Genomic DNA, 72,089 nt, shown 5'->3' with positions numbered 1-72,089 from the left:
TTGCTGTCATATACAATCCTGATTCAGAGTCCTGCCAATAATCACTTTCCTACTCTTTTGCTTTCTCAAGTATATAAAAGGAAAATGAGAGCTGTCACTGGCCTCACAACTGAATCAGCTACAGAAATGAGGTGATGGCAAGTGTAGTGGATGGAATGGTGGCCTGAAAAAAGATGTGTTCATCTCGTAATCCTCACAATTAGTGAATGTTAACTTAATTGAAAAAAGGCTTTTTGCAAGTGTAAGTAAGTTAAGGCTCTTGAGATGACGTTATCGTAGATTATCTGGGTGGGCTCTAATTCTAATAATGAGTGTCCTTAGACAGAAAAGGAGGAGGCAATGTGACCATGGAGACAGAGGTTGAAGTGATGTGACTACTAGTTAAGAAATGGTTAGAGCTACCAGATGATGAAATAGGCAAGGAAAGGATTCTCTCCAAGATTCCCCAGAGGGAACATGAACCTACTAGATTTCAAATTTCTATCCTCCAGAACTGTCAGAGAATAAATATCTATTGTTTTAAGCCATCTAGTTTACAATCATTTGTTAAGCAGCTTCAGGAAACACAGATTTGGTACTAGAAGTGCGGTGCTACTGTAAATACATACCTAAAAATGCAGAAGTGCCTTTGGAATTGGGTAATGGGTAGAGGCCGGAAGAGTTTTGAGATGAATGATTTTAAAAAACAAAAAACATAAATTTCTTTGAATAGACTATGTAGACTATTGGTAGAAATTTGGATGTTAAAGACTCTGTGAGGGCTAAGAGGGAAATGTTGAACATGTTATCAAAAACTGGAGGGAAGGTGATCCTTGTTATATAATAATAGAAATTATGGCTGAATTGTGTTCTATAGTTGTGTAGAACATAGAACTTTTAAACAATAAACTTGGGTATTTTGCTGAGGAGGTTTCCAAGCAAAGTGTTGAAGGTGTGGCTTGGTTTTTCCTTGCTGCTTATAATAAAATACAAGAGGAAAGAGATCAACTGAGGAAGAAACTTAAAAAAAAATGAACCAGCACCTTGTTATCTAGGAAATTCTCAGCATATCCCAATTGCAAAAAATGCTCAACTTAGGAAATTCATTGTTAGGAAAATGTGCTCTGGACAGAAGTTCAACTATGTGGCTAAGTCCTTTGCTGAGGAGATTGGACATGTGACTCATAGATCTAGTCAACCATCTCAGCAGGAGCCAGTAATAGAGATGAGGTTATGCAGGAAAGATCTGTGGAGAACCATCTTGTTTAATGGTTTGGATTCCTATGACATACTCAGGAGACCCAAAAGGTTTTTGAAATGTTGTATTAGCAGAAACACTGAACTGAAGGGGCTAGAGACAGGACAAAGTGAAAGTGGTCTGTTCGACTTGCAAAATTCAAAGAAACAAGCTGACAGCTACTCAGTGTGTACTGCTCAATACATGTTACCCTTAAAAAAAGCAGAACGACTTCAAGAGTGGAGCCATAGGTCAAGAGGCAGAGACCTGCTGAGGTGCGCAGGTACAGAGGCACAGAGCTGCCACAGGCCTTGAGGGCAGAGCCACTGGCCCAGAGGATAGAGCCTGGAGCCATAGAGGATTATTCCCAGTCCTTGAAACCTAACGGAATTTGCCCTTGTGGATTTTAAAATTGCTTGGGACTGGTGACCCCTTTATTTCTTCCATTTTCTGCTGTTTGAAATGGGAATGTCTATAATTCTTATATTTGACCTGTCCCACAATTGTGTCTTGGAAGCAAGTAATTTGGGTTCTAATTCCACAGGTCCACAAATAGTGAGGAATTTTGCCCTAGGATGATTCATACTCAGAGTCGCACCTATACATAATTTAAATGATTTTAATGATGAGGTGTAGGACTTTTGAGTTGATAAAATTCAATGAGAATTTGAGCTTGAGTTGATGACGGTAATGGGCTGAGGCTTTGGGGGATCTTTGGATGAGGTTAATTTTGTACATGGAAATGAAGTAAATATTTTGAGTGGGGCCAGAGGGTGGAGTGTGGTAAGCTGAATGAGGACCTCCAAAAAGATATGTCTAGTCCTAATCCCAGAACCTATGAATGTTGCCTATTTTGCAGATGCAATTCAATTAAAGATTCTGAGATGAGAATATCATCCTGGATTATACAGGTGGGCCCTAAATATAATGACAAATGTACTTAGAAGACAAAAATTTCAGAATTCTAGCCTCCAGAACTGTGGGAGAATAAATTTATGTTTTCCCCATCCATTGGGTTAATGGTAGGTTGTTATAGCATCCTCAGGAAATTAATACAACAAGGAAGTTCCTTCTGTGGTTGGCAGGAACCTGTTTTCTGAGTTTTATTAAAGTCTCTTAACAGTGTTTATTGGCATAAATAAGATACTCCCATGATCCATACATTATAGACCATTCAGCTGTGTCCATACCCACAGATGGGATTTGGGTGCCTTGATTCTTCAATCTCGCCTATCTTTAAACCTTTTGAAGTGTATCATTGTAGCTTCTCCCATCAAGTGCTGGAGTGAATTTCCAACCCTTGATTCTAGAATCAATCCTTTGGATAATAAAATGGGACAAAAGAGAGAGCACACAAGTTTCAATCTCTTACATGCCTCCACTCTTTCAGAACCTGTCACCAGCCTGTATATAAGCATATACTAGCATACCGGAGAATTAGAAATGCTATCTATGAAGGAGAGCTCAGTTGTCCAAACTAAAACCTTTCTCAGCCAATTTAGAGACAGCAGATATCCAAATATGTGAGCAAGCCTAGCCTACTTAATAACGGACTCACCTAATCCAACCTCTAGGTGACCAAAGCTCATGAGTAGACCCAGCTGACATATAGACTCCTGAGTACTAATGAAGCAACTAACTTTTGGGATGCTTGGTTAGCAGCAGTTGTCAACTAATACAGTATATAAGATGATTTTTCTTAATGGTTATTGAGAAGACTTTAATTTCCTTGTGATCAAATGAAAGTCTGCCAGGAAAACTCTAGGGTCAGGTATGGTTCCCACATTTTCATATAGGAAGGTTATGAGTAAATATCAGCAACCTGGATGGAATAAAGAAGGAAAAGAACTTGCCTTGAAGCTGTGTTTGCATAGCAAGCACACTATTTTTTGCTTTAGTATTCTTATCTAGAGTTGAAATAAAAGATAGTTTTTTACAAGGAATTGACACTTACTGTGAACTTCAGTGAGTTGACCAGAGTAATAAGATGTAGGAGGATGGAGAAAAGGAATCCCAGGCAGAGGCTTCAGCTTGAGCAAAGACCCAGAGGTCTCTGTCAGGGCTCAGTATATTTTTAATAAATAAGCAGGTGTCCACGTACCTCTAAGTGTTTTGCTTCATTACTGCCTTTAGAACAACATCCAAGATGCTTACTATACCAGCTGTTAGCTTCCCCCTCATTTCCTCTCCCTTTTCTTTAACCTACAAAAACACTGCCTGCTGATGAGTTGTAAGTCATTTTAGAGAGGAAATTGGGTGTGCAAATCCTGTGATTAGACAAACATCCCTCATTAAAAGTTGTAATCCACGGGCCCTCCGTGTTGACACCTTAATTCTGAACTCTTAACAGCCTGAGCACACTCAATGGGCCTGAACAGCTCCACCTTCTTCATCTCTTTCCCAGCCCCCTTCCCTCCTCGCTTGAGTCTCCACCAGAAAATGACACAGCCTTCCAGATGGGGCAACACGGCCTTCTCTTACTTGCGGTGATAATAATGTTTTCTCAGTTTTATTACAGTCTCTTGAGAGTGGGACTGATTTGCATATTCCCTAACACTTAATTAACGATGTCACCTTCCCAGTGCCTTGAAAACAGTTTGCATTTTTTCTTCCTCCTCCGGCAGACCTCCAACTGTTACCTCCCACATTTTCTGCTGCAGTCCTTTTTATTACTTTAATGACAAATAATTGGACAGATTCTGAGTAATGAGGGTGAGAGCCAAAGGACTGTTGCAAGGGAGACGGCTGTGTGTTACAAGACACTTTTAGTGGTCTCTAAATCAGACAGACAAGTAGAGTAATGATCATCTTGCCGTAATGAGACACAATTAAGAATCACTGCGGCAAATGACAGAGCAGTTCATTGAACAGTAACCTCTTTCTTCACGTTTTCTCCCCCCCTTTTTTCCAAAGGAGATCGAAGCTTAATTATAGCATCGCCATTTGCAATGCTATCATTAAGCCTGTGTCAGCACTTCCAGTATAAATCACATATTTTCCAGGGTTTATTCTTAAACATAAAAACTGACTCCATTTTGAAATTTAGGAAATCAGATCTTAATCTAAGAGAATCAGAAAATATAGTTTCAATGTTAGAAAAGGTTTTACAGGTGCTTGATTGATATCTAATCTCTGAATGCCAGAGCACATTTAAGGGTGTTTTTCTGCAGAGTTCTGAGGAAAGACCCCTTTGTCCAATGTTTCTCAAACTTTAGTATGCATCAGGACCACAGGCAGAATATGTTATACCAGATTGTCTTGCCCCACTCCAAATTTTTGATTCAATATTTCTAGAAAGTTCTCAGATGCTGCTGCTGCTGCTGTCTAGGTACCACACTTTGACAAGTACTACATCAGTCTTCACCATGAATAAGTATCAAAAACAAAACTCCAAACCACTAAACCACGTATCTCAAAGGTTAGTGACATTGATTTGTATTTAAGAGACCAGATTCAAATCCAAAGTTTCCCCTTCAGAAATCTACCTCATGACCCCTCTCCACTCTAAATGACAGTATTCTTTTCTAGTCAGTTCTTTAAAAATAAAAGAGAAATTAAAAACCAAATATATACTTGATGAACCACTGCAGTTTAAAATGAAATATTCTTTTGAATTTTCTCTGCAAGTTTCTTTTTCAATGAGCTGAATGCTCTTTGGAATATTGTCTTCTTCTCTATACAAGTTGCCACCCTTTCCCAAGTGCCATCTGTCTCTCCTGATATAGTATGTTTGGGATGGTCAACTCGTTCCCAATTTTATAGATATACATATAATAATAGAATATAAACAATTTGCCCATAGTCATGGAGATATTGTGGTAATTGGTAGAAACATGTTTATAGGTGCTCATTTTCCTGATTTATGATCCATAATTTACAATATTTATAAGTGGATGGGTCCAATGTCATTATACTTGATTCCAGTCCTTTTGTGATTTGTTCATAGCAATGCAGTTTGCTATGGAATAAGACCAGTGAAGGAAATTGGAAAATAATTCATCATTTGTGTCCCAAACGCTTTTGTATGATTATATGTAAAGAAGAATGTATGATTATCAGTAAATAATAACAAAGTCATTCCCATCCTCTTATCCTCAAACCACATTGCATTAGCCAGGTACATTATACTATATATTTTATAAATAATATAAAATAAATTTGAGATAGTGGAAAAGTTCACCATAGTGATTCTGTAAACATGTCTGTGGAAGGACACTGTTGAAGGAAAGTGAACTGTTTTATTTTTTACTGAATTTACTAAACCAACCAATTTTTCTAGCCTTGTGAAGATGCAGCCTAAAGACAAGTAGTGAATTGAAGGGTTTGAATAATACAGAAGTTTTCTTGATTAATAGCATTTACGAGATACAGACATCTAAAGTTAACCATCTGAAAAACTCTGGTTGTGTCATATGTAGGAACACAAAAGCCCCTGGCAATTACTTCAGTGATTATACTAGTCAGTATAGGCTGAGTTGTGTTGCAGTAACAAAAATCAACAAAACAAAACAAACTCAAAGTGTCATAGAGCTTTATTTTTTGCTCATGCAAAATCCGTTGTGGATACATGTGACTCTCCAGGGCAATGTTCCTCCATTTAGCAACTCATACATCCAGCTGGCTTGGATATTTTGGTTCCACCAACTCAGCTGAGTCCTCTTCAATCACCTTGGTAAGGGAAGAGAATGCGGGAGGGCTTTGCATTGGCAATTAAAGCTTTTGCCTAATAGGGTCAGACATCACTTCTGCTGGCATACTGTTGGCCTACTAGTCACAAAGCTCTGTCCAAATCCAAAAGGTCAGGGAAAGATAACCTCTCTCAGGAGAAGAGAGGACTTGAAGTTGCTACTGCAGTGATTCAGACGATATTTCCATTCTTTTCAATAGTCTACACAAAATTACCTTTACTACCCGGCTTCCATCTTTGCTTTCTAATTGCATAGTATGAGATTTTTATTTGTTATATCTGGTTAATTGTCACTGATATCATTGACACACAAACTAAGGTCTTAATCATGGTGAACATATGTAATTTACAAAGTACTTATATATATATTATCTCAGTTACTATAACCCTCCAGTGATGTACATAGAGAGGAATCATTGTTATCACTTTCAGGAAGTAGGCTTGGCAAAGCTTAGAAACTTCCTCAAGTTTTCTTAGTCATGTGAGTGCTGAAGACCAAGACCCAGATCTTCTGACTACACTCTTATATTCATTCTATCATACTATTCATTCTATTATGCCATGTTACTGTCTTTGTTGGTGTTTTTTTGTGCTTACTCCTCTCAAATAAGTAAATTAAAATTCCTGTTTTGCCCTTAAATATGGAAGATTCTGTATCTGGTTTCCTTTAGAGTTTCAGACTCAGTTCAGTGTTTATGAGGTTGTTTAGAAATAAGGTTGCTGCAGAAATCATTAGTCCATAATTTTCATAAAAGTCTAAAATGCACTCTGTTTTTATCCCATTTTATTTGATTCTCTCAAGTGATTTTTCAATTTTGGAATATTGGCCATTAAATTAATTTTATTAAATATCTGTAATTACAGGGTCTTGGCTAATGGAGTTGTGATATGTGCCATTTGTACTTATTTACCAGTGTATTGAGATCTGTCAATTTTCATGGTGTCATTTTAGAGCTATTCTTACCCCCAAATTTTAATGCTTTTTACAGAAATGAAACATCTTAGAATTAGGAGCTTGCCTTTTTACTAAGGGAGAAAACAAAGCCCACTGGGAGCCATATTGCAAATTCGCAACTCCAGACCAATCATTCTCCTCATGGCTCTGGTGGTGAACATAGCAACATTCTGAATTGATTTTCCCATATCAAAGTGAACCATGAATGCAATTTTAAGATATATAAATGTTTACCAACAAAATCCAGTATATGAGAAATGTACCTTTCCTTTCCCTTAAGTAATTCAGCCTAAATATCTCTTTTAAGCCCCTGTTCCATTGATGATAGAAACTTAATTTTATTTTAAGGTTCCTACCTGCAATGCATTCTTTTAGTGCCTCCACCACATCCCCTTGGCATTTACCATTCTCATATATGCCAACAGTGTCTTACTGCCAACTTCTGCAGTTCTCCACCTCAGGGCTCTCTGTCTCACCCACATGGAGGAAAAAATGGAAGTACTGAAGAGTAGCCCTCAGCCAATTATGGATGGGAGTTGAAGAATAAATATGCTAGCTTCCCAGCGCCTCAGGAGGAAAACTCTGATGTGTATTACACAGTGTCTCCATAAGTCACTATTAGGATTGATTCAAAGTTACCCACAGCAGTAACCTACCCATTAATGCATATGTACTGGTCCCTTTCTCTATTTCATTTCCCCGCTTCTCTATGAAGGCTTCCTGTAATCACTACCCAAATAAACCTCTTACTTTCAGACCTTTACTTCAGCTTCTCTTTTGGAGGACCTGCGCTAAGGCACTCAGACTCACAATTTCTTCAGCATCACACCTAAATTCCATTGGCTTTCAGAATGTTGAGGTATAATTGGAGGGATAGTTATTAGGTGGGACTGGGTAGAATACATGAGCCTGGGAACCAAAGGGTGGAAATAGAAGCAGTCCTGCTGTTCATTACTACCAGAGACCTTCTGGGGGAACTTGTGCTTCCCATTCCTACATGTTCCCAGATGGGAGCTTCCACTAGAAGACATAGTCACAGTCCCACTCAATTTAAAATTAAGAGTGCTGCCTGATCGCTCTGAGCTCTTTGTGCCAGTACAACAGTAAGCCCAGAAAGGAGTTACCACACTGGCAGGGGTACTTATCTCTGATCATCATAAGTAGTAGGTGCACTGCTACATATGGGGGATAATATGTTTTGCGTTAAGGTAATCCACTAGGGCATCTCTTGGCATTCCTATGCTCAGTTTAACTGTAAGTAGGCAAGGACAACAACCACGGTCTTATCAGGGCCTGAGATCCTTCAGTGGTGAGGATTTGTGTCATCTCATCAATCAAGACATGTAAAGTGGCTTGACTTTAGTGGAAGTTTAAACTTAGTGAGAGAAACCTAGAATTGATGATAAAGGATGGAAATAGTAATATCAATTATGGTCTAGGGTCTAATTGTAATAGCGGGTACTGTAGTTTGATACACAAATTACTCTCTTGTAAATTTCCCTAGGAATTGTGACCACAGAAGCCTGGAGTAGCTGTGTCTGGATGCTGAATAGAGTGAATAGGAATGTGAGAAAAAAAGTGGATTTGGGCAGTCCAAGAGGTGGACTGTGTTCGACATTATTTTGGTGCTCTGTCGAATCGTCTTTAGCAGACCTCTATGAATGTTGGCTGTAAATGCTCACAAGTGATTTCTAGTCTCTATAAATTGCTTTTATTTGATAAGCTCTTAGGTATTATCTTCCATCCTAAGGAGAGGCCATAGTCAATTGCTGAGTAATATGACAGCACACACACACAAAGCCTTGTTTCAAGGGAATATAACTCTGTGGTACAATTTAATCTCCAGAGCTTTCATGGCTATAAGACCACATCCTTATCAGTTCTTACCCCTTCTCTATCCTGCTTCACTCACTCTCTTATGGAACTTTTCCTCAAGAGCATTCAATCAATTCATCATGTATATTCAAATCCCTGTCATAAAGTATGCTTCAAGATAATTTGACCTAAGATACTCAATTACACAAGGTAGGTTATTTCCTGAGATTTACATAATTTTAGAGTAAAGAAGCTTTATCTCATTTTCTCAAAAGACAAGACAAGTCAAAGTTATGATTTACAAGATTTTCTTTCACATAAAAATTTTATAATCAGTCATACTCAAGGTCATTTTTGAGAATTCTTGTTTTCTTGGCTAACTTTGGGTAAAAACTTTACCCAAAATAACTTGCCAGAATAATTTTACATTTGAAAGGTAGGCTTGAACCCATCTTTCTTGGTTGGAGATAAGAACTGAAAATAGTGAACACTATGGATGTACTCTGCAGGTGTTAGGAAATAGAGGAATACAAATTGAAGAACTTATAAATATTTTGCACGAAAAGGTGCTTGTCTTTCTGTATCTATCTATCTATCTATCTGTCTGTCTGTCTGTCTGTCTATCTATCCATCTATTATCTTTGCATGTTTTTATACGCACAAAGGCTATTTTTTGTTAGGTCAATATAACTATCTCTTGCTAGTATGAAAGAAGCATATATGCTGTGAAAAAACAGTGAGTTAGAGAACTTTAAGAAAGTGCCACAATATCATAGTCTATGGGTGGTGGTTAGGGTGATTATGATTGGGTGGGCTACTTCTCAATTCTTATTCAGCCACAATACCTTAGTTTTATTTTGTTGTACTTATTGGGCCAATGCCTCATCTTGACAACTTCTTTAATCCCATTCCTTGCCACTGCTCCTTTGCATGTCATGCTCCACCCAGTTTTGAAAAATTTTCAATATTGTTCTTAGAAAGTGCCGTGCTATTTTCATCTTTGAACTTTACACAGGTCATTTACTCTCTCTGCCTGGTGCCTCCTTCTACCACCCACACTTGTAGATGGCTAACTCTACCCATTCATCAAATAACCCAACCACAAGGAAAACTCTGATTACATGTATGTCCCATTGCAGTTTGCTTACATAGTTCCATGTCTTTTAATTAATCCAAATTGCATTTTAAATTGTCTGTTGGTGTCAAGGAATATATATTCACTTCTGTATCCATACTGCCAAACAAAAAGCCTAACATATAATAAACATTCAAAAATGGTACTTAATATTGTTATTGTTAAAAGTAGAAACAGAGCACACATCTGCATTTTAATTAAGTTCCCACAGTTTCAAAAGCTCAAACATAGAATACTGTTCAATACGAATGTATAATCATACCTATCACATCCAACACCATCCCCCACCCAAAACACACATTGTCAATGTTCATAAATGGTCCACAGTACAATGCAAATCAATGTAAATTTACTGCATGGGGAAATTGAAAATTATCTTGCAAACCATGTAGGATTTCATAGAGTTTATGCAAGTGATTTTGGAGAACTACTAGATTCAATGCAAAGCCATTAAAAAACATGGCTGTCAAAATGAAGAGTGAAGAAGATAAGCATGCAAAGATAGCTCAGTTTGTACCTCAAACAAGAATAATTAGTATAATAAAGGATTAAGAGAAATCCTTGGGAGAAACCTTAGTTATTTTTGCAAAAATTACCCTACTTTATAGTAATATGGTAAAAGTCAGATGTGACATAAGAAATTCTGTATCAATATTTCATATCTTAAAAAATTGCCTCTTAAGAAAAGAAAAATTAATTTTAGGAATTACTATAAAAATGCAATTCTTACCTAAATTTTATTAGTAGTATAAGATAAATACTCTTTTTTTCTATACTTTCAAGTTTTATTTTCACAGTACTGGCTCAATCAAAACATATTTTTCACTTTTCATCGTGAGATTTTGGTTCCCATTTTAAGTGAATTCACTTTAACGGGGTCTTCTTTTTTGGGTCCTGAGTGTCTTCATACATCGAGAACCTCTTATAGGACAAAACTAGAACTAAAATATGGCAATTGTAGATATAAGACCAGGAGACTCTGGACAATGAAAGGGAGCACACTTAATAGTTATATGAGGACAGGGGGTATAACTTAAAACTGTTTTGGGCAAACCAAAACACAGTCACCCTTCTTTTAGGGAGTTATATATGTTATACTACTTATAGAAGAAATATCTTCTGATAGTATGAATAGTCTCCTACAACATTACCTTCCCTGCCATTGGAAGTATTTAGTCAGACTATCTGTCAGCAATGATATTAATGCCATCTGAGAACCCCCTTGCAATGTCCAAGAGCAATGCTCTTTGATATATATTAAAGCCATTCATTATAGGGTCTTGCTTGGCTGTAAAGAGCCTTTCCATCTAAAAAAAGAAAACATTGCATCTTTATTTTCTGCCTGCCCTGAGAACCTACCTGACAGGGTTTTGGGGGGTTTGATAACCTTGTTGCTGGCCCTTTTGAAGTTTCCTCACCTGAGTCCTCATTTTGCCTTTGGCTGAGGTTTGGATTGCCTTAGATGTCCATGCAAGGCACTACCCAGCCTTATGGAATAGACTCACAAAAGTGAGAGTGGTAGGAGGGAACCGTAATGTCAGAGATTGAAGATAAAGTTTTAAGTGTCATGTTATTTATAGATGAGGAAAAGGAAAAGTTTACCAATTGGTTAGTGCAGGGTGATGCTTCTTACTCTCTTTATAAAGTGAAAAACTAGATGAAAACTCAAGTAAATCAATATCTCCTAGAAGAAATTTAACAACATGTTCTACTAGACTTCTGATTCAAAATAACAACCTGAAAACCTGAGTGTATAAACTGAGAGATAATCATTTAATATCTGGATATCTGCAAAAGCTGGAATGAAGTAAGATTTTTTTGTCTTGAATCCCACCAATAAACTAGCTTTCATAACTTCTGCCAATCATATTTTCAGCTTACGTAGGGAAAATCTGATCTGCAGACAAACAAGCAAAACAGAAAAACAGAAGACAAAAACAGGTAGAAATAGTGGACAATTCCAAATATAGAACTTCAAGTAACCCTGTGTTTTCATTATCACATCTCACCTCCCTTCTCCATCTTGCTGTGGCTTACACCTCTCAGGGGTTTGCTGCTGACAGTATCTTCCTTGTAATCAGCAGGTTTCCTTGTATGTACTCTAGGGACAACATCTCTGCTGTTCTATCTCTCTAGAGAAAGTTGTTGATAATATTTAATGTATCAATAGCTTGCTCTCTGCCTATATACTGTAAACTCAAGTAGACTAGTCCCACCTACCTACATGAAACTTCTTTTCAGACTTTCTGATGCCCCATAATTATGTAAATAGAAAGGTCAGAATCACTAGACATATAAGAAATCCCAAAGTAAGGAAGAGGGAAGACAAAAATAAATATTTATGAAAGGGAAAACTTACAAGTAAAAGAAGAGAATTTTTAAAAATGTGATTGAAGACTGACAGTCTAGACAAGATGGCAAGACCTCCTTACCCTCATATGAACACCAACAACAGTACAAAAAAGGAAAACTATAGATCAATATCTCTCCTTAACTTAGATGCAAAAATCCTCAACAAACTATTAGCACATCGAATCAAACAATAAATAAAAAGAATTATACACCATGACTAAGTTGGATATATTCCAGGTATGTAAGGCAGGTTCAACATTCAAAAATTAATAGAATCTACTATATCACCAAAATAAAGAAGAAAAAGCATATGGTCATCTCGATTAAGGAAGAAAAAAAATGACAAAATTTAACACACATTAATGATAAAAAATTTCAGCAATTTAGAAATAGAGAGGAATTATCTCAGCTTAATAAAAAGCATCGGCAAAAAAAATTACAGCTAACATCACGGTGAGAGAATGCTTTCCTTCAAAGACCAAGAATAAGGCAATGATGTCTTTTCTCACCACTCTTATTCAACATCCTACTGGAAGTTTTTGGTACTGAAATGAAGCAAGATAATGAAGTAAAAGGCATACAGATTGGAAAAGAAGGGATTAAATTGTTTCTTTTTGCAGATGACATGATTATCTCTGCATATAAAATTCCAAAGAATCTACAAAAAACACCTAGAACTAATAAATTAATTCAGCAAGGTCACAGTATACAAGATTCACATGCAGAAAAATCAATCCCATTTCTATATTTTATAATAAACGTGAAAACTGAAGTAAAAAGCACATTATCATGACCAATCTCTGTAAAGAAAACAAAATATTTAGGTATACACTTAACAAAACATGTAGGATCTGTATTCTAAAAATTACAAAATACTGATGAAACAAATCAAGGGAGAGCTAAATAAATGGAGATATATGGAGTGTTCATAAATTGGAATATCAACATGCTAAAGATCCAAAATTTCCACAAACTGATCCATCAGATTTGTCGCGTCCCTTGCGATGAGAGTTGTGGGGACCAAGGAGGGTGGCGCAGGGTTAAGAAAAGACAGTAGTCATGAATAGAGTTTAAGTGGGGAGGCCAAGGGACCCCCAGTCTCAAGGACCGGAAGCCCCTAATTGGGCCTCGCATCAGCTTTTATTAGTTCAGTGGGGAAGTAAAGGAGATAAAGCTTGTCAATCTCAAGATCTGTGAATCCTATACACCATAATAGGAAACCAATTCAAGTCAATCACCCTTGCCTGCAGGCAGCTGGACCTTAAGTCTCAACTTCCCCAAGGGACAAAACCTATATGCATATGAATAGATGGAGAGTATCTCATTGAATCACTTCCCTTGCAGGTTTTGGGAAGGAATGCAGCCACACAGGCTGAGGCTTTCCTCAGCCTGAGGAAGGTGGGGGGCTCTGCCCACCTCTGTGAACCCTGTGGGTTCTCCTGTTGGTCCCCATGCGATTGCGCCTGGCATGAGTTGTTCCTTCTGTGAGGAATCTTACTTGTCATTGACTGTCCAGTCATCTTTCTGGGACCAAACAGGGAGGCATAAGGTGCAAACACAAAGGTTTAGCAAAGTCCTTGAAAGGATCTGTCTTACAGACTCTTCTTTCTTTGGAGGCAGGTTCAAGGAAACAAACGGTTAAGCTGCTGCATGGCGACACAGGTTAATACAATTCCTATCAAAATCACAACAAGGGTTTCTGTGTACGTGGACAAGCTTGTTCTAAATTTTATATGGAAAGGCAGATGCCCTAGAATAGATACAACAGTCTGACAAAGAAAGACAAAGTAGGAGGAGTCATTCTATCACATATTAAAGCTTTCTATATAGCTACAGTAATCAAGACAATGTGGTATTGACAGAGGGATAGACACATAGATCAATAGAACAGAAAAGAGCACCCAGAAATAGACTCACACAAATATGCCCAATTGATTTTGGCAAAGGTCCAAAAGCAATTCAGTAAAGAAAGGATAGCCTTTTCAACAAATGGTGCCAGTGCAATTTGACAGCCACAGGCAAAGAAATGAACCTCGTCTGAAACCTTATAAAAAAAAATTAAAACAGACCACAGACTTAAATGCAAAATGTAAATCTATAAAACTTTTAGAAAATAAAAACATAGAAAACAATCTTTAGTTTCTAGGGATAGGCAGAAATTTCTTAGACTTGATACCAAAAGCATGAAAAAAGGGAGAGGTGAGCAAACATTGGTAAATTGAACCTCATCAAAATTTAAAACTTTTGCTTTGTAAAAGCCCATACAAAGAGATTCAAAAGGAAAGTTACAGACTGGGAAAAAATGTTTGCAAACCACATACCCAATAAAGGACTAGTATTTAGAATACATAAAGAACTATCAAACTCAGCAGGAAGGAAAACAAACAATCCAATTAGAAAATGTGCAAATGGTATGTAGAGACATTTCACTGAAGAGGCTATACAGACGACAAATAAGTACCTGAAAAGATATTCATTAACCATCAAGAAAACACAAATTAAGTGTACAATGAGATATTACTACACATCTCTCTGAGGAGCTAACATAAGAAAACGGTGACAACCTGAAATGTTAGTGAAGATATGGAGAAACCAGATCACTCATACATTACTGGTGTGAATGTACAATGGCACAGCCACTTTGAGAAAGAGTTTGGCAGTTTCTTATAAAACTAAACATGTAACTCTTGTATAACCCGTCAGTACCACTCTTGGGTATTTATCCCAAAGAAATGAACACATATGTTCATGCAAAACCAGTATGTGAGTGTTCATAGTATCTTTACTCCATAATAGCCAAAAAATGGAAACAGCCCAGATGTCTTTCAGTGGGGGAAATGGTTAAGTAACTGTGTTTCATACTTGTCATTGGAATAGTACCCCAAAATAAAAAGGAAGAAAAGATCAATACACATAATAACTTGGATGAATTTCCAGGTAATTCATGCTGAGTGAAAAAAAGCAAATTCCAAAAGGTTATATAATACGTGATTTAATTTATATAGCATTATAAAATGACAAATCATAGAAATGGAGAACAGATTAGTGATTATCAAGGAGTGACAGAGGGATTTGGAAGGGAGGTGAGAAGTTAGAAGACCACATAAGGAGTCCTTATGGTGCTAGAACTACTCAGTATCTCAACTGTGGTAGAGGATGAACAAACCTGCACAAGTGATAAAATTGTATAGAACTAGATAGACACACACACACACACACACACACACACACACACACACACACAAGTGAGTCCAAGTAAAACTGGGGAAATCTGAACATCAGTGAATGGCAATATCCTGGTTGTAATATTATGTTCTAGTTTTACAAATGTTTCTTAGGAAAACTGGGTAAAGTATGCTTGGAATTTCTATATATTATTTCTTACAACAGCATATGAATCCCAATTATCTCAATAACATTTCAATTAAAAAAAAACTGCTTGAAAAAAATGTGATTGGGATTCTTAGAGTCAAAATGGTATGTCACTTATAAACAAAAACAGGTTGCTAAGAAATAAACAATCAGAGAAGACACAATACTCTTGGAAACTAAAAACATGATTGCCATAATAATAAATGTAATAGAAAATATGGAAGATTTCAGAACGTAGAGCAAAAAGAAAGAGAAAAAAGCACTAGAGGAATTATATAAGATATGGAGGATCAGTTCAGGAGTTCATACATATTAGGATATCGAGAGAGAGAAAGAGCAGATAGAATGTAGAAAAGGAAAGTGGTAAAAAGGGGCAAAAAAATACTAGAGCTAGGGAGAACAAGCAATCACTGTAATAAAAAAGTCCTGTAACCCAAGACAGGATGAATTAAACAAACAAACACAAACAAACAAACAAACAAAAACAAACCCCAACCCACATTGAGTCACAGTCTACGCAAAACAAAATCATTTCAAACATGCAAGAACTCAGGAAGTTGACTTACTCAGCACATCTGAGAAAATGCTGATTTACTCCAGCATCCAAAAGAGGGAACTTGTTGAAATCAAGAACTCAATAAAATGAAATACTAAAACAATAGCGGACTAGTAGGCTTACAAAGCAGTAAGTCCAAATTAAAATATGGAGTTATTAGGGTCCAAGTAAAATATCTTCAAATAATGGGGACATATATCAAGTAAAGGAGAATGAGAGCCTGCAAAACATTAGGCACATGATGAGGGATATAATTCAACTATATAAAAAAAAGGCAATAAAAAACTGCAACAAAACAAAACTAAACTAAACAAAAACCTCATGGCCCAAACACAAAACAAACCAAGATATGACATGGTTTTGATTTATTGGTAGAAAAAAGGAAAGGAGAAATGTCACCAGTGATTTTGATTTTAACCAAAGTCAGTGACTTTGATACTTAGGAGTATTGTGATTTAAGTGACAGATGGAGCTGTGATGTCATTGAAGCTGTAGACAATGACACATAACTCTAACATGCTTTTTGACTTCATAATAAGCAGTATTTATACTTGTTAGAAAAACAAAACAATAGGCCCAAAATGGAGTTGCTAGGCCCATATCGCTGAACCTAGACTTAACTGAATTATGGTTTTGGCTCTCCCGGAAATGGAATTTTAAACCAGTCAGGCAGGTATTCCCTGATCAGCACTAGTTAATGAATCTGTGTGATAGACCCCTGCCCTCCTGTAAAGGAAAGCAACCTTGTAATCTGCTTTTCTTTCTGGTACAACCAATCTGCTTTTTCTTCCTTGTTCAACTTCCTTGTTCACTCTCCCTTCTGCCTATAAAAGTCTTTCATTTTGTACAGCTTCTCCCAGCACTTTTCTCTCTGTAGAGTGGAGCTGCCTAGTTTGAATTGATTTTTGCACAAATAAACTTTTAAAAATATGCCTGTTCATCTTTTAACACAATCATGCTAAGCTGTTTAGTAGTTGTAAACTTTTATAATCAACCTCTAGTCAAAAGATTGAATGGGAAATGGCGGGGTGGAGTGGTATGTGGGAGAGACAGGGAGGGATAGATGAGTTTAAAATTCTTACTTTACAAATTGGGTATTTAATCTATATTTTCAAAAACGTGTGGAACAAATCAGGGGAGCATATTTCATTGGCAGTTAATAAAGGCAGGTATTAGAAGCACTAAAAATGGTGCTATAATCATTAAAAATTAAAAGAAGGGAAGAAGGTATGGGTGTGGTATGAAAGTATCCTTTTCAATCATAGCAGAAAGTTAAACTGAAAATTATGAAGTTTGTACATCAAGATTTAGCCTTAAAAACAAACTATTTAGATCCATGTCTTACTCTCAAAAGAGCTAAAAACAGAAATAGTTAAACATGATTGATCTTAGAGAGTGGAGTGGGAAGTTGTGAGGTGACAGACTCTCAATGTATCTTATAAGCCAGAGTATTCTATTGGATTTTCTGCTACATGCATACGTTACATTGATCAAGGAGAAAAAAAAATTATACAAGATCCACTAGCTGTAACCTCATGGGAAGCCTTGGCCCAGTATCATTCTGCAGGGGTATGTAAAGTTGTACAAGGGGTGCACACTTAGGAAACATCTGCCACTGTGGTGAAATGTTGAGGGAACAATAAAAGACACAGATGAGAACTGCAACCCAAACACCACATGTAGGAACATCTGTGTTAATTCTGACAAATTCTGCCGGTCACAGTTTGACCTCATCCATCACTAAAAAACATGTAACTCGATCAGGGGGAAAACAGCCTTGCCTTTGAGATATTAATTCCATCTTATCAATATAGGTTCATGCACATATTGAGTGTATGATGAAGATTAGGTGTCACTGGGGTAATTTCAGTGAGATTGTTCTGGCAATCCTAATGCATTCTACATTTATAACGGCTAGTTACTCTATTTGTGTACTGTATCAGCTCTCATGAGAGGCTAGCTTAAATGATGTCTGCTATGACACATCTGCCGGTTGAATTAGATTTCTAGAACCTATTCATTTGTTCTCAGTCATTTTTTAAAATGTGCACCTCTAGTAACATTTGCAGCTTTTACCTCTGCCATAATTCCCTTCAACTCTTTCACTTCCTGTGAGGAGCTGTGAGAGAATGCAGCCCCTCAGATTCTGGCAGCCTCTTTGATAGCCCATTCACTGAATGAGATCCTCAGAGCCTACCTAGGGCACCTGGGAGCTCAGCGTGGTCTGGATTTGTGGCCAGCTGGGCTCCCGGGTTTCAGGCAACCTCCAGAAGTACAGTAGGTGGAGCTCAGGTGCCACATTACACTCTGCCTTTGGAGGGCCTTGCTGCTGATTTTAACCAACCAGCCGTCTCCATTGACCCTTTCCACGCAGAGAGCTCGCCTCTGAGATGAAGCACATGCGGATGTGAATAATTATGAGGAGAGAGCAATTCTTGGGGGAAGGCTTTTGGCCCATCCTGTCAGAAGAAGATCTGCAAAGTCTCCTTTGGAAGCTACTCCTGGGAGGATTTGGGGGTCATTTGCTGGAAACTACACAAGTGCAAATGGGTTTCTGACAACACTGACCATACTTCACTCTCTCTCAGGAACAGAAGTTTAAACTGCATTTTTATTAATCTGCCAAGTTATAGGTCTGTAAGCTTTGTGTCTGTAGGAGAGCTTTTTAATTCTAAGTGCAGGAGCTCTGGAGTCAAATTGCCCAGGCTTAACTTCTGGCTCAACCATTTAGGTACCATTTAACCTATGCAGGTGACTTACTTAACCTCTTTACCATCCATGTTAAATGGGGATAATGACATCAATACCCACCCTAGGGGATTATTGCAAGTACATGAGGCAACATGTGTGCTGGATGCTAGTAAATATTCAATAATTAATAGTGATTTTTTTCCACCCACAAAACTTACCTTAAGCACTCTAGAAGGTGTGGCTAGAATACCTTGAGATGGCAAGTTGCAATGGGAACTTAGAAGTAGGAGAATGGTGAGAAAATATCTTTTAATATAAACACTTGGGATTTCTTTTCTGGACTTTTCTGTGTATTATACTTTCCATCATTAGCCATTGATATTGCCTCAAGGAGAATTAGAGTGGCAGGGATATAAAGAAGAAGCAAAACAGTTAATGTTCCATCCATCTTGGACTGCCAAAGTGAGCTTGTGATGCTAGCCTCAGAAACCTACTTGGATAACCAAACCTTTCATTTGCAAGAACTGATTTTGTGGAGAGAGTCAAAAAGGGCTCTTGAGAATCCACGCAAGGAATCAGGTTTGTGCTGTAACAATAGATCACAAGAGAAGATGGAGGGACTCGGACAACGACCTCCCCAGCAAGACTGGACAAGATTAGGGCGACCACATAACTTAATGTCCAAACGGGTCACTGTGGAGAGTATAAAGGGCATTATTATTCATTGTACTGTGACCAAATGAGTAAGCCAGGATATGACCCAAGCCAATCAGGGCATGTCACTGGGCTGAGAAAGGGAACAGAAGCTGGATGGGGAGGGAACCAAAACCTGGACCCTACATGGAGAAAAGCAGGATCAGCACAAAGAGCCCCATACCGTCTCTTGCCAGCACCAGACAGCTGGGGGGGACTAAGTAGGACCAGCAGCCCATATCATTAGTACAAGAGTAAACCTGACTCCCCTGCCCACATGGCTCTCTGGGGACAGCCTTGCACCTGTATCTACCAGCATGCTGCCTGTACAGCATCCAGCAAAAGTGATGTCCACTTTATCTGTAGACATTACTGAGCCGTATCCAAACTTCTCTGTATAGACATTCTTATTTATTTGTTTAGTCAATGGCCTAGGATGTTAAGAAACCTACAGGAGCAGAGAGAGATGCACGGGGGAGTCCCTAGCATCCCAAGTTGACTGGAATTAGGCAGTGTTGGAACCCATGTCCTGTTACAACAGATTCCAGCTGAATTTCTTCAGCAATGAAAAACAGCAGCTGGGGAAATAATGGTAGGAGGTGTAAAGATTAGGATGGGAGGCTTTGAGATCTACCAGAAAAATCCCAATGCCAGCTTTCCTCAGCTCAAAAGAGTAACACAGCTTGCCTTAAATACAAGTTTATCTTATAGAACTAAAGTAGACAAAAGACAACAGGCACATGAAAATAATCCCAGGTGGACTTTCAGTTTGCATGTAAGGACTTTTTTGAGGTAAAGTTTCCTCTGCAACTTGCTATCTGTCCCTCACAATTTCCCAGAGATGCACATAAAATTTACATATTGGTGGTTTTACTCTGGAGTCAACATTGTAGAAGTCTTATTTGACCAAAAGGGCATTTCTTACTGGCGCTGGACTGCTCGTGTTCTCAGGCACTCACTCTTGGAACTATCATGAACCTTTTGGAAAACATTTCTTAGAGTGAATTAGATATTTATATGTAAAATATCAGCAAACATCCTTTTGGCCAAAACTTTTGGGTATTTTCAAACCAGATTACAGTTAGACAATGTATTTTATTCAGCAGATTTGTTTTAATCTAATTATGTAGGTGAATAAAAATTACTACATGCTGGTGCATCTAATGTAAGTTATCTATTATTCACACCACATTTACTTTTAATATTCATGCAGATTCCCTTTGACATAACCTACTGTGTCACAGTTAATCCAATAAAGATAAAATATAGCTCAGCAAAACACCAGTCGATTCCAGCTTTCTGGTAATTATTAAAGACTATTTCACACTGGTTCCTTCAATCAGTGTATTTCCCCTTGGATAGGATGGCTCTCCTCTTTGAAGCTTTCAATCCTCCCAATGGATTCAGAGGAACACTCAGGCCCCTTTTCAGTCTCTAAGTCTCAGAGGTAGTTCAAAGAGCACAACAAGGCTTCACAGGTTTATCCTCAAAGGCTAACACTGTCTGTTTGATGTATGGTGACTTAAAAAGTCATCTTTGGCAAAGCATGTGTTTGCTACCAGTCTATCGAATCAGTCATTTATCAACTTATCTGTATTCACCCAGTGCACCTGCTAACAGCTCAAAGGAGAACACATACTGTCTCCTGCTGGACTGACTATTGATTTGATTCCCTCCTCTAATTTTGTATTGTTTTGCTGCCCAGTGGATGAAGCAACTCCTTTACTGGATGAAATGAACATGGAACCCGTGAACTGATGGTTTTTGGTTGTTGTGTTCAAGAGCCTGGTGGGGAGCAACACACTCTTTGCAGGTTGAGTACAGCTGAGCTGGCAGAGTGCTTGCTTCCTGTCCCAGCATGCCTTGCTTTTCACTTTTATCTACACTGCAGGCATTTCATTGTATAGACTCTGCTAGGAAATTGCAGGGAGATCCCTAAGAATGCCCAACCTCATCAAACCTGGAAATATCCAACACCTACCAGTGCATGCAAATTGAGCCCTGGATTGCAGATAGGGATATACCAACTTCCTCTCTCACTAACCATCTCACCTTAAACATCTCCATGCTCCAAGGAAAGCTTCTCTTATTCTTTTCAATCCTGAGCACGTGACTCCAGCTGAGGTTTTTTTCCTTCTCATTTCTCTCTCATTACGTGTTTTTAATTAAAATAAAATGAGGTTGCCTCACTGTATCATGAAAATTATTATCATTTATGAATGCCTTCCTCATCAATTTAATCTCTGGTGTGGTCATATAATTTCATTAACATTATAGGTAATGCTTCAAGTATAGAAAACACTATTTTAACGGATTCTTATAGAAAAGGACAAAGACAAGGTCAATACTTTTTCTGTGCAACATTACATATTTTAAGTAGAGCAGTTGTTATTTTGAGATGGCAATAATTCTACTATTACAGAGTAAATTGTAACATGAGGCACATCTAAGAGAGATTATTGTTTGTTCCTGATTTTCTTCCTACTTTATGACAAGTCTCTCTCTCTCTCTCTTTCTCTCTCTTTCTCTTTTTTCTCTCTCTTGCTTGCTCTTTCTCAGCATGCCCTATGGATAGTTAAATTCACCAAGATTCTATCTACAGTATGCTTTTCTTCTTGCTTTGTACATATTCCCTGGATGATCTCATTCAATCATGGCTCTAATTATCATCTAAATGCAGAAAACTCCCCCCAGATCTACTTCCAGCTTTGATTTCTCTGCTGAGTACCAGCCCTTATTTCTCACTGATAAATATTTCCATTTAGACAGACGGCAGTTACCTTAATCTCAACATACTCACTACCCACTATCTTTATATATGACTTCTCCTGAATTTTTTGGCAGTAGCATTGCTAGGCATCATGTTTCTTACCACTAGAGTCAACACTCCAAATATAATTAGTCTCCAAGTAGCACCCATTAAATCTTTCTCATATCTACCACTTTCCCTGCACCACCATTATCACAGGCCCATCTCAGGTCTCTAGCATCTCTAATCCTGACCACTTTAGTAAACTCCAGATTCACCACCCATCTTCTTTATGATTGTTAGTATATTTGTTTAAAACAAGATTTAACCATGAAAGTCATCTATGTGGTTCTCACCTAACATCTTTATTAAAAAACAGTAAAAAACTAATTGCTTGCTTAAACTATCTTACTTCATCCTATTTGCCTTTAGGATAAAGTTCAAAATCACATAGCAATGTATGCATTGCTCTGCATACATACAATCTGACCATAGCCAATTAATTTATATAGGGGATCCTAGATTCTTTACAGCGAGCATTGGTAGTTTCAGTAGTTAGAGGCAGATGGAGACCAACCTTACGACTTCCCTACCAGGGGTAACATGCTAATCAAAATCTCTCTCAGGTCAAATCCATCAAACTCACAATCTTGAAGAACAAAATTCAAAGACTTACACTATTCGATAGCTTATAATGCAGCTATAGTCATTAGTAGTGTAAGGATATAGAATGAGACCACTGGAACAAGAAATCCAAACATAAACTCCATATCCATAGCCACTGATTTATGACAATTTGACACTTCAGAGCAATGGAGAAAGGATAATTGTATCAATAAATAGTGTTGGGTCAATTGGATATTCACATGAAAAAAGAATGATTCTTCATCACTCCCTCATACCATACCTTAAATCAGTTGAGGAAGATTGTACATATAAATGTGAAACATAGAACAATGAAGCTTCTAGAAGAGAGATTCCAAGTGTGAGAAGGATTTAATGTTTATTGTTGGCTCTGAGATGGAGGGATCCATGTGCAAGGACTAATGAGAGAACTCGTGGAGCTAAAGGCAGCTTCCAGTTGACAGCCAGCATGGAAACAGGGACCTCAGTCTTACAAGTGCAAGTCACCAACTTCTACCATCTCCCAGAATGAGCTAGGAAGCAATTGCTTTCCCAGAGCCTCTGGAGAAGACCCCAGGCCAGCCCATACTTTGATTTTAGTTTTGTGTAACTTGGAGCAGAGGAACTAATAGAGCCCACCCATACTTTTCACCTACAGAACTGGGAGATAATAAATTCATATTTTTTTAAGCTGCTGAATTTGTGGTACTTTGCTATAACAGCAATAGAAAATGAATATACTCGTTAAAGAGAAAATGGAGAAATAAACTGTGATTAATCCTTACAATGAAATATGATAGAACTGGGGTCAGTAACCTATGACCCACAGGTCAAATTTGACTTATACTTGCTTTTGTTACTAAAGTTTAATTGAGACAGAGCCAGGTCTATTTGTTTATGTATTGTCAAGGGCTGCTTTGACATTACAGCAGCAGAGTTGGGTAGTTGTGACAGTGTCCTTATGGCAGCCCAAGCTGAAAATAATGCTATCGGGCTCTTTAAAGAAAAAGTTTGCTGACCTCTGGTTTAGAGAAATGAAAAACAACAAACTACGTACAATAATGCAGATGAATAGCATAAACGTCGTGGTACATGAAGCCAGAAACAGAAGAGTACTTACTTAAATTATTTTGTTTATATAAAGTTTAAGACAGAAAAAGCTACTCTCTGCTTCCAGGAGTCAGGATGGTTGCTTTTGAGAAGGACGGAAAGCAGGAGTAGTGATTGAGACTTTGGTGTGAGGAGGCTGCTGGGATGTTGGTACTATTCTGTTTGGCCTGTGGTGCTTACATGGCTTAAACGGCTTTCTGAAAATTCCATGAAGCATGATATTGTCACTTTTTATGTATGCTATTTGCTTGCACAAAAAGAAATTTAAAACAGTATAACTTCATCTATCTATCTATCTATCTGTCTGTCTGTCTGTCTGTCTGTGTATCTATCTATCTATCTATCTATCTATCTATCTGTCTGTCTGTCTGTCTGTCTGTCTGTCTGTCTGTCTGTCTGTCTGTGTATCTATCTATCTATCTATCTATCTATCTATCTATCTATCTATCTATCTATCTATCTATCTACACTTTTTGAGGTCCTTAGTAACACTGAACTAAAACTCACAATATCTTGTATTTATAATGTCCTCTAGAGTCCATACAAGAACTTCTACTTGTCACTAATATCTTGCTACTTGTCTTGGACCAGCAGCATGGACATCACCTGGGAGCTTGTTAGAAATGTAGAATCTCAGCCCCATCCTAAACCTACTGAGTCAGAAACTGTATTTTATAGTAAGTTCCCAGGTAATTCCTGGACCAATTAGAGTTTGAGAGGTACAGCTCCTGTGGATTTGCAATTTCATGGGCCCTTATTTTTCACAAACCATATATTCCTACATAGTCAAAAATGCAGTTCTTGGCAGCCCGTGCTCCCCAAACTTTTCACATGGACCCAGGCCGGACTGCTCTGGAAACAAATGTACTTGCCTCTGCCTCTTTGGTTAAAGCTCCTGGGTTTCTACTGTCTCAGTCAGGCATCAGAAGACACTAGGACCTACATTTTCCTAATTTGCATTTGGATAGGTAAAGGGACCCCAGATTTATCTTTTTAAAATAATAATTAAGGGAGCAAACAGGAGAAGTTTATTGGTAATAAATATACCAGTCTCTTTCTCGGTCACCTCACAATTCAGACTTCAGGGGGAATATAAACATATCTGAAGATTATTTTTATAACCTCAAAGGGTCAGTTTTTCATAATTGAAGAGTCAAATAGAATGACAAAAATTGTCTCTGGGAGAATAAGCTCTACATCATGTAGTAAACAAAACAACCTTTCTTCTCTAGAAAACTGAGGAAAGGTCATATATCACAAACTAGATATGGGAAAAATAATAATGTACTGTTCCATTAGAAGAGTAGAATGGAGAAATAACCCTTGTTGGATAATAGTTCTTATGTAAATGACTCAGAATCTAAAGTTAGGAAAGGTGTACTGGAAATTCCTAGATAATTATCTTATGATTTCAGTGCTCCTGATGTTTCTTTTTCACACATGATACAGCTTTAAAATGGCTATTATGTTGAATATCTTTGCCCTTTGTTGTTCCTCCTAATTCTTGTGTCACTGGAAAAATCAAATCACCAAAAGGTACAAAAATTCAAGAGCACTAGGGGTGAGGGAAGAGAGATATTGAAGGAAAATAACAAACTCTACTCTATAAAATAATGTAACAAATATGTCATGAAACCAATAACTCCATCGTGGAAGAGGATGAGTAAGTAATCAGATGTGGGTCCTTAGTCTGTACGGCAGAATGGCCAAAATCAGTAGCTTTCTGTTAAATTTTAGATTTTCTTATTTTAAGGTATAAACAAACCCCTTAATGTTGCCAAAACTTTAGTAAAGACATTGAATTAGTGAGCGAATGAGTGAGTGTGGGGGGTGGGGGAGAGAGGGAGTGCATGCATGCATATTGTAAAAATAATGAAAAGAGCTAACTTCCATATTAGGGTCAATAAGATGAGAAAAAGGTTTGGGACACATGGTTGGGGTAGACCCATAAGATGAACTATGCTAAGTCCAGGCATAGAGTTCATGTACCTGCCAGAGTCCTAGGGGGCATAAAACTGTAAGGTCATCTGGGAATTTACCACAGTTTCATGGAGGACAACAGACTCACCTGTATTTGGCATCAGTGTTTGAGTCAAACACCTAGAAACTAGGAAACAGAGTGACTCCAGCTGATATGTGTTTTCTCAACTGAAAAGATAAGCACACAAAAATTGCAGATCGAAATAGTATATTGGTCCTATTGCAGGATATGTTGTTATCTTGGAGGGCTGAGTTTTCTTGTGTTTATATGAAAAATGGGCAATTTTGTCTTTTATATTCTCTCACAAATGAAGAATAAGAGAATATCAAATATGCTTAATGTATATATTGGAATGCATTTCATTTGCCAATTATTAAGATCATTATTTTTAATGAGAAAAATATTTAGATATGGTTCATTTATGTTATGTTGCTTTTTATGTACTTTAAATTAGTCGACACAATGCTAGTGTCATATAAACCTGTATGTTGTTTTTATTACCCAACGGGTAGTCAGTTGTTATAAATAGGAATCCACACTTCAGTGGTGGTTATCTAACATTATATAACAAAGGCCACACACTTCAGAGGTAACAATTAAAAGCATGTTTTTTTATCCTTATCTCTTATCCACACTGGTTTGTTAACCAGCATAATGAATATGAGAACTAAATACTTATTGGAGAAACTGGCAACTTCATATCAGCATAATGGATATAAGAAATTGGCTCTCATTGGTGAAATGAAAGCTGTGTCAGATATAGGGACTGGCTAAAATACAGAGGAGCATCTGAAAGGACAGAGTTAGGACTTCTTCAACTAGGCAGAGCAGATTGTGTGAGCTACTTAGTGTCAGCTTGCTGATGGATGTTTGTTTGTGAAGTAACTGGGCCACTTTGATGAGGTATGTTTCTTTAATACTTGTCTGTGTATATGAGTATTTTGTCTGCGACTCGGTCTGAAGGTGAAGGGGAGGATCTGTCTTTCATCTACCTGAAGGATTTCAACAGCTACCATTTTTCAAAAGTAAATAACTGAGAGTTGCCCATGACCAACTTGCTAATCAGTTTTCAATAATTTGTTAAAATGTTATCATATACATTTTCCATTTCTATCAATGTTTTTTCGACAGTCTATTGATATCCATAGGAGGAGGGATGTTTAGACCTTTGTGGGCCATGAGTGACATCCACTTTTAGCAATTCTCTAGGTGACAACAGCTATCATTTCCCAATTTGGTTTTCTGATGCATTTCTGCCTACTTAGGCCTATCCCATTAGTCTCCATCTGCAGGGATATGAAGATTAACCTTGCTCAGTGTTATGTTGAAGATTTGAATTGGAGATCGATTTCCTTTAGGAAAGAGACTATCAATCAATGTCAACCTTTTATTTATTTAACACCCACTCTATGTGCAGTATTGTTCCAAGTCCTTGGAGAATTATCAAAATTGCGTATGTATTGTAGACCATGATCTCCAGAACTTATGATCTACAGGGGCACAGACAATAAAAGGGTATATTTAATTTTATTATCTGAAAGTAACCTTCAGTGACAGTTCTCTATAGACTCACTGCTGAGGGTTCTAATTTGTGGTGGAACCCGTAGCCTTTAAAATTCTCTCTCTCTCTCTCTCTCTCCCTCTCTCTCTCTCTCTCTCTCTCTCTCTCTCTCTCTTTAATCCATTTCTTCCTCCATCTTTCTTTTCTCTCTCCCTCCACTTTTTCCTTCATTTTTCCCTTTTTCATTCTCCTTTTCACTTTTCCTCACTCATTTTCCTATGAATATATTTAATTACAAAAGACTTCAAAATGTTATTTCTAGATCCAGGAAGGGTACCCTTATATAAGGATTCTAATCAGTGTTCAAATGGGTCAAAGAAGTAAAGGACATCATCTCTTTTTTCAATCTTCATTTCATGGTACTTCTGGCTTTCCTGGGTTTCTCTCACTTTGTCTAGTTATACCCCATGTATTGTTCCCTTCTCTCTCTCTCTCCCTCTCTCCCTCCCTCTCTCTTTTCTGGAGGCAGCTGCCCAGCCCAAATCAATAAACAAAATTGACCCTGTGGCCTAATTTGGCCAATGTAATGTTAATGGACATGACTCAAGCAGAGGCTTAAAAGTTGCTAGCATGTTTGTTCTGCTCTCCACTGCCATCGCCATGAAGAGAACATGCCCCACATAGACTAGTACCAGAATACCACACCTGAACCTAACCTGCAAACTAGAGCTAAGTCAAATGGAGTTCTGACAAGATTAACCAAACCCCAGCAAATCTGCTGATGTGTGAGTGTGAAATATGTTTATTTTTATATGCTGCTGGAACTTTTGTGATTGTTTGTCATGTAGTGATAGGGATTGCTATCTCTAAGGATTGGGCTCCCATCCAACCCAAGTGAAATTTACATCCTTAGTGGAACTCCAATCACCTCTTCCTTCATACAAGCTATATATAGATATATATATATATCTATACATGTATATCTGTATATATAAATATATCTATCTATATATATAATCTGTATATGTATGTATACATAATCTGTATATGTGTGTGTATATATATATATATACATATATATATATATATATATATATATATATATATATATATATATATTTAATGCCTATCTAGTTTGCCAAGGCTGTTACAACAAAATACTACTGACTGGGTGGCTTAAACAAGAAAAATGCATTTTCTCAGTTTTGGATGTCAGAAGTCCAAGATCAAGGTGTTGGCATGTCTGGTTTCTTTCAACGCTTTCCTTCTTGGCTTGTACATGTCAAAGGCTTTAAGGGCCTGTCAGCTACGGTGTTTCTCAATACTACAGCCCCAGCCAGGGGTGATACTTATTTGGAGGAATTATAGGGTAGTTGCAGTTTGAAAGTCTCTGCTCCTTTGGTGCTGGCTCATTTGTCATCACTGTAGCTGGTAGGACCTGGAGGGCCTTGAAATAAATTCTAACAGAGGGTCAGAATAAGTGCCCAGATATTTTGCTAGGAACCTCAAGGAAATTTTCTACTAAAAGGAAATCCTGACCTGCTCCCTTCCTGCAGTTAGCCTTGGATGGGCTGGACCAAGCTGCATTTGTGGGCAGTCACCCCAAGTTGTGAAGGCCTAAGGCAACTGGAAGTGACTTAGAGATTATATCACCTTTTTTGCAGCTGTTCAATTTTTCTGTCACACTCTGTAAATATTACCAGTTGTGTTATTTCACAAAAATGTAATTATATTAAACTCATAACAAGTGTTATGGGTTGATTGTGTCTTCTCCAAAAATATATGTTGAAGTCCTAACCCTCATACCTCAGAATACCACCTTATTTGGAAATAAGGTCTTTATAGAAGTAACCAAGTAAAAATGAAGTCATTACTATGGGCCCTACTTCAATATGACAGGTGTCCTTATAAAATAGGGGAAACTTGAACACAGAGACAGACATGCACCGAAGGAAGACCATATGAAGATACACAGGGGGAAAAAATGTGCATATGACTATAGTGATCTATATACAAGTCAAGAAATACCAAGACTGCTGGAAAACACCAGAATCTAGAGGATGCAAGGAAGAAGTCTCCCCCAGAGCCATCAGAGAGAGCATGGCCCTGCAGACCCCTTGCTTTTGGATTTCTAGCCTCTAGGACTGTAAGACTATAGATTTCCATTGTTTTAAGCCACTTCGTTTTTGGTACTTTGTTACAGTAGCCCTAGGAAACGAAAAATAAGTAGGGCAAAAAATGAATTAAGATGACATTCTCCAAAATGAACATAGAGGGGGGGAAAACTGGAATAGGAACTTCTAAAACCAAATAGTTCTTTTGAAAGATTCTTTTTACTGAGAAACATAAGTACACAGATGCTTAAAATGAAAAGCTGAAGAGCTCTTTGCTTAAAGATGTCATATTTTCCAGCATGCAATGAATGGAACTTTACTTAGAGCCGTTTCTGAAAATATGTTTCCCCCTTCAACATCATTAAAACATACATTGTTGCTCTTTATGTTAGTTTTATGATGCATGTCGGAATTCCAAATTAAATATTGTTTAGATGCTTATGCACCAAGAATTGTTGTTTCTCAAGGGGACATTAGAGTAGGTGGAAGAACATCTTTTATACCAAGGCAGTGAATCCTTACTCAATGGCCAAAATGTACTTGACAGTAGGATTTTATTATGATACCAAAATATTTTGATAGACAAAAGACTGTGAATATAGAAAGACCTCTGTGTTCTAGAAATCCTAATAGCAGGCAATTTGCCAAGATGTTAGACAGTACGTTTTAAAACATGCTCATATCTTTTGTTTCATTCTTTGCTTCTGTGCCAGGAGACCTGGCAGTGCTAAATACAAGAGACCTGGAAACCTTTTCATCTTTCCTCTCCCAATAGCCCCAGATGAAAGTACACATGCTAACTTTGCTGAGCTTTTTCATCAGTTCCTGAAGTTTCTACAAAAGCATGTGGCTGACCAGGAAACTGGGTCAGGCAATTGTTCTGCAATAAAGCTGATCTTTTGAAGTGTCTCAGCAGCTGCCTACCTTGAACAGGAATCCTGTGGATCATGTTCTTCACAAATTGAGCCTCAGGCCTCAAATATTATGTCTTCTGCTTTAATAACAATAAAAAATTTGCCCTTTTTTCCCCACCTGCCTTCAGGCTTTCTGATTGATGAACCTGTTCACTTAAGCAGAGTTTTAAAAATTGCTTTAAAAAATACAACCACTTCCTGAAATATATTTGTAAAGGAAACCTGTCTCTTGAAACTCTGAAGCTGGTACGTAAAAAAATACTGCCATGTTGTCAAAGGACACCCAACAATGACTTAGGCAGAATCTCTAAGAGGCAGTTTGATTTTTGATTACAGTTTGAACAGGATTTGATCTTTCAGAGTCTGAGGTATTTTCCAGGCCTTGGGATTTCCACACCTCCTGATCCCCCGCCCAACAGAGGTTTTTTTTTTTTTTTTTTCCCCCTCAATTCCCCAGTCAAGAAAGAAATAAGCTGTGGTTTTATTTTGATAAAAACTGACAACATTAGCATATTCAGAGTGAAATATGTATAACTCATCAGCTCAGATACCCTTTAACTCAGGACATGAATTATGAATCAATGAAAGCTGTCATCAGCTATGTTACCTTGATATTAATAACATGAACAGTCCATGTTAGAAGTATCTGGGGCACATTTGCCTTTAAACCCCTTTTATCTTTCAAGAATGAGATAGAGATAGAGGAGGAAGTGGGGGAAAAGAGTGGGAGAACGGGCTGGAGCGTTCGAGGGATAATACCATTTATGAGGATTTCTTTTAACATCCAATGGAATAGAAATAACTCACTTGTTCGACTCCCCAGCCAACGCAGGTTTCACTCAGATCATTCAAACTGAGCAAAGAGACATCACTAGATTAATCTTTGTTGTTGGCAAGGGCTAGCAGCCTATGTCCTGTTGCCTCTTTTTGTATGTCCTCAGAACAAAAATGGTTTTTACGTTTTTAAATAGTGGAGAAAAAAATCAAAAGAAGAATATTATTTTGTGATATAAAAATTATATAAAGCTCAAATTTCAGTATTCACAAATAAAGTTTTATTAGAACACAGCCATGACTATTCCTTTATGTAATGTCTAGGGATGCTTTCACTCTACAATGGCAGAGTTGAGTAGTTGTGACAGACACTGTATGGCCTATAAAGCCTAAAATATTTACTATTTGACTTTTTGCAGAAAAAAGTTCATTGACTCCCTGTATGTTCAAATACATGCATTTATGTATTTCCACATATATGTGAATACCTAAATGCAATTCTGTTATCTATCTATTCTCTCTCTCTCTCTCTCTCTCTCTCTCTCTCTCTCTCTCTCTCTCTCCCTGTCTAGCTAAAATTTTCTTTGTTTTTCTATACCAAAACAAACCTTTCCTGGCAGCTTTTCTTTCTTGTAATCAAAGTAATATAAGCCCTGAACCATAGAAACTGTATATCTCTTTCCTCTTATTCCATTTTCATAGTTAAAAACAATTCTGGTTAGATGCACAAATAAATGTTTTATTCTACCGTGTGCATACCTTGATAAAATTTAAGGTGCTTGCTATCGCCTCTGGCTGGCAGGGTAGAATATTTGCCCAGAGTCTGGGCCATAAGGGTATCCCTACAATAGCAACTTCATAAGTGATATAAAAACCTTAGCAGTAAATATACTAAAGCCTAACTGCCCATCTGGGGTGGCAGAATTCACTTCCTATCATCTATAGTTAAAAGGGGACTTAAATTCAGGCTTTCAACTGGGGATTGTTTAAGTTGTGTTTTAAATGAATATTCAAAGATCTTAAAGATCATTACTTCTAGTGGGAACATTTTGATCCTAAATTGGAGACCCTTTTATGAATTTTTATAAAGTGACTAACAGGAACCCAGAGGTAGCCAACTCAATTCAATTTGGCAAATGTGTCTCAGATGGTGTGATGTAATGAAGAATGTATCTGAACTTTGTCCCTGGGTCCTCGCACAGAGCTTCAAAAACTCTTGGAATTTTCCTCGTAGGAGTGTCTTTAGTTATTCATAACAAGACCCCCTCTATCATGCCTGAGTTTATGCTAACAAGATGACACGTGGTGGGCCCCTAGATAGTTTCAAGGGAGGGGCTGGCCATGCCAGAAAGACCAAGCATATGGTTAGAGTGTTGGAACTTTCAGTACCCCCCGTCCCTCAACTTCCAGGGGGAGGACTGGAAAAGGAGGACTGGAGAATGAATTCAGATGTGGCGCTCAATTTAATCAGTCATGCCCACCTAGTGAGACCTCAATAAAAACTCTGCGCAGTGAGGCTCAGAGAATTTCCAGGTTGATGAACATATTGAATAATGTGCTGGGAGGGTGGCACAACCTGAGTCCACAGGGATGGAAGCTCTGCACTCCCCAGACCTTGTCCTGTTCATCTCTTCCATTTGGCTGTTCTTAAATTATATGAGGTCTGACAATTAATTTTGCCAATTGTTGCAACGATGTTGGTAACCTTTTTTGATATCAGAGGAATTATTCATTATGAATTCGTATCAACCGGACAAACAGTTAACCAAGTTTACTATTTGGAAGTGCGGAAAGGGCTGCATAAAAAAGTTAAACAACCTGAACTTTTCGCCAAAAATTCATGCTTCTTGTATCACGACAACACACCAGCTCACACAGTACTGTCTGTGAGGGAGTTTTTAGCCAGGAAACAAATAACTGTATTGGAATATCCTCTCTACTCACCTGATCTGGCCCCCAATGACTTCTTTCTTTACCCAAAGACAGAGGAAATATTAAAAGGAAGACATTTTGATGACATTTAGAACATCCAGGGAAATATGATGACAGCTCTGATGGCCATTCCAGAAAAAGAGTTCCAAAATTGCTTTGAAGGATGGACTAGGTGCAGGCATTGGTCGGTGCATAGCTTCTTAAGGGGAGTACTTAGAAGGTGACCGTAGTGATATTCAGCAATTAGGTTTGTAGCACTTTTTCTAGGATGAGTTCGTAAATGTAATTGTCAGACCTCATATCCTTTATAATGAAATGATAAATGTAAGTATAGTGCTTTCACTGAGTTCTGGAAGTCATTCTAGTGAACTGTCAAACCTGAAGGGTATTATGAGAACCCCTGAATTTGTAGTCAGCTGGGCAGAAGTATAGGTTGTTTGTGGACACCAGAGACTTGTGGCTGGCATCTGAAGAGGGGCTGATCAGAATTTAATCTGATCAGAATTTAATCAGATTATAGGATATTCAATTGGTATCACAGAATTGTTGCTGAAACACACATGGTAATTGTGGGCCAGGCCCAATGCTAGGTGCTGAGGATGGAAAGATAAGTAAGGCAGTTCTCATTCTCATAGTGCTCACAACCTGTTGTGAGCATTTTTAGCATTTTCAAAATGTAATCTTAGCATAATAGGGTGAAGCTACTCTCTTAAGGGAGTGAAAGGACTAAAATGTAAGGAGGAAGCAAAAGGCTCTTGGTTTTAATATTTATGGATAAGCACATTGTTACCTATGAAAGCTGGGGCTCTACTCCTATAGCCATCCTGCAGTTTTATTTGTGCTAATTCTCGTATTATTGAGCTTGTGTTCTTGAGATATTCTTCAGGATTGTGTTCTTGGGGTATTCTTCTATGTGGGATTTGTAGTGGGTGTAAGTATATGACACTGTGGAAAAAAAAATAGTTTTCTCAAAGAAATACAGCCCGAAGCCCTCACTGAGCTAAGTTATTCATTGAGGCTCAGGGAGTGTCTGCAAATCATTTATAAAGAGCAGTGTCCTTCCTAATGAGAAGCTAAAGCTTTGGGTTGAAAAGCAAACTGAATGAGTTGGATTATAACCTTAAGTTGAGAGCCAAGATGTATGGCCTGGACTCTAATTCCTGTCTGGATAAAAGCAACATCATTAAATCAGTTTCCAGTATAGGATGGACAGGGTAGGAGAGAGAAGCAAGGGGAGCCAGGAAGGGGGAAGATGTTGGCTAGAGAACACAGAAACACAAAGCTTCAAGGAAAGGCTTCTAAGGGGATTGTCAGTGCTATTCTAGTTCTTTTAAACAGAAAATAATTTACTACTAGGACTTAGGTGCTTGCAAAATTATGATTGGGTTAGAGAAAGTGAACTTCAGACGGGGGCTCTCAGTAAGGACTCTCAACACAAGGTTGAAGAAAGAACACACCCAGGTAGCAGCTGCCTCTGCCACCGTAAGAGAGCCAAGCACTTAGAACCACACTGGCCTCAGTGATAGCTCTAGGACCACAGCACTCTAGCTACAGTCCAGGGCGAAGGAAGGCCAGTCATGCCTGAGAGAGCTTTAGTTTTGTGGGCAAAGTGGACACTGCCCAAGCTCCTTCCTCCTTCTCCACTGTCTCCCCACTTAATTCAGTGCAAGTGATTGAAGGACCCAAGTCACATCTGCAAGCGAGCTCCAAGAACATTTGGGAAATGCAATTCATAGCCTTCTAACTTCTGCAGTATAGATGGAAATTAGAGCAGATATTGGACAAATGAACCATCATATAACTGTACTTGAGAAATGTACTCATATTTACATCCTTTGTGATTTTGGAAAACAATTGTAAGAGTGTGCAGAGAATGAGATTTCAGTTTACATCTGAGGTAGGGTTTACAAGAGTGAGAGGCTTTTTGTTTTGTTTTGTTGGGGGAAGAGGGAGGGCTACATGCTGGTTGATGGCAGCAGAAACACTCTCACATGGAACAGGGAAGAGAAGAAAAGAATTGAGAATCAGGTTTATAATGATTTCTTTCCACCTAGAGGCTTTCATCCTGAAACAGTTCTCTGCTTCCACATCAGATGGATTTATACTGTTTTAATAAAAAGGCCACTTTCTCATACTTACATGTTATGGATGTGACATATGCTTGTTGCCTCAAGTCAAACTTCCAACAGATAAACTCTCCTTTGGAGAATTTTAAAGAATTCTGGATATGTTTAACACAATAATTAAATAATTAGTATATTTAAACATGAGCATCTTGTTCATTCATCTATCATCTTTGTGATCTTTAATTTCCACTCATTTAACATTTACGAAGCACCTACCATGTACTAGGCATATGAAAAAACAGAGACAAAAGATCAGTTTCTGACCTCAAATTGCTCACAGTTTGGGAGATATATGACAATAAATATGTCCAAACAATATAGTGTTACTAATCAGTGATTATTAGTTAACATTTATGGAGAACTTACAATGAATCAATACTGTGCTAAGTTTTTTACTTATACTGTTGTTGGACCTTCACAATAATCTTTGAGTATGGAACTACTACATCCATCTTATAGATGAAGAAACTGAGGCACAGAGAAGTCAATAACTTGTTTTAAGTTCCCTCATTTATTAAATGGACAAACGATAACTCAAACCCTGCTGTATGACTGCAGAACTGAGCTCTTGGCCACATACTGGGCTGTAGACACTGGTGAGCATACCAGCCCATACTTTTTATTCAATCTGAGGAGACAATTCAAAGAATTGATCCACAGTGAGGAGGTACAAATTGACATTTTAGGTTCAGTTGAATGGGATTAGCCACGTACACAAGCAGGGAACCATTTTGAGGGTAAAAGAATGAGTATGGTTGCAGACCCAGAAGGATGAGAGGGTAGGGCATGTTTTAGAACTTGCAAGTTGTTTTACATGGTATAAAGTGTGGGGTTGTGTAAAAGACTGGTGAGAGGAAGGTTTTGTGAGTCTTGGCAAGAAATTTTAACTAAAATCAGAAGGCATGGAAGGATTTTAAACAGATGAGAGATAAGATCCTTTTGAAAGGACTCTCTAATAATATCTTACATGTGCAACACTGATCTTAGAGCAAGAACTCCCCCAAACAAAAGTAAAATCATTACCTGCTACTCCTTGGCAAGGATTTAATACCATATACATTGAATGTTAATACAAAACATCCTGATTTTAAAAACTCATTAAAGAATTCAATCTCCCATTGACTGCTTTCTAGCACTAATCAAATACTGAAATCCAGGGAAATCTGAAAAGGATAATGTAATAAGCATGCCTTTCCAGTCTCCAACCTTTAGTGACCTTTGTCCAGTTAAATTGGGTGGATTGTTATGATTCTTCTCTTATATGTAGAAACTGAAATGTGTTGATGAGATCCGGGATGGGCTACATTTTTCACCCATTCTCCTAACCTGTTGTGTTCAAGTCTGCTTGTAGGCTAGTTCCTCTCCTCTAAGATCTATAGATTGAGACATATCCTCCTGCAGGACATATTGTTTCCAGAGGCTGCTAAGGCAGCCCATTCCAGTTCTCTCTTCCATTTCTGTAGGTGAACCAAATAAAACACAATAGATACAGAATTTAAGAAATTGAGGAGGCAGGCCTATTGAAAGGCAATAATGTTCAGGGATTACACATGCAACTTCTGGACTCAGCAATACATGAATTCAAATATTGGCTTCAGCATTTATCAGTTGTGTGACCATGTGTAAAATACTTAATCTCCCTCTAAACCTCAGTTTCTGTATCTGTATAGGGTGAAAATAATAACTGTTTCACAACATGTTGGAGAGTAAAAGAGGTAATCCACATAAATTTTATCTCAGTCCCTGTGACAATGTAACTACTCAGTAAAAAAAAAAAAAAAAAAAGAAAAAGAAAAAAATTACTTGTAGTTGTAGTAGTGGTGGACAAAAAAGGAACTGGCACAAATTAGCCAAATTTCTGTTCTCTCTCAATCTAACCCAGGAAGGATTTTAAGCAGATGAGATAATCTCAGGATCCTGTCATTCTCTTCCTCAAAACAAATGTGCTTATGACACTAAAAGAATATGCAGCAAAAGGGAAAAGCGACAAGTGAGACTACATCAAACTCAAAAGCTTTTGTACAGCAAAGAAAACCATCAACAAAGTGAAAAGGCAACCTATGGAATGAGAGAAGATATTTGTAAAGTACATGTCTGATAACAGGTTAATATCTAAATTATACAAGGCACTCATATAATTCAATAGCAAAAAATACCAAATCATTTGATTGAAAAAGTCGACAAAAAATCTGAATAAATAAATATTTTTATAAAAAAAGACATACAAATGGCCAACAGGTATGTGAAGGTACTCAATGTCATTAATCATCAGGGAAATGCAAATCAAAACCCCAATGACATACCTCACACCTGTTTGGACATCTGTGATAAAAAAGATGAGATAACAAAAGCTGGTGAGTAAGTGGAGAAAAGGGAAGGAAGCCTTGTACACTGTAGGTGGAAATGTAGGTGGATAACCATAGAGGTTTCTCAAAAAATTAAATAGAACTACCATAAGATCCAGGAATGCTACTTCTAGTAGGTATGTATACAAAGGAAATGAAATCAGTATCTCAAAGAGATAGCTGCACTCCTATGTTCATTACAGCATTATTCACATCAGCCAAAGTGAATGGATAAAGAAAATGTGATATCACTCAGCTTCAAAAAGAAGGAAATACTACCCTTTGCAACAACATGGATGAACCTGGAGTATATTATCCTAAGTGAATAAATCCAGATGGATCAGACAGATAAAAACAAATACTACACTGTATTACTTATATGTGGAATTAAAAATAAAATTAAACTCATGGAAATAAATAGTAGAATGATGGTTTCCAGGGGTGGGAGTGGGTGTGGAAATGGAGAGAGATTATTAAAAGGGCACAAATTTCAGTCACAAGATGAATAAGATCAGAGGATCTAATGTATCACATGGTAATTATAGTTGATAATACTGCATTGGATAATTAAAATTTGCTAAGAGAGTAGATTGTAAGTGGTCTCATTACACCCCCCAAAAGGTAACTATGTGAGGTGATGGCTATATTAATTAATTTGATTGTAATCATTTCACAATGCATATGTATATCAAACCATCACATTGCCCCACATAAATATACACATTTTTTGTCAATTATACTTTATAAACTTGGCAAAAAAATAAAATTAAACAAAATTAAACAACAACAAAAATACTATTATAGTGTTTGCAGAAAACAGAATAAAACAATCAACCAAACAAAAATGCAAGGATATATGGGTTAGTGGGATATCAGCATATCCTCTGAGAGGGACTTGTTCCTGCAGCAGTTCTTTCCATCCCCTAATACAAGGCATGGTCCTTGTTTAATGCTAACGAGTGTCCTTTTTTCCTCTAGCCTTCTGCACTTTCTCCCCACTCCTCCTAATCAAAACACAGTCAGCTCCCCATTGATACACTGGAAATGATGCTTCATTTATATTGCTGTTGGTTTTTTTTTTTTTTACTCTTAAAGCCCTGTAAAAAGTTAGCACCTAATTAATGGACCAGCTCCTTTTACTTGATTAAATCATATTAGTTTAAATATTAAAAGATTAAATAATAAAGTTTAAATAATATTAGAATTAAAAAAAATTCCAAACCAGGTTATGCTGATCTGAACAAAATTACTTTTGCTCTATTAAGTACCATATACAGTAAATAAAAAAAATACTCAATATCTAGACCTAAGCATATTATGAGTGAATTTTACTTGTTTTTTTCAAGGTGAGCTAATTATAAGTAATATTTCTAGAACTCCCTCCTTCCTACCACCACTGTCAGAAATACACAGAGACAGACATCTCCTCTTCTTTCCTTATCTCCAGGATCAGAAACAAAACGTTAGGAAATCTGAACTTACCCATGTAGAACACAGAAGAACAAATGTCGTGGCAGTAAACCCACACACAAAATAGCAGGAAACTGAGGTCAAAAGTAACTGAGTTAAAACGGCAGAAGTCAAGGTAAGATCTTGCCTTCAGCAAGCACATTAAATCATTTTAATAAATAATTTGCTGCTCGGTGCTCTCTGCGTGAAATATTATTCAACAAATAAAAAATAATAATGGTTTCCTAGATAGGTTGGGAATTTCAAAGATAAGTTTTCATTTCTTCAAAAAGTTTATAAACTGATGCTCTGTGCCTTGGCGTCCTATTAAAATCAACCAGTCCTCTGCTTCACTTCCTCTGTATGTCTAGGTGACAGCAAGCTAATCTGATAACATGCTAAGGTGCAAGTGACCTTCTGTGCCGTCTCTCCCTTTATTTGCTGTATAATAGAAACCTGAATAAATTATGATAATGTCTTAATTCCAAGGAATGTCTCTAAAAGGTGTCAGGCTTGTGGGCAGACATTTTGAGCAAATCTTGACTCGACTGCTTATATGCAGGGCACACTTTTAGTTGCAGGTAGGATAACTGGGGCTTGGGAAAATGGTGGGATTGAGCTGTTTTTGATCAAAAGCACAATTTCAGGCACCACACAGATCTATTGATGTTAAGTTCTGGGTATTTTATGAATTCCTGGGAACTGACATGCTGAATTATGCTAACTTAGAAACTGATGGAAGTGACTCTTAAGCAGTAGAGATGAGTCACAAGTCAGAATTATAATGCTGATGGTAAAAATCAGTCAGTAAGTCTCTATTTTATGGGAACTTTATCACTTCAATCAACAATTGTTCTTTTTATTTTCAAAAAACACAAAGACACAATAGTAAGATGCTATGGAAAGGGAGTGGAATGCAGATTGCAAAGTAAGTGGAAAACACTTGAATGTGCAGAAGATGAGTAGGAGAAAATACATCATAGACTTCGTGATGCTAACATGGGTCAGGTTATTACAGTGTGTGATTTCATCAGCATGAAATGAAGCACCCTCTCTAAAACCCAGGGCATGTGCCTTTTGATTGATTGCATTCTGCGATCCTCATTATCTTCATAGCAACATGGTGTGGACTTTGAGACATGTGTATGTGAGGGGAGTGGGGATAAATCATTTCCTAAACGATTAGAAATCAAATATAGAGAAGCAAATATTTAGTGGATGGCCAACTCTGTGAGGGAGCTGTAAGACTGGGAGTTTATGGGGCAATTTTGCATGATGTCACACATTTGAAGGTTTTGGTTTCTTTAAATGGATTCCTTCTCGGACATATCTGAGTGGACTAGGCATTTGGAATTTTAAACAAGCTCCCCCAGTGAAATGGGTGTAGACATTTTTTATCCCCACATTCCGAGAAGCAGACCTAAGATTTGTGATGACTTTCCCGAGGGTCAGCACTGCTTGCTGTCACATTATTAAACAGAGAAATAGTGTAGAAGTGTTTCTAAACTCTCCACACTTTTCTCCTTATGAACAGGCAAAGATAGCTATGTCTTTACCAAGTACCTTCTGTTAGATTGAAATTTGACATAACTCCCCTCTAACTTAAAAATTAAACCAAATTATAATATGACAATTACCTAGAATGTGACTATAATAGAATGGAAGTGAACATAGGTGATGACTTGGGAATAATAAAATTTTAGAGCTTAATTTAGTCACAGCAAGAAAGACGTCAATGTCACTTTTCAATTTGACTCCCACTTTTGGTGTAGCCAATGGTTTCTGTGAGTGCTCACATATATATATATATATTTTTTTTTTTTTACCCATTTTAATGACTTGTATGCTTTTGCTCCTGAAAGGCTCTCTGAGATGCTTGCAACAAAGAAGAAATGGAAGTCCAAGGAATAATTGACTTTTCCTTATAATCCTCTGCATTCTCTTAATCTGTAAGATTCTAGACTTGAATCCCTTGCATTAAAATGTCCTCAGAGGAAGACCATAATTTTGGAAAGCTAGACGTTAGAAAAGCAAAGATTTTGACAGTTTTTTCACTGATTACCTTCAGGGTAAGAATAATGATATGAACTAAGTAAAAAGAAATGTAATTTCATGGAACTCTTAAACTTAGTTTTCTATTCAAAATATTGTTCTTAGTGAGAAATCCTTCTTCCTTGAAGTGATAAGAGTAGTTTAATGAAAGCCGGCTATTAATGAAATAATGGAAGAAAAATGTATTAATAACATTCCTGGCCCAGTGCATTTGCAAAAGTGTCAGTTAGATGGGGGCAAAGGTGATATTGCTGATGGGGTTATTGCCATTCAAAGCCTAGGGAACAGACATCGAAGGTCAACAATTGCATCTGTGCAGAATGAAAATGAGCAAGGCTATGTGGTACCTGAGAACTAAGTTGTGCAACGGGGGAAACAAAAATCAAACTATTCAAATGACATAAATTGGAAAAAAAAAAAAAAGATATAACCGGAGCCTGTCTGTTCTGTCTCCTGCTGCTGTAGGTCCTGTATTTATAGCTCTGGAGGGCAATTCAGAGCTGCTATGATGCAGGGCTTAAAAACTAACTCTCTCCTCTAGGCACACTGGTGAAAGTGGAAGAGAGGGAAAAGTTTTCATGGGTTTCTACCAAACTTTTGTCCTTGGAAATTATTGTCTCACATTGGGACTTTCGTCCAAGGGCAAATGTTCAGATTTCTTTCTCCTGGTCTTCCTTCTATTACCAGGATCTTTATGTTAAAATTCCCTTGTCTTTTCACATTTCTCTTTGAAATTTAACCCAAAGTAACAGAAATTCCTGAAAACTGAAATGCCATAGTAATTATAGGCTACACACAGGTGTACATGGTTTCTAAGGGCATACCCCAGTACTGAGAGGAGATTCATACCCTATCTAAGTGAAGAGGAAAGAGAAGACAACTCTTCTAACGTCTGAAAGTCATAGGAAATGAGCATTGGATTTAATTCAGATGGCTTTAGTGAGTCATACCAACCCAGTCAAATTATACATACAGATTATTTGCCTCAGTATAAGGGAAAATTTTCTAAAAGTGAGAAAATTTTAGAGTTACCATGAGTCTTTTTGGGAGAGAATGATTAACCATGCAGGATGAGTATTTATTGGTATTTTTCAGCAAAAACTTAAGAATTACTGAATGGAAGATTGGGAAAAATGACCATTTCTGGTCTCTTCAACACTGATATTATATGATTACATAATGATATGATTCTAATAGGCAACAAATAGCCTGATGACATGGATATTTCTTTGGATTTATAGATGCTTAAAACTTTTTCTTCTTGTTTTCACTAGTTTTTGAAATAAATGACAAGAATCCCAATCATTATTTTAATTTGAACTATTTTACAGTAGTTTAATTTATACTATGTTACAGTAAAGCATTTCATGGATAATCATTGAGATATTTTCAAAAGTTCTATGACTATTATTATTATTATTATTATTATTATTGGCATTGGGTTATCATGATGTAGGGTCATTAGATGTTCACTTGGAAATGTCATGTTGCTGGCCTGGAACACCAGTACATTTAGGCTGTTCCTACATGAAAATTCATATATTAACTTCTGTATCTTCGTGACATGTTTTTACAGTACTTCTTTAATTCAAAAATAGTTATTATATAATATCCATTGTTATAAGTTTGTTTATAATAATGGGCTTCTTTAGGAAGTGTGAAAAATAAATACAAATTAAATTAAAAACATAACTTATTTCTTCAGTTAAAAATGTAACCTGAATCTTCATTACTCAGTCAACAGATATTAACATACACTGTGTAGAACATGTTGTAGCATATATCATGAAGAATGTAAAGATGTATATGACATTAGTGTGGGGTCAAGAACCTTGTAATTTAATTTGGAAGCTATGATATTCAGTATTATGTAAAGCAAAGGATAAGTGGGAAGTGAATGACTGACTACTGAAGCTGAGTTACTAGCAAATGGATAAGGAGAGATTTTTGTTTATTCATCAAAGAAATACAGCCATGTTAAAAAAGATACAGAAGGACTTACAAAGGAGTAGTCACTTATAGCACCCCAAGATTTACTCCCTTTTGCTTTTGTTCTTTTGATGTTAATAGTGTATCTTAAATACATATACGCACACAGTTGATTTATTAACTTCAGACTTTTTTATTACATCCTGCATATAGATAGTGATCTAGCTCACTTACAATACCACATCTCAGTAGTTGGTTAAAGAACAAGTACAGACCTTTGATAATGAAGCACTTTACTGAAGTAACTGAGATACTCTATTCATTGATTTCCATCATTTCTATCATTCCATATGTATGGGCTTGTGGTCTGTTTCCCAAAATATCCTTTCTAGTAAAGCATTACTGATGAACATGAAATATAACCTCTTCATTCTTGCATTTATTTATTCATTCACTCAATATATCTTCTCTCATTGCCTCCCATATGCCAGGAACTAGGCTAAGTATTGGGAATAAAGACCAGGCCAATGCTTTCCCTCATGGAGCTTATTTTTATTCTGAGCTAACAGTCTTTTTGCTTTTGTCTGTAGTTTAGTCACTAAGACAGATATTGAACAAATAATTATAATTGTGCTACATGTTATGTAGAAGTGTAGGGTAATTTGCAAGTGTAATAACAGGGTACTTTCAAGTTACCCTGAAGGTCACGGTATATACAGATGATTAAACCTTTCTTTCTCACTTTCTCCCAGCATCTTAGTGCTTTCACTTGTTTTAAGAAATGAGAACAATTTCAAACATTATTTTAATGTTAACTTTATACTATACTATATTCAACCTCCCTCAGAACATGGCATTTAAACTGAAATGTGAAAGGTAAAGAGGAGTTGGAAGAGGAGCTATAAGTGTGGAGTAGTAAGAGGATTCCAGACAGAGGAACCATTATGAAGTGAGCGCTAACATGGCTCATCGGATGAAAGGAAGTGACTTGTCATCTCGATGGAACTTTAAAATCAGAAATACATTTATTTCATTACTCAAGTGTTCTTCACAATTCTTCACTTCTTTAGTTCCTTTACAATGTAACTAACAAGTTCAAGAAAACCATTCTATCCTTTCACTCATACAGGCAAAGAGGTGATAAATATTAAATGATACTTATCAGACGTTCCTCTCAGCTCTTACAAATACTATGAGGGACATATCATAGTTCCCCTTTCATGGACAGCCAAAACCCTGCACCCACTTAACAAATAGGTTTTTTATTTTATTGTAGACTAATCCAAACATCTAAGGAAAATCTGACTTAGAGGCCAAAACTGTTCTAAGAATGTATGCTGGAGCAGAAATAATGACATGCCATTTGGAATTCAGTTGAAGGTTTTTCATGTCGTTCATGTCCTTCTGCATGTCATATACAGGATCCAAAAACTGGGAGAATGCTGAGTAGCATGAAACGAACACTTAGAAGACTGTTCTTGACTCTCCCTCCACTCCCCGCCCCCAACCCCAGCATCGTAGAAGCACAGAGTAGAGAGAATTGTTGATTGAGTATGAGTACCAATATAGCATTTTAAAGTGCTATTTTCCCCTTTAAGCATCAGTGAATCTAAGAGCTAAGAAAAGAAGAGGGTATAGTTGTGGAACCTTTCACTTTTTCTCCAAAAACTATGTGGTGCCTTCTTCCTTCTTTCTGATTTCATGTTTAATGTATGGAGAGGTAGAAAGAAGAGAAAAGACTGTCATCGGAGGATAAAAATAAGCTAATTCTATCTGCCTACTTCCATTTGTTACCACCAGAGTGGTGGTAACAAATATCTCACACTGGTGTATCATGTTGAATGTGTGTGTATTTAAGGGGGGAGGTAGGGAGTATATGGGAACTCTTTGTACTTTCTGCTCAATTTCATAGTGAACCTAAAAGCGTTCTAAAAAAAGTCTATTAAAACAATTAAATTATGAACTGACCGGTGGATTTTCTCCTCAAACTCTCATTCTAACTTATATCTCTTCTAAGAAATTTAGTATATATTTTATATAATGAAGTATATAATAGCATTTACATAATATCTTGTGATTTAGAAAATCTATTTCTTCCCTTTTAGTCTTGTCAAGTACTATGCAATAGAACTTTTCAAAGGTTAGAGCCTTGTTTCATATGCCTGTGTTCTTATCTTGTGCTAGTTACACTGCAATTTACCTTCTACTCTACCATTACTAGTGTAGAGTAGATTGTCACCACATTAAGAGAAAAATACCTCATAGGATCCAGCCATGGAATCTCAGAGAGTAGTAGAATTTTTTTCCCCCTCTCCGACACTTGCTATTGCGATTACAGAGGCTTTAATCACACTATAAATCACGCTTTAAAATAGATCACTTAAATTTTTTTTGTTAATAAAATATCTTGGCTCTTAGGAGCCTATGGTATGAGATTCCTGGGTAAAATCCTATTGCTGTAAAATAAAATTGTGTTGCTCTTTCATATGAGGTCATCACCTCTCAGAGTCTGTATAGAGTAGAAGTAGGAATAGATTTTCCATAGCATTCTTTAGAGAAGTAACATTCTTCATTATTGTACTTGGGGAGGTAGGTGAGATTTAAGCAAAGAAAACACTTTGCAAAGTAGTGCATTATTAGTATTACATACTTGCTTCAGGGATTAGCAATATCCCACTACAACTGGATGCCTGGATCAATAACATACACTGTGAAGCCAAGTGCTAAGTAAGGGCTGCTTTCTGGATCCTTCTGTTCTGTTACAGTGATTTCAAATACTAAGGTATCTCCTATCAGGATTCCTCAGACTTGGGCTGAACAGAGCAATAAATATCAGGCCATTCAGTTCACTTCGGTGAGCACCGATCGGAAATACAAGAAGACACTGATTTGTGTGTACTATGAAAGAAAAAGAGTATAACGTGGTCCTTGACCTCAAAGAGCATTGCTTGTTTGAAAGTTGAGTCCTCTGATGAAGACAGGACATTACCAGTGTACTTTTATATTAATAGCATCAAATTCTAGGCTCTAATGGGAAACTCTTCCTTTTACATTTCTTCTTTATAATAAGAAATGGAAACTAAAATACTACCTGATGTTCTATCACATTATCTTCCATTTCTATGTCCTAAAAATTCTGGGCAGAATTGGATTGGAAAAGCTCTTTCAGCATCCATTATCTCTTGAGTTTAAATCCAAAGTCTTTGCCAATACTTCCAAGGGAACTAACTAGATCTCTTCCCTGTCTCTCTCTCCAAATTCATCTCTCCATTGCTACATTTCTAACTATATCAGTTTCTTGCACTTTCTCAAACATACCAAAGGGCTAATAACCTTTGTATTTGCTGTTCTATCTGCCTGCAATGCTCTCTTCGTATAACTGATTCCTTTTCATCAATCTGTTTTGCTCTTATATGACATCTCTTTGAGGAAGCTTTCTCTATAATCCTCCTCGTGCCCAGTTTCTCTCTAGCTTCTTTCCTTTTTTTTTGTTCATTTTCTTCACAGGACTTGTCACTGACTTTGTTTATTTATTTCTCATCTCCTTCCGCTGGTATCTAAGGTCCATAATGGAAAGGACTTTACCATATCCAGTCCACAAAAGAGTAGTAGGTGTTTCATATTAGGTGCTCAAAAAATATTTGTTGAATTAATGAACATTTTGCTCATTTATTCACTGCTCATGGGGCGATGGATAAATCAGTTAACATCTTTTAATCATAGTTTCTTTATTCACAGAATTTTTATCTAGATTTACTAAGGTAATACCTGGGAAAGATAATGAAAAATCATTAAATATCACCCAACTATAAGTAACTTTGTTGTTTTTTTCCTACTGAAGTGCACTGGGCCTCCAAAGAGCTATCAAACTCACCTAGCTTCAGAGAGGAACACTAGTGTGTTCTGTCTACCACAAAAATGAGCTGCTTGCTCTTAATACTTCAGCCAGCAAATGGCAGTGTTGTGGGACGCATGCTACAAAGGTTGTCCACCTTCGTATAACTATATGCAACGTAAAGAAGAAACAGACTAGAAAGTTGTAAAATGGTAACTCATCCCCAAGGATACCGTGATCTCTTGTGAGTGTGTTTATTGATAAGGTAAAATCCCTTTTGGCATTCCAATAGGCCAGTCTCAATAACTTCCTGTCCACCAAATTAGTTTGTATTTAGTCACAACAGTTTGTCAGCTTAGGCATAATGCAGCTTCTGAAAGGCACATGTAAGAAAATTGAAAATGAAGGGCTGCCATCAACTATTTTTTAGATAATGACAGTAATGATGTGGTAAATCAGTATATTCTTCAAGGAAATGTGCAGGGAGACTCATTTTAAGCAAGCCATCTTGTATTAAATGGGATTTACTTAAAATAATCATGCTGCTCAGGTAGACGTGATATGGGCAAACAAATAGCTATATAGTTAGGATTAGCCAAAATGAGGATGGCTAAATGCTACCTTTGAATTTCAACAATGTTCATATTATGTACAGAAAAGAAAATAGGGAAATAAATGATTAGCTGACAATGCGCATTAATTGCAAAGTCACTAAAACCTTTCCATTCACTTAAACTGTTGATGGTACAAAGCCACATGCTAGTAATAAACAGGAGAAACAGCTTGCTGTGTACAGTCACTCCTTAGTAAGGTTAACAAACTACATTAACCATTCACTCATCTGTAACTCGTAATTAATCACTCCTTGCAAATTACATTGTATAATAAATGAGGACAGACATGATTCATTAAAACTTCTAATTAATTCTATTTAATACTATTTCCTAGTTCATTGATAAGTGCTGAGAGGAGGATTACACTGTAGGATATTTGATGCATTGCTGCTGAAGTAAATAGGGGAACATTATCTAAAATGAAACAGGAATACTTGCAAATGAAAATGTCAGATGTTTATCACCTCAGTGCCTGGTTCTGTACTCAAGGGTCTCTTGGCATTACCAGGGGAAAACTCCATTTTCAGGGCTCTATCAATTGATTGTAAAAGCTCTCCTGAGTTCAACCTTGATGCTCAGCATCTCATGCTGGGAATAATCTGTGTCTACTTTGTTTTTCTAATAAATGTTCATGCCTGTTTTGTGGACTAATGGCAAGACTGTTGTTAAGCAGGTATTTCCATGTTTGGAAAGAGATTCATTTACATAAGAAGATAGGTCTTTAACAGACAATCATGGTTTTCGGTCATTTGAGTGCATTATGTGTGTGTTTGTGTTTATGAGCGTATGTATGTGTGTATTAAACTAGACATGAAAACACCAAGGATATTAGTATCAAGAAAAGTCTCGTGCATTAACTATAATGCACTATTTTTCTATTTAAAAAAGTTTTTTTAATTTCTAATTATAGTTTGACATGCAATATTTTATTAGTTTCAGGTGTACAACATAGTGATTCGATATTTATATAGGTATTTTCAAAGAAGAATTAGACTGTGAAGAACATAGTTTACAACCTGGCTGGAGAAGATAGCCACTATTAGTGAGTGAATAATGTGTACTTTAAAATTAGATAATGGAATAGTGCATTATTTTCCTTTTTTTTCCACTTTACCAAGTACATAGTATGCCTCAAAAATGGGTTATAGGAACCATTAGTGCTTCCATGATATAAATGATGAAAATTCTGAATGAAATATTCACAAAATATATACACCTAAAGAAAGAACTTGTGTTCTGAATTTATAAGGAACTCTTATAACTCAATAAGAAGAGAAAAACATCCAACTCAATAATAGATTTGAACAGAGACTTCTAAAAAGGAGATATACAAATGGTCAAAAACACATGAAAATATGTTCACCATCATTAATCTTTGAGGAAATAATAATTAAGACCATAAGATACAAACAAATGCCTATTAAACTTATTAAAAAAAAAACACTGGTAATACCAAGTGCTGACAAAGATTTGGAGCAAGTAGAATGTTCATATACCACTGGTGGGAGTATAAAATGGAAAAGCACTGTGGAAATATTTTGACAGTTTTTTTTATAAATTATAAACATACACATACCACATAACCCAACCATTCTACTTCTAGGAATTTATAGAAGAATATGAAACATTTGTCCATATAAATACTTCTATGTGGATATTCAGGGCCACTTTATTAATATGGCCCCAAATTATAAACAAATTAAGTGCCCATCAACAATTGAATGGGTAAACCAAATATGGTATGTTCATACAATGGAATACTACTCAGTGGACAAAAAGAACTGTCAACATGGATAGACAAAGTTAGACACAAAAGACTCAGAGTATATGAAAATCTAGAAAATATAAATTAATCTGTAGTGACAAAGAGCAGACTGAGCATTAACTGTATCTGTGAGTGAAGGGAAGGATGGATTACCAAGGAGACTGAGGAATCTTTTGGAGGTGATACAAATGTTCTGTATCATGATAATCGTGGTGGTTCACTGGTGTATGTAATGGTCAAAACTCGTCAAATTTTATACTTAAATGGATGCAGTTTCTTATAAGCAAATTATTCTTTAATAAAGCTGATTTAAAACAAATAAGTTAAACGTTTGGTTGATCCATCTCTCAATCAAAATAATGGGACTCTTTAGTGAAACAATTACTTTGACATTTCAACTAAATTATATCTACATAAAGTATCAGGTGGGATGAAGAAGGGTAGTAAAATAGGAGAGAAAAATTCTGAAGAGTACACAGCTCCTTTCTGGTCCTGAACAGATGGGCATCTAATAAACATGTTTCATTCTTTAGGGAAAGTGATTCTGTAATTCTTCCTCAAAGTGAGTGACTTAAAAATACTGAAGTAAATTTTACCCCCAAATATGATCCTTTTTTGTGTTTAAAGAGGAATGGTTAAAAGAGTTGCTGTAGTGGAGTCCAAAGAATGGCAGTTGAAACCTTAGACCTGCATCCTGTGCTTGCTTTTGCTTGTGAAAAACTTTCACATTCTGGGCACATTTCCTCATCTGAAGAAAAGAGGGACGGACTAGTTAATAATTTTAAACCTACTTCTTGAAATCTGAGGATTGTATGGAGGTGTGTCTGTATAAACCCAGTGAGGATTGTGAAAGAAGATGAGATAGATGGCTTGCAAGGGGGAAATTTGAGACGCTAGATCTCCAGTTTCTGCTTGTAAGATGTCTATTGCTAGAAAACATTTTTTAAATTGCAAATCACAGGACTTGATTCTTTCTAGCCCAATATTGTGCAACTCAGAAAGGGGGGAATCTCACAAAGACATCTGTTTTCATTAATACTTTTTATTGTTTGTTAGGATCATGCTTGACAAGGTAGTCTTTCAACTAAAATCATTTTTAATAATACTGTCAAATTCAATTAACAGTTTCTTAGAAGAAAAACAGATAGCCTCAGAATTCTTCAGTGGTTTACTTTGTAGAACACTTTAAAGGCAGATTTTGTAATTTTCAAAGCCAGAGCCAATGCTCATGAAAACTTGTATAAATGCATAGAAAATAAAAAAAGGCAGTAAATCTTATATGATGCTAAATTATTAACCTATTTTTCTCTCCTTACGAGATTGACCTTTTAGTGAACTGGATTATCTACTCATTTTCAATTAAGTTTCCATATGGCAAATTGCAGCTGACCCTGTTACAATTAGAAAACTACACAAAAGGAAGAAGGTCATAAATATTGTGAGAGAAACTATACTTTGTGCAGCATTATGTATTTATTTTTCTAGCCAAAAAAAAAAAAAAAGAAGAAAAAGGAAAGAAATGGAGAGTTGTTCGAATACATTGGAAAAAATAGGCAACCAGTTAATTGCCTAAATAATGATAAACTTTGCTTCTACCATTGGTCTTATTTGTTCTAATTGAATGGATAATTGATACAATTTCCTGTGTAGAGTAAAAACATTTTATTTAGGTGCCAAGTATTTTAATTAAATGTAACTGTTATTAAAAGAAAACAAAATAGAACAAAATAGGAGCCTCAGAGGAGGTAAACCAGATTTTCAAGAATATACAAAGGGGAAAGGATAGTTGTTTATTATTGTTATTGTTATTATTATTATTAGTTTCAGATGTACAAAACAACATAATGATTACACATTTACATACTTTACCAAGTGATAACCCCAAGTCTACTACTACCTGACACCATATAGAACTATTACAATACCATTGACTATATTCCCTATGCTGTACTTTACATATGTGACTATATATATGAGTATATTTTTTAAATTATAGTTAACATTCAGTATTATTTTATATTAATTTCAGGTGTACAGTGCAGTGGTTAGGCATTTATGTAACTTATGAAATGATTCCCCCACTAAGTCTAGTACCCATCTGACACCATACAGTTTTTACAACATTATTGATTATATCCCCATACTGTATTTCACGTCCCTATGATCCCTGTGACTGTTTTATGACTACCAATTTGTACTTCCTAATCCCTTCATCTTTCTCACCCAGCCCCCAACTCCCTCCTATCTAGCAACCATCAAGTTGTTCTCTGTATCTATAAGTCTGCTTTGTTTGTTCATTTATTCTGTTCTTTGGATTCCACATATAAGTGAGGCCATATGTTATTTGTCTGTCTCAGTCTGAACTTATTTCACTTAACATAACACCCGCTCGGTCCATCCATGTTGTCATAAATGGTAATATTTCGTTCTTTTTTATGGCAGAATAATACACCGTTGTATATATGCACGATTTATTTATCTAATAATCTGTTAATGTGCATTTCAGTTGTTTCCATAATCTTGGCTATTGTGAATAGCACTGCAGTAAACATAGGGTTGCATATATATTTTCGAATTATTGTTTAGGATTTCTTTGGATAAATACCTAGGAGTGGAATTGCTGGATCATAAGGTAGATCTATTTTTAATTTTTAAAGGAATTTCCATACTGATTTTCATAGTGGCTACACCCATTTGCAATCCCAGCAATAGTGCACGAAGGTTCCCTTTTCTCCACATCCTCACCAACACTTATTATTTGTTGATTTATTGATGATAGCCATTCTGACAGGAGTGAGGTGATATTTCATTATGGTTTTTATTTCCATTTCTCTGATAATTAGTCACATTGAGCATCTTTTCATATGTCTATTGGACATCTGGGTGTCCTTTATGGAGAAATGTCTACTTAGGTTCTCAGCCCACTTTTTGATTGGATTTTTTGTTTCTGCGGCGTTGAGTTGTATGGGTTTTTTATAAATTTTGGATATTAACCTCTTATCAGATCTATCATTGGCAAACATCTTCTCCCTTTCAGTAGGATGTATTTTCGTTTTGTTAATGGTTTTCTTGGCTGTGAAAAGCCTTTTTAGTTTGATGTAGTCATGTTTTTTTCCTTTTGTTCCCTTGCCTGAGGACATATATATCAGTAAAAATACTACGAAGGGTAATGTCTGAGAGTTTACCTCCTATATTTTCTTGTAGGAATTTTATGGTTTGGCGGCTCACATTTGAGTCTTTAATCCATTTTGAGTTAATTCTTGTATATGACATGACAAGGTGGTCCACTTTCATTTTTTTGCATGTATCTGTCCAGTTTTCCCAGCACCATTTATTGAATTGACTGTCTTTACTCCAATGTAAATTCTTGCTTCCTTTGTCATAGAGTAAATGACCATACAGGATTTATTTCTGGGCTCTTTATTCTGTTCCATTGATATATGTGTCTGTTTTTATGCCAATACAATGCAATTTTGATTACTATGACCTTATAGTATAATTTGATATGAGATAGTGTGATACCTCCAGCTTTGTTCTTCTTTCTCAGGATTGCCATGGCTATTCAGGGTCTCTTATGGTTCCATATACATTTTAGTATTGTTTGTTTTAGTTCTGTGAAAATTGCCATTCGTATTTTGAAAAGGATTGCATTGTATCTATAGATTTCTTTGGGTCATTTGGACATTTTAACCATATTAATTCTTCCTATCCATGAGAATGATATTTGTGTCATTATTCCATTTATTTGTATCTTCTTTAATTTCTCTCTTAAATGTCTTCTAATTTTCTGAGTTCAGGTCTTTTAGTTCCTTGGTTAAATTTATTCATAAGTGTTTTTTTATGCAATTGTTAATGGGATTGTTTTCTTGATTTCTCTTTCTGATAGTTTGTTATTGGTGTATAAAAATGCAACCAATTTCTGAATATTAATTTTGTATCCTGCTACTTTACTAAATTCATTTATCAGTTCTAATAGTTGTTTGGTGGAATCTTTAGGATTCTCTATATACAGTATCATATCATCTGCAAATCATGAGAGTTTTACTTCTTTTTTTCTCATTTGGATGCTTTTTATTTCTTTCTCTTGTCTGATTGCTGTGGCTATGACTTCCAGTACTGTGTTGAATAAAAGTGGTGAAAGTGGTCATTCTTCTTCCTCATCTTAGGCAGAATGTTTTTAGCTTTTCCCATTGAATATGTTAACTGTGGATTTGTCACATATGGCCTTTATTATGTTGAGATATATTCCCTCTATTACCACTTTGCCTAGAGTTTTTATCATAAATGGATGCTGAATTTCACCAGACATTTTTTCTGCATTTATTGATGTGACCATATGATTTTAATTTAAAAATTTTTAATGTGGTATATCACATTAATTGATTTGTGGATATTAAATCAAACTTGCATACCAGAAATGAAACCCACTTGGTCATAGGGTGTGAACTTTTTAATGTATTGCTGAATTCAGTTTTCTAATATTCTGTTAAAGATTTCTGCATCTATGTTCATTAGGGATATCAGCCTATAGTTTTCTTTTTTTGTAATGTCTTTGTCTGGTTTTGGAATCAGGGTAATGGTGGTCTCATAAAATGAGCTTTGGAGCTTTCCCTCCTCTTGAGTTTTTTGGGATATTTTGAGAAGAATAGGTGTTAATTCTTTTTTAAATGTTTGGTAAAGCCACTTTGCAAAACACCCTGGGATCACTGTAGACAGACACCACCCACATCAGGCCCACAGATCCCAGACAGCTGCTTAAGAGAGGCCGCAGTGCAGGTTGTGGCTCACTGCCTACCCCCCAAAATATTGTGGGCTGCGGCAGGACATCTGCTGCTGTAAAAGGCTTCTGCAGCTTCTGGGGTGGGGCTGTTCCCAGGAGCCAAGAGTGCCCCCAGTCATGCTGTACTAGTTGCGTGGGGTGGGGACCCAGCGCATTACCAAGGTGGTGTGCATGTGCTGATTTTAACAGACCAGTGTGGTCTCAGATTTATCCCTTTGGGGAGGGTTCAACATAGAAAAGATGGCGCACTCCTCTAGACTACACATGAGGCAGGCTCCACACAGGGACAATGGCTTCTGTCCCTCCAGCCCTCCCTCAACAGCTGCACAACTCAATCTTTCCCCATATGTCTCTGGTGCCTCTTGAGTGGCTGCCCCATCACTGGAGACCAGGTTGAATGTTTGCAAGCTAGTGAGTCTGTGTGTGGGCCCTTTAAGAGAGCATGTGGATTTCCAGCCACCTTCCATCTCACCTGGGTGGGCATACAGAGTCCTCACTAATTTTCACTGCCAGATGTTGTGGGGACTTTTCTTCCCAGTGCAGGACAGCTGGGCTGGGGAGCCCAGTGTAGGACTGGGGCCCCTCCCTCTTCTGGGCATACCTCTGCCACTAAGGTGTCCCTACCGGTGTTCAACCACTATCTGTGGGTTTGGGGTCAGCCCATTTTGCATCTCCATACCTCCTACCAGTCTCCATGTGGCCTGTTCTTTACATCCTTAATTATAGGGGTTCTATTCAGCTAGGATTCAGATGATTCTTAAGGTTGATTGTTCTATAATTTATTTGTAATTTTGGTGTGATCCTGGGAGGTAGTAGGTATAGTGTTTACCTAATCCACCATCTGGGGCCTTCTCCAAGGATAGTTTCTTTAATAAATGATGCTGGGAACATGCGATGTCCATATGCAAAGAAATAAAACCATACCCTTATAAACAAAAATCAACTAAAAAACGGATTAAAGATTTTAACGTAGACCTGAAACTATAAAAATCCTAGAAGAAAGCATTAGAGTAAGCCTCTTGACACTGGTCTTGGCAATAACTTGTTGAATTTGACACCAAAAGCACAAGATACAAAAACAAAGAGAAACAAACTAAAAATCTTCTGCACAGCAAAGGAAACCATCAACAAAATGAACTGTCATCCTATAGAATGAGAGAAAATATTTGCAAACTGCAAATCTGCTAAGGAATTCATATAAAAAAATACATAAGGAACTCATATAGTTCAATAGCATAAAAGCGTATAACACAATTTTTAAAAAATGGGCAAAGGACCTGAATAGATATTTCCAAAAAAGAGATATAAACAGCCAAGGGATATATTAAATTGTGTTCAGCATCACCAATCATCAGGGAAATGTGAATAAAAGTCCCAAGAAGATATTGCCTCACACCTTTTAGTGTATTTACCTATTATCAAAAAGACAAGAGATAACAAATGCTGGCAAGAATGTGGAGAAAAGGGAACCCTTATACATTACTGGGTATGTAAACTGATACAGCCACTATGGAAAACAGTACGGATGTTCCTCAAGAATTTAAACAGAAAAACGTAGAATATCTGGAATACGATCTTGACTGTCAGAGGAATTAAAGGAGCTGGCCCAGAGAGAACACCTGTTGGAACAGCCTGTTGAAGTGTCAGGTAAACAGACTTAACTTCTGAAGGCAACATAGCAAGTCTTCCTAACGCAGTAGGCCCCAAAGTTAACTACCCCTCCCACCCCTCAATTAGGAACAAGAAGCATGAGGTTGTGTTGATGGGAGCCACCATCCTGCAGTTGAACAGGAAGCCAGCCTGAAAGCTCATCTGGCAGAGAAAGGAAAAACAGCAAGAATTATAGAAAAGTAGAGGCATGTCCTGATCATACTTGAAGCTCACTCCCTCTACTATTTAGCATTTTCTTACAGTGTGCTATGATCAAATTTCCTTCTCTGGTGGTCCCAGTGCCACCCTATCTGTCACCTCATGCCAGTCAACCAAGAATATTTCTTTGGTGAAGATAAAGTGTTTTTCTTTACTATACATATTGTTCAAAATCATGCTGAATTTCAGATTAATATTGACTCTATAACATTTTATGTAGCATTTTCCTTCCCTGGAGCTTCTGATTGCTTTGCTTTTTCCCCCCTCTGGAGATGATACATACTCCATTGTCATCATATCCTTAATAACTTCATTTCTTATTCATTTTGTATTTTCTAAAAATCTTTCCCTATTTCTTGAATAGATTTCAGTTGGAGACAACTGACTTAGTGATCTGTGCCTTGGTCAATTGGCCAAATATGTAAACCATTGAATAGTCAATTTTCAGGAAATTTATATGTCCTGTATGAAAGCCTAATATTTGATCTTTTCTTGCCTCTGCTTTCACTCTTACCATTTTATAAAGAAACAAATAAATGAGTTTCCCATTAACACTGTTTACTGGATTTTCCATTTGCTTGTCCTTGCCCCTGCTGTAAAAAAAACACCATGACAAAGTATTTCAGACAAAGGCACGAGAGAGGAAAACCATAAGTCATCAAAACACACCAAGGGATTGCATTTAGGGGAAAGCTCACCCAATCAACTAAAGGATCAGTGGCTGAAGAAAAATGAAGTCTTCAAAAGAGAAAATCCTACCATTTGAGACAACATGGATGGACCTGGAGGACATTTACTAAGTGGAATAAGTCAGTCACAGAAGGACAAATACAGCCTGATTCCACATATATGAGATATCTAAACTGGTCAAACTTTAAGAAGCAGAGAATAGACTGGTGATTTCCAGGGAGCAAGGGGAGGGAAATGGGATGTTGTTGTTTAATGGATGGAAAGTTATGGTTATACAAGATGAAGGAATTCTAGAAATCTGCTGCATAACATGGTGCCAATACATAACAAGACAATGGACAGTTAGAAATTTGTTAAGTGGGTAGATCTCTGGCGAGGTGTGCTTAACAACAAAAAGGAGAAGAAGGAGGAGGAGGAGGAGGGGAGGAGGAGAAGAAGCACCAAGGGGAAAAAAGAAATCTTTTGGAGGTGGGAGGTGATGGATATATTTATAACCTTGCTTGTGGCGATCGTATCAAGGATTTACGTATATGTCCAAACTCATCAAGATGTATACATCAAATACACACACTTTTTGGCAAGTTAATTAAACCTCAATAAAGTTGAGAAACATTTAAAGAAAAGCTCCAAAATAAAATTCAAACTGTTTATCAAATCAACCATTTGGTGATTTTGTCATTTGGACTCATTGTCCCCATGCCATCTTCTTGGGCTTTCTCTTGTGGGTTATGTCAGTTACTTCTTGACCCCATTTCTTTCTTTTGGTATTTATATTCATGTTTTTAGAGTTCAACAACTCTAAGTACCCTCTTCAAAAAGGATTCCAAACAAGTAATATTTTAAGATGTTGTTTTACTTAAAAGAACTTTATTTTACCCTCATAATACATTGAAAAATTGGCCCGGTTTAGAATTACAGGTTCTAAATCATTTTGCCTCCAAAATTTGAAGTATAGAATCATTGCCTTTTAGCGTATATTTATTCTGATGGGAAGTCTGATGCCAATCTCATTTTTAGAGGTCCTGTACACTAAGAATGTCTTCAGTCTCTCTTCTGGACACATCTCCATTTTGGTTCCTGTCACTTGTAGGAATTGCTGTTATGGATTTATAGAAAAGAGAGGAGACATTTGCAGGTGCTCAGGCTGCATTTTGAAATACTATCTTCTCCTGATTTTCCTAATTAAGCCAGCTCCTTTGGTTTACATAGTGTGTAATAGTGTATAAATGTCCACATTAAACAATAGAATGTGACATTGGAGGGAAAATTAGGTGGCTTTGGATCAATCAAATTGGATCAATTTGAAATTAGATTGTCTTGAGAGAAAAACCGAAGCAAAAAGGAACTTAGAAATGAAAGAAGAGTTAACCTTTATATCAGGAAATGTACTAAGGAGAAGGAGAAGCCAAGCCAAGCCAACCAGTAATTTTCTGGTGTTCCTGTTTTGATCAATATTTGTTTGTACCGACTGAGTGGTAATTGCATTGGTCCATGCGGGGAAGATAAATAGAAATAAGGAAGAAGTGGAGTTTGACTCTAAGTTATGTCGTATTTCATAAATTGTTTTATCCAAATAATTTGCTTGATGTGAGCTCCCACCAGATGGAAAGCAAATGCGCTGTAGTGAAAGTGAACTGGGAAACAATGCCCTGAGTTTACAAAAAAAGCACCTGTTCCCCAATAATTTGTGAACACTCTCTCAGCCAGTCCAGACCTAGTGTCTCTGCATTTTTAGATATTTTCCACTTTAAAATAAAAAGATGGCCTGGTATTCCCTGATGTAACATTATATCCTGAGTTGTAGAAACACTTCCCTTCTATTTTCCAGTAAAAGCCCACTTACATTGATTAATTAAGAGAGACGTTTTCTTTTGGCAATGGAAACACTGGATTGCCTTATTTAGTGCCTTATTAATAAGAAATACTAGGCATGAGATACACATTAGCAGAACAACATTTCAGTACTAGGGCAAGGCTTTTAGCTTCACGACTTTGAATTGCTGGTCTTCTAAGTTTTAACTGTCTGAGTCCCCTTCTGTGACTCCGGGAGACTTCTGAGATCTAGTGGAGTCAGTAGCAAGCTAAAGACCTTCCTTCATAATTAGTCCATTAAAAGATTGACAAAAAGGTCTGAGAAGAAGAAAATGAAACACCTCAAACTATTTTGGGAGGGTTGGGTGAGAAATGAACCGTCAACCAGAAAGGTGCATGAGAAAATATAAGTAAAGTGAGAAAGGAAAAACGAAACCTGAAAAAGATTTTGTAGTGTATGGGAAAAATAAAATCAACTCCCACAGCCCCCCAAGTGACCTTTCAACAAGAACTGAGTAGGCCAAAAGAAACACAAATAGCTGGGCCATACCCGTAGTAGCTGTACTAGAATCTAGTTGGAAACAGTAAAGTATAGAATGGCCACAAAAGAAAAAGAGACGATTTATAAGCACAGGCCAGGAACAGCAGTGTGTGGCTGGAGCTGCAGTTTCTTCTCACCCCTGGGTCATCTCTATTGTTACAGCAGAGAGAACACAATTTTTATTTTGCTTGTTCTGACCAGGGTCATATGTGAAGCACAGACATACATATTCAAAATGGTACAGTTACTGTGCCTCAAAAGTAGCACCGTTCATGCCTGCTTTCCTCCCGATATATTTGTGGAAAGAGCACTGTAACTACATTAAGGTATTTTTATTACCATGTTAAAAAGAAACATTAGATTTTACAGTTGGTACTGTTAAATATTACACCATGTTACCACCGTTTTACTCAATAAAAAATAATTAAAATAGCTTAAGTACTCAATGTAGGTCATCTACATAAATATGGTTTACATATACAGTATTTTGTCACTTAAAATTATTTTTAGGGAGAGCTTAAAATGACTTTTTAAAATGATATGTTAACAGTATACTCAGTTGCGTATATGGAAACAACCTAAGTGTCATTGGTAGATGAATGGATAAAGAAGATACGATACAAACACATACACACTCACACACAGACAATATATACAACTTGGAGATAAAAAAAGATGAAATATTGCCATTTGCAACAACATGGATGAATTTTGAGGGTGTTAAGCTAAGTGAAATTAGTCATACAGAAAAGGACAAAACCCATATGATTTTACCCATGTGGAATATAAAACAGAGAGAGGGGGCGAAGGAGGGGGGAAAAGGGGAAAGAGAGAGAGACAGAGAGAGACAAGAGAGAGAGAGAGAGAGAGAGAGAGAGAGAGAGAGAGAGAGAGAGAGAGAGAGAGAGAGAATAAACCAAGAACTCATAGATAAGGACAACAGATCTGTGGTTACCAGAAGGGAGGGAGATGGAGGGAAGGTGAAATAGTTAAGAAGGGCAAATATATGGTGTATGGTGATGATGAAAACCAAACTTTGGGTGGTGAGCATGCTAATAGTGTCAAAAAATATCGAATTATAATGTTATACTCCTGAAACTTGCTTAATGTTGTGAACCAATATTACCTCAATAATAAAAAAAAAAATCTCAAGTATGTGAAAAGCACATAGAAAAATGTACCAATATGTTATTTTAAAAATAGATGGTTCTACATTTTTAAAAACTTTTCTTCTTAAATTTTCTGTGGTAAGCTTCTAATAGTTTTATGGTTAGAAAAAATAAATCTTCATTTTATCTATAATGCTAGGATTTTAGCACAAATAAAACTGGTTTCAGTTTGCCTATTTCTTTTCGTAAGATCATGTACTTTTTATTCATCAATTCTGACTTCATCAGATATACTTCCACCTTAGAAAGCTGTTAACTAAGTAGATAAGAATCATTAATGCTAAGTGTCAGCTTTGAGTTCATAATGGATTGGTTAGTTTTATTCCATGCCAAGGCCACATAATTCATCCTGAATTCTGATACATTTCAAACAAGGGGAAAAACCAAAAATGTGTGAAGGCCCAGACAAATCTTTTCCCATTCTGTCAGTATTTTCATCCCTGTACATAGTGAAGAGTTTTATAAACACAAAATCTTTTATGGTATCATTGACATTAAAGAACTAATTGGAAGGTTTGCTTTGATCCTCCATATAAAATATAATAAATTTAAAGGCAGCATTTAGTACTGATGCCATGGGAGAGAAAATTTATCTGATGGGGTCATAAATCTTCTGAAAGTGTTAATTTACTTTTTAAAAAAAATTTGTACAAAAGCAAAGTAAGTAAAAAAATAGATTATGAAAGAAAGGTGGGAGGAAAGTTCCTTTCTTTGAGTATTGTTTTTATTTTATAATCAACAGCAACAAAAAAAACAAAAATCAACCCTCTCCAGATATTTGTGGGAACCATCGCATGACCAAAAGGTAGGCACTGGGTACTCTGACAGCATCCAGTTATCACTGATGGAATTATGTTGTGCAGATCAGGGAATCATAAGAGTAAGAAACACCTTAAAAATGGTAATCTGAAATTTTACTCTCTAAGTCCAATCTAGGTGAAGACAGAGCATCCTAAACTGCTTCTATTAACCTTCTTTTGGAAAATCAATGGTGGGCACCACCATTATACCTTCTTTCTCCCAAATACTAATCCTAGATGTCATTTACCCAAGATTGTGCCTTTTTGTTCATAACATGAAAAACAATTAAAAGCTCCAATCATTTTTGTTTTTCTTTCTCTCACTTAGACCACTGTCGAATAGAAAGATGTAAGATAAGGATGATAATATATGATTTATAAGATAGCCATAAGATTTGAGGATGAAATATCTCCAGGTTGTTTGAGGTCTTCTTTGACTTTGAGATTTAAAAACAATTGCTGTCTTTTCATTCCTCATTGTATGGAAGGGCAGAGTCTTCTTTAAGATTCTTGGGAACTCCGTGGGATCCCATTATCCTGTGCCAGTTCTGTGTTGGGGGTTCAGTTCCTGCTGAATCCCACTAATTTCTCATGTCCTCTCCACTGTCTTTCTCACTGACTTCATTCTGGCTTGTAGAACTTGAGCCCTTCAGCTTGCATGTTGGGAAGATGAGGAGGCTTTACATATCTATATTGCTTGGTAAACTCTGGCTCTATATGCTCCCTATATCATCCTTTCACTCCATGTTTCTGAGCCCCTCAAACTTGGATCCTCTGGGAAGACATTTCATCTTAGTTTATTATCCTTCCTCACACTTGAAAGGAGGCCTATCAGACTTATTGAGTGATTTTTTTTAATACCTCTAAACCAGTCTTATCTTTGCAGTTCTGGAAGAGTCTGAAATGTCAATGTTTCCATGGCCCCTCCTTACCAGTTTCTGAAAGAGGAAAGCAAGAATAGGCAGATTCACCCACCTATCCATGGTGTGAATTAAGCCACACATCTAAGAAGGCAGAAATGGTGAAAATTTATATGAATTTTAGATAATAGTCTGTTGGATCCATACAAAAGTTAAGCCCATGGTAGCCCTAGGCGGATCCCGTGGCCTCTGGGAGGTGCTCAGTAAATGGTGTTTATGATGATTATTTCTCTTCATCACACTCCATTATCACCCTTCAGCGGTTGGTATTTGGCATTGCTACCACATTTCTCTTTTTAAATTCTCACTTAAAATCACCTCCTCTACAGGGAACGTCCTAATTTATTACAGACTGTGGTCAATAATAATAAGAAAAAGATGTTGCAGCAAGAATATATCTCTTTTGATTCCAACCCCCACATTTTATAAATCAGGAAAACTGAAGGCCCAAAACTTCCAACCTGCCCAAATACACAAGTAGTTGGTGGCAGTATGAAAGAAAAACTAGGATTCTTAGCCCACCCTGTTTAGATGTTCTGATTAAGGACTAAGACACAGAGGATATTTTGAACCAAGACCCATGAGTTGTGTGGTTCCTTTTCTATTAATAAAATTATCATTTGACAACGCCTATCCTGTTATCTAATCTACCTGCCACTTGAAAATAAACCAAATTATTATGAATTGGTAAAATCTATGAAAATCTTCAATTAATTATATAGGAAGGCTTTAAGATTTGATGTCTGCAAGATGCCAGTCAACTTTGTGGGAAGGGAAAAAAATGATGAGGAAAATATTGAAAAAAAAATTCAGCTTATGTAGAGGACACGGTAGCTTATGTAAGCTAGTTTAATGTGAGGACAGGCCAGCTGTTTATGACTTTAGCAGGTCACAGATTTTAAGAAGGAATCTGTCTAAAGTGCAGGTTATAGTGCCTTTCTTTACTGTAAGCAAGCGTTAGTAGGTTAGGAAAACTCTGGAGTTTCTCCATCAGGGGTAGCGAGCGTGCACACAGACTCATAGCCACTTCTGTGCATTAGGAGGTCCCTGGGGCTGACTCTCCTTCTTGTTTCTCTGGTTGTTTTCTGCCAAATGGTGTTCCTAAGTCTGTTTGCCTGGCCCCCACAGCTCAATCAGTTTATCTTCCATTCCTTGACTATTGCAAGTAGAAGCTCATGGGATCCAATTATTACTGTTTCTTTCTTCCTGATAGAGTTATTAGACCTATGAGCGGCAGGCAGCCTCCATAGGATTCTTGGGGAATATTTGAAATCAAAGACTAGAATTCAGCTTCCTACCAGGGATAAGGTAAAAGGACATTGCCAGAAGAGAAAGGCTTGGACTGCCTATTAAAGTGTCAGAACTCCTAATATTGGTGAAGTGAGATGTTAAACTCCAGATTTTTGTCCTAGCATTTTCCATTTAAACTAATCATTTACCTTGCTCATTTGCTCTAGGATTAATCCTTTTTAAAAAACACAGGTGATTTTTTTTTTTTAACTTTGAGGCTAAGATGTTGTATTCTATATTTTTCTTTTTGATATACCGGGGATGCCAAAAAAATGTATACAAGTAGACACTATGGTCAATGTTGCTCAAGCAGTAGTTCGCCATAATCAGAAGTGTCTGGATGCTGATGGTAACCACTTTGAGCTCCTCTTGTAATTGCAGAAGTCAAACGTGACTTGTATTCATCTTTTGTTATCGGTATATATTATTACATTTCTTTTGGCTCTCTCTCTCTCTCTCTCTCTCGCTCTCTCTCTCTCTCTACACACATATATATATATATACACACATATATATATGTATATATGTACATATGTGCATATATATTAATGTATACACATTTAAAAAATGTATACACATGTTAAGAAAGGAAAACTGTATTAAAATTGTAATACTCAATATATACTGATAGCAAAAGATGAATACAAGTCACCTTTGACTTCAGCAATTACAAGAGGTGCTCAAAGTGGTTACCATCAGCGTCCAGACACTTCTGATTACGGAGAACTACTGCTTGAGCAATGTTAACCAAAGTGTCCACTTGTATACATTTTTTTTGGCACCCCCAGTACATGAAAAATGAGCATAACACTGAATTGTAGTTTATTAGTTTCTGCATGAAAGAGCAGTTGGTGTTTGTCCAATTAAAACATCTGTTGTAATCTCTAAAGCCCCTTCCTTTATCTAAGGATGACTTGGAGCTTGCTAACTGGGCATTTTTACATTGTTAGGCCACACTTGTTCTAAGGTTTAGACTGCAGATGTAAGGAATTGAACATACTTAAAGCAAGTATCATACTAAAGCATGACTTCCTCTATGTAAAGTAGGACCTGAGATATTGATTCACTTTATTATTTTTAGTTAAGTTTTCTCAATTTAAGTTGGTTAACTGGTTATGTGAGCTTTGTACAACATCCTGGAACTTGAATTAACTCCTAGGGAATGTTGCAAGTGGGAATTTAATGATACTTAGTAAAACAATGACAAAACAGTCCAATCAAGGACTTCTTGAAACTTTTGCTGATGATTTTAATGCTGTTTCAGTAAGAAAGGCCCTGCCAGTTAGCCACCTAATTAAGCAAAATGACTTGTCTGATAAATTCAATCGTCTTAATGACAACCAGATGCCCACCAAAGTCACTTGAGATTTTATGAGTAATGATGATTAAAAACTGTTAACTATTTCATGCCAGAATTTTCTGTTCCCTAAAACAACTAGGATTACATTTTAAAATAAAAAGAGCAAATGGGAAAATTATTTTTAAAAAATGTGGGCTTGCATAATGTAGGAGTTAAAAATAAAAAATAAATTAAAAACCTGGTGACCACTGTGTAGGGTGTAGCTGTTTAGATGCAAACCTAAGTAATGTCTTAAACTATTCATATTCGGTGCTAGTCTCCTTGAAATGAGATTTTATTTCCAAACAGGAGGTGGTAGAGCTCCTGTCATGGACTTGCCACTTCATCTGTGCCTCAATTTCCCAGCGGATACAATGGGGGTAAGAATTACCACATTATTTGTTGACACTTTGCAGGAGGGAAAACACTTTGAATGCTGTCGCACTTTAGGGTTTCATGGAAATTATGCAGGAGTATAAAGAGACTTCTCAATGGGTCATGATTTCCTGTGGCAAGAGTTATGTGATTGAATAAATAGTTGTGCATTATACATAGGCTGAATTCTGATCCAGAAACCTGGTACAATCTTTTTGCTGAACAAACTTACAGTAGTATAAAAATCTTTATATTCAAGTGTACTGGCCATGTACTTTTCATTCTTACTTGGGATGGGGAAGAGTGGGGGAGGAAAACTATCAACTACTATGACTTGTCATGACATGAAAAGCTCCATATTCAAAGGCTCACTGTGGTGGTGGAGACACACTGTGTCTCCTCCCCAAGGGATTGCCCCCTTCCTTCAGAGCCAATCCAGCACAGGCTGCATGTCCCCTCTGTGTGACCTTTCTCTGTCTCTGTGTGTCTCTCTCTGAAAGAGGGCTGGACGCTTTATCCAGAGGTTCTATTTTCTTATTTTCCAGATTTCTGGAGTGCTCTAGTTCCCTAACGTGTTCCCATTAATTCAGGAGAGTAGATGGATTGTGCTGGGTTTTCGGAGCAAAGCTGTGTTACCTTTGGCCAGCCTGGGTGAAGCAGGCTTCTCAGTAAAACACCTTTTGTGGAAGTGTAGGGGTCACTGTTGGTGCACTCCTTCTCCCCGTTCTGCGCACCCATGCCCCCTCTTCTCCAGGCTTTGCTGTTAATGACTGGCACCTGTGACTCAGAGGCGGGCACTGGAGCCAACATCCTCACGCCCATGCAGAGAGAGTGAAGTGCTGGAGAGTTTGCTAACTCCCCTCCCCCATAGCCAGTGGCTGTGGAGTAGGGGAGAGGGGGACACAAAAGCCCAGCTCCCTTGATTGGCGGCCAAACTGTGCTGTAATTTATGTCCTACGTTCCAATGGGATTTCTCCTGAATTCACACCTTTGCTTCTTCCCCACTCCTATCCTGCTTCTCATGGCTTCTTGAGGAGCACGTTCATAGCAAATCACTTGAGCAGGAATCCTTGTCTTAGAGTCTGTTTCTAGATACCTGGGAGAACCTTACCAAAGGGGCCAGGGGAAGAGGGATTTGAGAAGGAGGGTTGGGGAGGCGGAATGCCCTCTCTTCAATTCTATTAAAGGAGCATGGTGATGGGAGGTGGTGATCATTTAAGCTCAGAGTTCTTGTTCTTATCAAATCAAAATATATTGAGTATGCCTTTCAATAATTATTCATAATTTTATACATTATTTAGATATTCAAGAGCTGTGTGCTTTAGATAAAATGCAGGGTAGACACACGAAGGGATTTGCTTAAGGACATAAAATTCCATGGCAAAGCTAGAACTACAACAAATGTCTCCTGATTTTTTGGCCGGAGGTTTCCATATAGCTTGGAGTCAGACAGAACAGAGTTTAAATGTCAGCTTAGCTACTTACTGATTTTGTAACCAGTGGTGCACAGGTAAATGTTGAACAATCAGTTTTCAGTGGAGGACGGAGGAGCACACTGATTTGTAGCGTTTGCTAATTTCCATGGTTAAACATTTTCATGGTGGTCAATTTCAAGTTACCATGTGACGTCACTGAATGAGAAGTTAGGAGAGATGCGTACAATTACCTTTTGCAGGTTGGTGCAAGTCAGCTCCATCCAACACATCCCTGTTTGCACCCCTTTTCTAGACCTCTGCTTTGCTATGCCTTCATCTATTATATATGAACAGATATAGTTCCACTGCTCAATCATGTTTTATGAGGATTAATGTTATGATATATAATTGCCTAAAACTAGTGATTATTATGATCAATACCAAGGAAAGCTGAAAATAAAAATGATATAAAATAGCATACATTTACAGTTTATCATTGATACTTGTGTTTGTTGGATTGTGGTGTACAAATTACAGCCAATGCTACTTGCTAAAATAAAATATTTGAGGAAAAACTTTTGAAGGGAAGGGAAGGCTGATATAAATGATATGAAACAACAACAATAGCAGTGCCTTCTATTGTTTCCTCTCAGTTGGCTGAGACACGAGTGTAGTACCTAAACTGGCCGTTTGTTTCAGAGGTCACACCTAGCTTAAGTCTGTGTGTCTCTGGAATACACAACTCAGCAATCTTCAATGCCAATTTGTAAACTATTCGGAGCAGTATTCTTGTTCCTGAGATCAAATAGTAGCAAATGTCAGGTTCTCGCTATTAATGGGATTGCCACTGGAGCCACTTCAGTTTGCACTATGCAACTGGTAATAACTGCCTCAAAATATCAAGGAAGAGATGAGATTCTTTGTCATCACTGTCATGAGATGGAAATGCCAAGAGGCAACAAACAAATGTAGGGTACTGTTGCAAAACTTGTGTTAATAGAAACCATTTTGTTAACATCATATCAGTGATTAGAAAATTAACATTCATAAAGTGCATGAGAGTGCCCCTTGGAGATTTATTTGCTTGTATTCTTATAAGCATATTTTCCAGGGAAGAGAATAAGACACTAGGTATTTAATGACTGGGCACACCAGGAATTCTACTCACCCTCCCACCCCAGGAGCTGGATCAGAGTTGAGGATCAGTAACTGTTTTTGCACAAGGGCTACCTCTTCTTTAGCGTTGCAAAATTTGCCTTTATCCATATCCTAGGAACGGGTTTCCATCTTGACTGACTGCATATAAACTTTGATTAGAATTTGCCCTCAAGGCGGGCAATAAAAAGAAGGGAGCCTAGCAGAGGTGAGAAGATGACACAAGAATGTGAGAGTGCTGTTGATCCAAGAAATGACTTATTCATCAAAATATTTGCTGAGGAAAGAAATGTTCATCCTATTGCCTGAAATGTGTTCAATGGCATTTATATTTAGATACGATATTTGTTTCATGACCACAACCTTGCCTGTAACTTGTTATCCGTACTTTGGACATGATTACAGTATGAGTTCAAAGAAAAGGTAGCCAAGACCAAAAAAAAGATATGAGGTAATGTGATAATTTGAAGGGAGGGTTTCTGTGAAATAATGTTTAAAGAAAGCCTCTCCCTTCAGGAAGAAAAGTCTTATAGAAATAAGTTATTGAGCAAAGTGGTCTTTTTTCTTTAATGAAAATACATATTTTTAAGGTGTACAACATGATATTTTGATATACATACACATAGTGAAATGATTACTGTGGTCAAGCTAATTAACATATCCATCTCCTCACATAGTTAGCATTTTGTGTGTGTGTGGAAAGCATCTGAGATTTACTTTATTAGCAAATTTCCAGTATTCAGTACAGTATTATTAACTATAATCACCATGCTGTACACTAGACCCCTTGATTAATTTATCCTATATAACTGAAACTTTGTGCCCTTTGACCAATGTCTCCCCATTTTTCTCACGTTCCAGCTCCTTTAACCACTATTCTTCTCTCTGGTTCTATGAGTTCAACTTTTTTTGAATCCAAAATAAGTGAGATCATGAAGTATTTTTCATTCTCTGTCTGGCTTATTTCACTTATTATAATGGCCCCCAGTTTCATCCATGTTATCACAAATGGCTGTATCTTCTTCTTTAATAAGACTGCATAATATTTCAGTGTGTGTGTGTGTGTGTGTGTGTGTGTGTGTGTGTGTGTGTTAATTATGCATCAATGAACACAAAGTGAACCCTTAAATATAGTTGGTGGGAATGTAATTTGGTGCAGCCATTATGGAAAACAGTATTGTTAAGTTCCTCAAAAAATTAAAAACAGAACTACCATATGATCCAGCAATCTCCCTTCTGGGTATATATCCAAAGTAAATGAAATCAGTACCTCAAGGAGATATCTGTGCTTTCTTGTTCATTGTAGCATTATTCACAACAGGCAAGCTATGAAAAAGTGTCCTTTTGATTAGTTTCTTCAAAATGCTTCTCAAATGAAAACAGCTATTTATACCAACTTTTTGTAAGAATTGGAGGAAAGTGTTATTACATGAGAAAACAGAAGAAAGGAAAGAAAAATAAAGGGGCCAAATATAAGTGTCTCAGCCTGCACTGACATCAGCAGGATCCATATATTCACAGAGAGATGGCTGCTGTCAGTTTCCTTTGGGGTAGACACTAAAAATAAAACAAAAAATTACTATTCACTCTCTCTTTTAGCCTCTTGCCTTCTTCCTTTGGTATCTAAAATGCTCTCCTATTTCCCACAGTGTGCAATGGGTCATTCTGGCTGCCTCAGGCATCCTCCAGTGAGTGGAGCAGCGGGCCTAGCTCTCTGTCACACCCCATCTCACCCAGCCTCTTAGAGGCCTGCGGAGAGAGGGCCCAGATAGCAGGAGCGTGGGCTGATGTCTGCCTCTCAGTGGCAAGTCCCTTCAAAAACTGGCCAGAGGCTGTTTTCTGTGCAGAGTGGGAGGGGGTCAACAACTTCAATTCATAGTTGACTCTTCTCTGCCCCAGCAATGTCGAGATAGCAAGAAACATTTTTCCCTTAGTAGCCCTAATTTTTAGTGGAGACATGTCCATTGTATTTTCAGGTCAGGAAACTCAAGAGTTGAACTCTATAATCTACCATATGCACACTCTGAATTGTGTCAGCAATATGTATTGAGCACAGAGCATCTCCAGGCACTGTGCAAGGTGTGGGGGTACAACATGTGAAAAATCCAGCTCTGGCCCTCAAATTGCAGCTCTCAGGCTAGATTGGAAACCAGTCTATTGTAGAGAGTTGGTAAGTTGAGTGCAGAGTGCATAAAAAGATCATGGAAGGCCATTTAGGAAAGCCTATGAATAATATTAGCAAAGAATGACAAGGGGTTAGCCTGGCTCTGTGTGTGTGTGTGTGTGTGTGTGTGTGTGTGTGTGTGTGTGTGCATGCATGTATGTAGCACCTGGGCAGCATGTTCCCTGCAAAGAAACTTCCCTCTTCTTTACCCAGCATGCCCTGGCTATGATGGCTGTACCTTACATGCAGTCAATGTGCAGGATGCCTGCATGACGTAGAAGAGCAAGTGTGTCCATGGCCTGTTCCCAGGTCTCCATGACTCTCTCCACACCTGTCTCCTTCTCTGGTCAGTACTTTGTACTGTCTTCCTCTGTGTTGGTTTCAATCTCAGTAAGGCCTCTTCCATGTGAGAGCCCCCAAAACTCCAAACTCTTCTAATGGTCTTCAGGAAGCAACCTCAACAGCCCAAGAGCCAATGTTTCCCCGAAGTCCCAGCAAAAAAGGGTCACATAGCCATTCCTGAAACAAGCCTTGAGGCAAGGAAATATGCTGATTGGTCGGTGAGGTCTGGGTCGATCTCATCTCAACACAGTGACTGAGTTGGATCCCTGAAGGAGAATCAGGTTTCTGTTAACAAAATGAAGAGCAATAGATTGTGGGAGGGCAAAAATTAACTTTACTTTTATTCAGCTCTGGGCTTCTGCTTCTCTGTCCATTAGATTAGGAAAATGCTCTTTACGAGAGTCTTGATAGAGGAAAAGGCTGGAAAGAGAGGGTTAAAAGAAGGAATTAGGGGAATGATCATATTGATAAAGCACAGTGAAGATAGCAGCAACCTTATAATACATGTGATATCTCAGCTTGTTTAAGTTTCCTTTTTCATTTCACCCATACGTTAAAACTCATTTATTCAAAGTACCCAATATGTGCTGGGCAATTCTAGATACTGTGGAGGAGACAAACTCCATGCTCTCATGGAGTTTACATTCTAATGGAGGGAGGGAGGGAAGGAGGGAGGGGGAGAGAGAGAGAGAGAGAGAGAGAGAGAGAGAGAGAGAGAGAGAGAGAGAGAGAGAGATGCATTAGATGCAGGATGAGGGAAAGGAAGACAAAACAAAGTAGAGTCACTAGCCTTGACCCTTGACCTTAGGAACTTTATACTCTTAGGGAAAAATTAAACCTATATAGTGAAACAATTAGAGACAATAGTAAATACCATAGAGAGCATATGAAAGTACACTAAATATGATATACTTAGAGGCTGAAAATTTTATAATAGGAGAGAGCAGATTGGGTTGAGGTTATTTGAGAAAGGTTTCCAGCCTTGCAGCTTTGTTTGGTGAAGTTGAAAAACACCCAAGAGGAAAGGAACAAACACTGGCTCATGTTTCCCAAACTTGTTTGACAGTAAGACTCATCTCAAGTGTTTTTACAGTCAGGTTCCTTGGCCCTATTCAGCCCCGATTCCTATCTTCCCCAGGATAGCCTGGGTGATCTGTACTTTAATTAGCACCTTGGTTGCTTCTGTTCAGGAAAGTGTGAGAGCCCTTGCCTAGAGCTCAGTGTGTGGGATGTTTTAAGACCCTCATTCATTTTCAGCACTACTTTCTTTGCCTACATCTGGCAAGGACTACAGAACTATTGCCAAAGACTGTATTTTCTTTTTTTACATAGAATGTGAGGAGGCAAGAGGATAAGAGGTTGCTACTGGATTTAGTAGAAAGTGCAGAGAATAAATCCCAAATGCTAGCAGATCATGTGAAAGTAGACAGATTTTCTCTGGCAAACAGAGAGAGGGCTGTAAAAACTACAGAGCAGAATATCCAGAGTGTGTGCTTCTAATTCAATTAAGTCTTTCTGTTTTCCATCCAGTCTGCTTCCCGAGTGCTCTACCAGCATATGCTGCTGCACTAACAATGCCTTGTGGATGCGCAGCCCTCCCCACAGTGGGAGAGGACAGCTGCTTAATAGTCACCACGCACAGCAGGGCAGCAGGAGAAGAACAGGCTTGGGGTACGACTTGGGAGGCCCTAGGTAGACTGCAGGGGAGATTCCTGAGACGACAGAAACCGGAATGGAAATTCTACTAACACTGTTCCTGTATTGCACATCCATAATCTGTCAGAATCTGCCAGGTGTTTGCAACTATAAATAGCTAAGACCTCAGGGCTTCCTTAGGGACCTTATGGGAATTAATAGCATCACTACTTGCTGCTGCAGGTGGCGACTTACTTTAGATCATTCTTCCTGAACATTCTCACTCTGGGTAGTTCATGAGATTTAAGGCAGCCAAGATGACACTGTAACAACGGAACCATAACCAATGGGGCAGACATTAGCGTTGCTCACAGAAAAGTGTTTGGTTCCGACTGGGCATGTAGTAGGTCTGCACTTCTCTACTCCCTGGAAGTTAGGTGGGGCCATGTGATTTACTTTGGCCAATGAAATATCATGAAATAAAAGTTCCAGACAGATGTTTTAAAA

The sequence above is a fragment of the Rhinolophus hipposideros genome (assembly GCF_964194185.1).
Source record: "Rhinolophus hipposideros genome assembly, chromosome: 11".
In the NCBI taxonomy this organism is placed as follows: Eukaryota; Metazoa; Chordata; class Mammalia; order Chiroptera; family Rhinolophidae; genus Rhinolophus; species Rhinolophus hipposideros.
Note: the sequence above shows the minus strand (reverse complement) of the source record.